This window comes from Danaus plexippus, chromosome 2, assembly GCF_018135715.1.
Source record: "Danaus plexippus chromosome 2, MEX_DaPlex, whole genome shotgun sequence".
In the NCBI taxonomy this organism is placed as follows: domain Eukaryota; kingdom Metazoa; phylum Arthropoda; class Insecta; order Lepidoptera; family Nymphalidae; genus Danaus; species Danaus plexippus.
Genome location: NC_083537.1, coordinates 5,160,316 through 5,232,404, shown reverse-complemented (window position 1 = coordinate 5,232,404; position 72,089 = coordinate 5,160,316). Strand labels below are relative to the sequence as shown.

The window sequence follows — 72,089 nt, the reverse complement described above, 5'->3', positions numbered from 1 at the left end:
GTTTTGTTCATTTATGTGCATAATTACTGTGCAGAGCACGCCGCATACGTTTACATGCTATTCATTCAACCTTTACATTTTAGACGCTCTTTGTTTTGGCATCCTGACCATCATTCCATTACCGAATTAATGAAAAAGTGTACGTTGCCGCAGAAGAAATTACGTGTGGGCAAGAGATTTTGCGGTTAAGAGCCAATTTGTAAGCAAGTGAGAATAATATTCTGTAAACCAGAAATATTATATAGAAAGGAAAGTCCTCCGCGCCTCCAGAATCTTAATTTTATTTTATAAACGATCATTTTTACAACCGGTGTTTATCATAATATAAGAATGATTAATATTCAGTAGAAACGGTTGTTGGTTTTATGAAAAAAAATTGTTAATTTTATATTACTACTGTCTAAAAATCAAGAAAAACTAAAAGAATATTTAATTTAATTTTTTTTTGTCAATAACGAATCATGACATACATGATTTTACATTCATCTTCATGTCAGTTTTCTTTCATTTCAATGAAAGTGATGAGTTTGCGAAACATAGTTTTGAACACAACTGGTAATTGGAAAGTTATTATGCTGGGTTCATACAGATGCATATATCAACACCTCAACTTATTTATAGTATTGACATTCTAAATAGATTTCAATAATACTTGGCTTTTGATAGTCTCAAAGACTCTCTCGTTGTCAACATATACTGGTATAACTACCTCTCGTATAACTTTCCACGTGAAATGTGAGAAGTTATATAATTGATTGTTGAATACAACCGGTCTAAATAATTACGAATTATTCTTTGTCTTGGGTCTCTGTCAAGTGATTTTCATTGGAAGTTATGGTCAGTACCAAGTTATAAAAGTAAATTCCAAATTTAGTCCCTTCTTAATTTTTCAAGTGAGCATTATATCTCTTTAAGACGTGAAATCTACTCTTAAGTCAATGATATACCGTAGTAAATTTAATTTTAATATCAACAAAGACTAAACCTTCGTTGCTTTGGCCTGTAAAAAGATTCTTAGTTAAGTGTAAATTAAAACATTCATGAAAATAAAACGATAGAACATTCTCATATAAATAGTTTTTCAATTAACAAATGAAATCGATTTTTTCCTTTTGTGAAATAAAGTAATATTATGACAACATAAAAAGAACATGTCGTGAATTTATAATCGACTGATTTCCAGTGAAAATGAAATAAACACATTACGAACCGCGATGAATTGTATCGGAGGGAATGTAAAAATATTTTTTCCTCTAAAGTATTGTTCCGTTAAAGTGGACTGTTAAGGAATTTACGATTTTGATTGCGAGTAAAATGTTGAGTGGATAATAAACGGGGCTGTGCAAAATATGTAAGCTAACATTTATATATATATATATTGACGTTTTTTTATTCAAATTTGTTTTCATATATATAATTTTTTAAGTATGAACTGTGACGTAACGTGAAAAATTATCCGGTTTTGTGTATAAAATTGTTTTAATGTTAGTTATGTAATTTAATTCGGCGTTTTAAACATTCCTGTCGGACCGCTCCGGGTAAATTCTCTAGTCTTAATTAATATTGAGCTTTAATTAAAATAAGGCTCTCATTACATACATTTTAGATTCATTAAATATTTACCATTTACACGTTAATCATACATCATTTAGGTATTTAACTTCAGCGAATGAAGTAACATACTATAGAGTTACGAGAAACTATATATTTTTATAGTAAAGAAGTTTAAAATTAAATTTTAATAATAATCTTGAAAATAAATAAATAAATCAAGTGGAAAGATGAAGTATTATTAATGTATGTTTTTAGATGACTAAATAATTAATCCCACTGACAATTGACGTCAGAATTTTCTTTTTCATTGCAAACCGACGCGTATAATGTTTCGTTTTTATTGAACTGAATAAGTTTCATACACAACTAGAAAAATATTTAACTCTTGTTAGTTTAAAAGACTGACTGTTCTTGAGTCACTCACATCAAAATCTTTTCTTTCATTTTGTAATTACTTTTTAAAATTTAACATTATTAATCTTTCGACATAAATCTTACAAAATTGAGCGATAAATAATAATTTACGGTTATATTTAATTCTTATATACTTATAAGTTAAACATAGTTTATTTCTATAAAATATATATATATAATTTATAAAAACAAAGTAAAAAAAAACCATAAAGTAAAAAGTTATTGAATGTCATAACGACATCAGCAATAGTTTATTTATTTTTCAATGTATTTATGTTTTATCATAAAATAGAAACTATTAAAATATATAAGTTATGATAAATTAATACTAGACAAAACAAAAATACTTACGCAAAACTATAACGAAATACAGCGAATACACCGGCGAGATGAATGGAAAGAGTGTTTATTTCACATTTATTCAACATAAACTGAGACATTTGTGTCCTTAGTGTGGCACAAAGGTAACAATAGCATGCTTTAAACGTTACTAGGGTTCGATGTTGTATGGAAGGTACCGTGGTCCGAGACGAGCGAACGCGGGGAGCGCGTGGGTCGCACTGGTTCGCTCGCTGGCTGCGATTAATCCATACAAGAGAGGAGGAGGCTGTATTTACCGGACCAGAGAGCGGTCGGGCGCTGGGAAACGACTGGCGCCGCTGGCAACCGTAGCTTTACCCGCCGTGTTGACACAATTTTTAAATAATGTCACATGTGTGATTTTCTTTTTTGGTCCCGTGCAGATGCGTTTCACAGCATTCAATCCCTCAGTCATTCGATGGACCCGAGTCCAAAATAAAAAATATATTTTTCATTAATAAGTCTGGAATATATTGGAGTGTATTGAAAGCTGTTGCTATTTTTTTGTATATTTATTTCAAAATATTTACTTTATATGGAACTTTTATCATTTAAAAAAAATAATTCAATAACTTTTAATGTCCAAAGTTAACAATAGACATGTTGTTTGATGTTAGCTTTATAAAGCCACCTACGCCGGCGGGCTTTTACAACTGCTACATGTGCTACGAGCTACGGGCTACGAGCTACGAACTGCTACAAATATATCAAATGTCGATATTGCCGTTGTATCGATTATATGGTACCAATATTTGAGTACATTCAATACTATTATACATTATAAAGTCATCATAAGTTTCATAAAAATTTATTAAATTTTTGTCATCGAACTAGATTACATAGTAAAGATATTCTCTCTGTGGTCTTGCCGTAACAATAAATAATGTCGACGTGACCAGCTTGTTACTAGCTGCATTAGCTAGGTGTGCTCAAAGCAAATAATATATAAGATTTGGGACCAGATTTTTTTTTATAAATAAAGCTTCTTGAACGAACCCTCAAAAAGGCAGTCGGCAACAATAAAGCGAAATATAAATTTCACTCTCGTAACACACCTCATTCCAACCGAGTTATCTCTGTTGTGTTTTGTGTTTATTAAAGATATTCTTTACTTTTCAACGCCTTTTAAGTGCGATTCAATCTGTCTTCAATAACTTTCGTGTATTCTTATTATTGTTGTTTATAAAAATGTTAGCTTAAATTTAAATGGAAAATGTATGAATATATTTAAAAAAAACATTAGCCATTAAAAATATATTACAGCTACACGTTGTGGGAACACAAAGCGAGTGACGAGAAAAGCGGTTCCGGCTCTTGAAGGAAAAGGAAAGATGTTTTGGGCACAAGTCGTGTACACTTGTACAGTAATGAAAGAACTTCTCGACTTAACATTCCATTCCCAATTTACATTTGATTACTTTGTACCTCATAACAATGCTGATTTATTGCACGCTTTATCATTTCATTCATGATAATATTATTGCACGAAATGGAATATTCTTGTTAACTAACTCATTTATTAAACACATTACATGTGTTTAATAAACATCATTTGGTTATGATTTTGTATTTATTTACAAACATGAACGACGGTTGTGTATAATATAAGATTAAAATTATCAATTAGTAATGACAATTGTTTTATTTATACATGGAGATGATCTGGTTCCGTAATAGTAACATTTTTTATTAGAGAGTTGTATTGGCGTTGGAATAATATTAGATACGTTAGTATTATCAATTTATTTGACGTTTGACAGTATTGATAATCATTTATATAAATATATTTGAAATATTTTATGTATTTTTACTTATAAAAATGTATATGAAATTTTAATTACGCTGCTTGATCATAATACATTGCATATAATTCGGATTTATATCCCAAGGACATTATTTACAATACAAAGAGAAATTTATTTATTTTAAAAGGTCTGTCTGACTATTCATGTTTTACAGTAACAAGCGATACTCAAAACTAATTTTAAATTAACATATGTATGTATTATTTGAATTATTACATAGAACCTTAATGAAAAGTAGTTTATAGGTTTCTAAAGAAGCAATTAGCAATATTTTCTCGGAAAAATAACTGATAGCACCTCGGAAATAAGATCCATAACAGCCTCTTAGAATTCAGACTATTTTGAAGAAACTATATATTTTCTTTATAACAAGATGTACATATATAATAAAGTGTAATTCGGAGAAGATCAGCATTAAAATTGATTCTTGCTTAGATAATTACTATTGGTATTAGTTCGTTTTATTATTTAAAATTTGTTAAGCAGCAACAAAAAAGGTTATATTAATGTCCATTAAACTAAAGAAAAAGCTTAAATCACATCAACAACTTAATAAACTAACTACAGTTTATTCAATCAGCATTCATAAGAAGCTTGGGACGGAGTTTCTAAAAATTGTAACTTGTAAAAACTTTAGGCGACTTGCCAAAAGTGGAGGAAATACTTGTTATTTTATTTCATCGTTGTAGCATTTATTGTTATGGCGTTTGATTTTCATTTAACACATGATTACAAAATCATCATTCTTACCTGTACAAAATTTAATCTCGCGTACCTAAAGCTAGACATTAAATTTATGAAGAGAATATTGCTCGCATACGAGACTAAGTAGTTGTTTTACGTTATAAGCTCTCTATTGCAGGTTCAATATACGTTCATAAAACTCTATTCTTGTCAAAGAATGAAAACGTTGTTAAGAAATATATTGACATATAAATTTTTTTCAATATAAACTGTAGGTATCTTAGAACTAAAAAAATTAAACACACTCAAACTAAATGAAAATTAATATACGTAAATAAAACTATAGCAGATATATTAATGCTGTGTCAGCGTTTTGTCTGGAAGTTCCAACATTCGTTTAGTAAAGAACTTTTTACGAAAACGTCGAACGGGAAAGTACGTTAACTAATAGGAATTCCTCCGGAATACTGTAAATGAAAAGACGTGCTGGGGACAATATTATCTGATTCGTATCATTTTTCGGTGGGACTTAGGACTCAATGGATTTAGAGGAAACTCGTTTTGACGAAGGTAGCCCATTTGGAGCAGAAAATAGTAACTCGGTCGGCTTAAGTTTACTTTGTACAGAATATAGAATTTTCTTATGATAAAACTATTACTTGTATTTTTCTTATATTTTTCAATATCAAAATTATTCTGCATTACAAAATGGAATTTCAACTTAAACGATATTTTTATAGAAATTGTGGGTCGGAATTGTCTATTTTCGATATTATTTATTTTAATTTATCAACAAAAGACAAATTAATTTGTAACATATAAATTACAGTTAATGAGGTTATTATTTCCTATAAACATATAGGCCGTGATTTAGGGTAAAGTCCTCAGTTAATATTAAATTTAATACAAGAGGATTGTTTGAGTCACAGTAAATCTTCTCATTTAATAAAACAAGCCCTCTGAAAGGCCTCCTGTCGAGGTTCAACGATGGCACTTTTGAATATATTAGGTACGTCGCACCTACAGCCTGTATCAAGTGAATATCGTCTATAATAAAAAGTCAGATCTAAAAAATAATAATATTTTTTACATGCGATATAAAATGTAAGATTGCGTTTTTTCATCTTGTTTATTATTATTAGCTATTTTCAGAGATAGACATTTGTATGAGGTGATTACAAAATCGAGATTTTTTTATTTTATTTAGAAGGTTTTTTAAACATTTTGGTTTTTCATAATGTATAAAGATATTAGTTGAGTTTTCGCCCACATTGAAATTTTTAAAACTACTTAGACTTTTGTTATATTGTATTGGAATAATCTCATTTATCTGAGGCACGAGTATATACTCGTAGTATTAAGTAATAATGCACAATGTGACTATTAATACATCTTTTATAATATATAAAATTCGGAAGTAAGCTCCATAGAAGTTTTGGCATATTTTTAACTAAATGACGAATAAAATAAATGTAATTATTTATAGCGCTGATAAAATATCTGGTTCCGTATTTAACGACAGAATAAGCGACAATTGTTCCTTCGTGACTGTCATTGTTCATATTCTAAAGCAGGATCATTAATTCATTTATTCATTCCTTCTTTATAATAAATAATAATTATTATATAAAATTTAATTTACACGTACTATTTGTATAATCTTACCATTCATGTTCCACCACAAGGTATTTGAATGTAATATGTACTATACCTTATGAACGATAACGCTTAGCGTATAGTGTAGTGTTGTAATTATTTTCAGCTTATAGACTCATTTTCTCTTATCTTATATCAATTACAACTTAATAACAACGTATTTCTATGAGAACACCTGACGGATACAAAGTAGTGTTGATTTGTTCTGTGCTAAATGTTTTTATTACAAGTTACAATATAATGAAAGATCGTTACATAATAATGTAGATGTTGTAGAAATCAACAAGTTTGAAACAAAATTGAAAAATAATGTTGACTTGGTCTTCATGCCATCTTGAAAATAAATAAACCTCCTTTGAAAAATAACCTTATTTGTTGACGTCTAGTGCGCTTCGAAGGAAAATAAATTTGTTGTCTTGAATATAAGGGGTCTCAAGATATCACGTATTGTATGCAGATTTCGACCACGGAGCCATAAACACAGTAGCATAATATTGTATTTTATGTAAAAATGGACTGCTACGTTATAAGGGTCCTTTAAAAACCTCTATCTATACCATTCAAGAAATAAAACTTTTCAGATTTATCTTAGAAGTTGGCCTTTTATTTAAAAACTATTTCACTTATTGTACTCGGATGTTTATGTATATAATAACTGTAATCCCAAAGCGAAAGGCTGAGAAGGATTTAGCACGGATCGAAGATTTATTGGGACACAGGGACTCTGTTTTTCGCATTATTCACTAACAACTCAAGAATCCACTAAGGGAAGGAAGTTGGATATATACATGTCACTTACTCGGTCATATCTTACATAGAAAATCATTGGCTGTCTATGAATAGATTTATCTAATTTAGTTTATTAAAAATTATTATAAAATTAATTGTTAACGCGTAAATGTAGCCGTGAATTTAGTCAGGGTCAAATTGCCATATCGATTGCCTATACATACATACATACGTATGCAGATATTAGACGCATCGTAAGCGGTGAACCACGACTCCGCTATCCTACCGCAAGAATTGTCATTAGAGCAAATCAAAAGCATGGAACACTATTAGTTTGTAAAATAAAATACATTAAATTATTTATTTGTATTATTTTGACTATTTATTAGAAATATTCATGTTCAGAGTTCAGTACGTGTCAGACTTTTTAAGTAAAAGTGTGATCGACCACTAACGCCTTTGAGGCCAAATTTACTTGCAATTTGTAGACATTCCTCTTCTGAGGAAGGTACTTCTTTAGTTCGAGATAATACAAAAGCAGTCATGTCTTCACAGCACATCATAGCCATGTGTCTGTCTACTAATTTAAATCTTAAATCAGCGAGTTTTATGAGCGGCGGTGGAATCGGTCGATCTGTGAAATAATTATAAAAATAAACAATTACTTTAAAAAATAGTTAAGTATTACACAAATAAACGCGTTGTGTTTTATAAAGCTTCAATGTTATTTTCTGTCCAAATATTAAAGTTTCATGGCAGTCTAAGAAAAGTTTCATATTAAAATTTTCTTTGTCTTTATCCCACTGGTACTGACAGTTGAAAACTCTCCGTCCCTCACAAGATATGAACTTCAGAAATACTTAAATATTCTTTTTTTCTTCAAATTTCACGTATTTTTGTTTTATTTAATGTGTAAGAAATAATATTGCACTGAAAAAACATTAAATACCAACTCAAGCATTTTGTTTTCACGACGGCCATTGGTATTTTATATACACTTTACTGACGACTAATGAGCTTTTCAGTTACAGCAAGCATTAGGAAACATCGTGAAAAAATATGTTAAAAAAGCGGTCTGTTTATTATGATTATGAGTCAAGTCATGAAAGTTAGGAGCGGAAATGGCGCGGCTGGGTACAAGCTGGAGTATTACTGTCACACCTTTATTACGCAGTACGCTCTTGACGAGGGCGAAAACCAGCTGACAGGCGCACATAAGGCATAAGGACTCATGATACTAACCTACTAGCCTACAATTCAAAGTCACTTACAACTAGAAAATTCAATTAGTTGAATATAATATATTTGTTTTTCATTATTTACATCTTAAGCTAGATATATCGCTTAAAACTATATTTAACTCAACTATATTAAGTAACTCAACGCAAAGGCGTTTGTGTAATGTTGTTGCATTCATACATACACACATAAATAACGTGACAAGAAGTAGTTATTTCTTAAACAAAAGTGTTGGAACAAATAAATCTTTCCATTCTTATCTGCGAGGACAAAAGAAACATGAAAAAGGGAAGAAATTACCATTGATATTAATACTATTAATAAATAAGCTGTGCTTAAGATAGTCTAAATGTTTTTATAATATGTGCATTTTTTATATAAAATTAATGAATGTTTATTTCTGTTTATTTTTCTAACCTTTGTAACGTTGTTCAAATTTGACGATTCCGCGGAAGGCCCCAGCTGTTCCCAAATAGAGCATAACTACTTGAACTCCAGGCTTCGGCTCCATCATGAAAGCAGCCTTATCCCATTCAGGACGTAGTTCTGGTTCCAAAGCATTGACCACTTCTTTAAATCTGTCTAATCTCTAATTTAGTTTTTAAATATAATTAGTGATTTAAAAATAGAAACAATAGCAAAAATAAATAACAATGTAAATATAAGTACCTTTCGAGCAAGTAATGAAAATATAACTGGACGAGGTTCTACAGTAGGGGACCAAAAATAGATAATTTTCCATTTAGAATCCACTATTTCAAAAGGATCAAATCTCGCATTTTTTTCGAATTCCTCGCAGGTGGTATTGACATACTGGGCCCTTGCTTGAGTCAGCGTCAACAAAAATACAGAAGCAATTATCCATGTACTCGTACCCATTCTTCTGTTGTCATGCACTTAGTAATTTAATTTCCATACTTATTTGAGATTGGAGTTTTGGTCACAGATTAAAAACATGACAATGCAGAACTTCTATATTGGGAATAAGCTAGTGGTAGCATCAGATAGTTCAGTATTTACTGGTTTATACGTTATATATAAATTGCAAAAAATATATATTATATGAAGTGTAATTTAGTATTTTCTGTGTTTTCTCTCACCCAATTCTACTAATGTACATATTGTTGTCTTCTCCTGATTACAGTAATTGTAAATGTAACTGCCGTCCCAGAATAGTAACATTGCTAGAAATCTAAAGCTTGATGGGCGATATTATTGACAATAGGTTTTACTAGTTCAATTAATACCATATATTATGAATCGAAGACAGCCTAAGTTAATAGTTGTGTAAAAAATGTTTCGCATTTATGACTACGCTATGATTATATATATAAGTCTTCACATGAACTAAGTGTAAAAGAATGAAAATGATTTTTAACATTAACAGAAAACACTTCTGTTTTTTGTATGTCTTCATAATCTTTTCCCACTGTTGTGTGTACAAATTCGAAATGTTTACCGATTGTAAGAAGTTTACAGTCGTTATGATATTTGTTTAATTACACTAAGAATACCATAACACGACAGGAATCTCTGTTTAATATTTACTTCTGGAGAAAGCAATATCATATTAATTAATAAAGCAAATAAAATATTAATATTTATATAAGAATGTTTGTTTTGTTATATATAAAAGCTATCATTTTTTTCCAAATTTCATAATTTCAAATTTAAAAATTCCAAATGTCATAATTCACACATCCGAAGTTAAACATAATCAATAATAAAAGTCGATATTTAATTGGAACCTAAGAGTTCACACAATGAAATAGGACTTGTGAAAATTTGCGTTTTAACTAATAACTATTTAGTAAATATATTGATGTCATTTATTTAGTATCATGGTCGTTAATAGGTGTAATGTGTCACAACTGGTAACGTTTGGTTTAGAGCCTAAAGTAAGTAGTTCCAAATAGCCGCTATAACTTGCTGTAACTTTGTGTTATACTGTGTAACATTATAAAAGGATTTTAAACATGTTATTAAAAGATAGAAAACAAATTAAGAAAATAATCTAATAATAGATTTAATCAAAATATTTGACGTAAATTATTTTTGTGATTATTTAAATGGAATATTAAAATACAGTTAATATTACTTAAACATTTAGTTTCAGCGGTGATTTTTTAATCAATTTAAAACCCTGGCACGTTTTCGAGGCTTACGCAGTGTAACCAAATTTCATTGCAATATACTCGAAATTTCGTGATACCAGAGAACACAACATCAATTACAAAAAAAATTACACAGATTTTTTATTACAATGACCTATTTTACCGTGTCTCTATAGTAAAATATTGTATTGTATTTATGTAAAATAACGATATTGAAAAATTGTAGAATATAATTATATACATATATAACTATCTGTTAAAATTGTTTTTTTTTTGTTTAGCAAAAACAACCGCAGTCAATAAGTAGTGTAACAGTACGTGTTCTTAGTCACTAATACCTGGGTATGTATCTGCAGTGCACGGCGCACTGGGATTACATAACCCCAAATCATAATAGTAAATTATATATATTATTCAATACTAGAGAAACTTCTAGTTTCCCAGTTCAACGAATTGATTTTTGCAGTGCTTTCTCTATATTCAATTTCGTTATTTAAACAAAGAAATTGGATTGTGGATGCTAATATCTTCGGTATCTCTCAGTTTATAAAGATATCTTTATATTGTGTTTAAAATATTTCGATGTCAAATTTTATGCTCACATTTTGCTGTAGGTTGGATTATACGTACGAGAGAATGATTGATTATGTTGGCGTAACCACAATTTGTCGTTGGTTTATCAATAAATTGCAGAATGAAAAGTAATCGAACCGATTATTGCTTTATTAATTTTATAGGCGTTTTGCTTGATTTAGGCGTCTTTATAGTAGTGCTATTGTTTTATATTTCATGCATGTTTATATTTATATACTTATTGAAATTTAATATTGTCGAAATTAAAATTAATTATCATCCGGAATAAGTTTTTAATTGAATTTATTAAAAAATATCAAATTTCCTGTCTAAATAAGTTTTTACCCTGTAAGAGTTTTGTTTCTGAAACCTTACGAAATATACGTTGAATTGAATAACGTATTACATATTGTATTTTAAAGGCAATAATTTTATAACATTAATATATAATTATATATTGAGTAAAAAATCTTTATGACCTTACAAATCAGATATTTCAACAATATAATCAATATTGCTTTATTCTTTACCAAATCTTTTCTGTCTCGCAAAATCAGTCAATCAAAAGTTTTAAACAAAGCTCTAGTTTCTGTGAAAATGTATATTAATATAATATTCGACAACATAGATGAATCAGTTTTTTTTTACTAGTTGACTCATGTGTGACACTTAAAATTGCAAATTAACATTAATAGTATTTAATAATGTCATGATTTTAAATAATTTTTTAAGTTAATTTTAAAAAAAAGGAAATTAAAATTTACAAATTTACAAACAGTTAATTGTCAAAATTGGATGGACTTCTTTTTTTTACTAACACTTACGAAAGACATATTTAAATGCATAAAATGATATTATAGTTCCTAAGTAAAACGTTAGCTCACTGTCATTTACTAGCGAAGCATCCCAAATGTACGAAATTTACCACTAGTTTTTTTATCCCGTTGACATAAAGCCTTTCTACTTTATAGCTTTCATAACCATAGACCCACGATCTGATATTACCCTTACCTCATTCTCAGACGGACTTTATCTCTATTCCTACACACGGAAGTCGAAAAAAATTTTGATGTATCTATTCCAATTGTCCATTGGAACAATAACGCTTATAATTTTTATTTTGTTGTATTGAAAATCTATATTAATAGAATCTGCCAGCGTGATTGGAAAGCAACGACGTAAATCAAAAAGATCAATACGCTTTCGGTTTATTATAATTCTGTAACAAGAAAAAATTCACAAAGAATATGTATAACACCGAATATTAACCTAAATTAATTGTTGAAGGGAATTTCTGTCTAAACGCTTTTCTCTTGTAGATCTTAAACTAAAACCAACTTGTTTCTTCTTTTTGTCTTGTCCTAATGGCTAGGGGACGTGATCATCGTGGGTTGCACGTCAGCACAGCCCTCTAGGCCTTGATTCTGATTCAGATGAATATTGCCGTGTATTTTTTCCCTGTGACTTCCCTAACTGCTTCAGCCATTGTATGTCGTCCTCTTCTCCTCTTCCCTTCCGTGCGGCCAGTGATTATTTGTTTCTCTAGACTGTCAGAATCACCTCGGCCTACATGCCCAAACACAAAGTCTTGTCCACCATTATTTTCTTAGGAAAATAGTGTGGTAGTATCCTCTTCCTTTCCGCATCAATCTTTTACAGGCCATTTAATACTCACGGTCTCGGAAACCGTCGGGCAAGTCTTTGGTCGGGTTATCTGCCCTCGATGCTCGCGTTGATACTCGTTTAACACCACCTGGTGGACACGTGCGACACGTAGGAGACTGAAAGACAGTTCTAATGGTCGTGAGCATCATCGTCTCCCAAAACCAACTGTTGATTCCAGTAAAAAAAAATCTTCATATTCATGATTAAAAAGTCATTGAAAAATAATCTCCTTATAATTTTATTTAAGACGATTAATTCAAGGTACTATTCTCGCATAGTAAGTATACTGTCCGTCCGTTTAAATATGAATTTACTTTTTACAATATGAAATCAATATTTGCATGTCTTTATAATTTCTTATCTTAAACCAATAATGGAACATAGCGTACATTATAATATGTAGAAATACTATTTGTACATGATTATAGTAATTATATGACAAGTATTTATTTTCATTGGTTACTCTGTCTTTATATCGTAATTACTTTACTTATCAATGTTTTATTATTATAAACTGATAGATAATGTAAGTTATTTAACGAGATGGTATGTTTAAAGTAATTTAGATAGTATTTATGTATTATAAATATTATCAAATAAACAGTTTAAACGTAACTGAAGTCAATTGAGTATCCTTATACCTCGATGTAAGGCAGATAAAGGAAGCGTCATGAATCTAAGAGTTAGCTAAACACTATTTATAAAGTTTATCTTCAAAAATATTATTGCCCTTATTTTTTTGTCAATTTCTTAAACAAAAACATGGTTGAATTTATTAACCGCATTGAAATATTAATTATATTATATATTTATATTTTTCTCGTAAATAAATATCCCTTCAATGAGAAATGTAATCTTTAATTTCACAAAGTTACTAAGGCTACCGGCTGTATGTATCTGCAGTTTTATCAACTATCTACGTGTAAATTAAGCTAATGCTTTTCATATAAAATACAAAAGAAATTCGCTTCTAAAATGAGCTGTTAAACACTCTAAAAATTATCAGATTTACCGTGTAGTATTTTAGACATTACACATCCAACAATATTTCTCACAAATATTGAAGCTACTCATATACTTGTAAGGAAAATGAGTACAACGTTTAAATATTATATGCTTTCAACATTTAATTGACCGTATTACAGTTAAAAAGTAAATTTAAATTGAATTTCAATAAAAACTGAAATGAGAAATATCTGCTCGGTTTCAATATTTTTAATTCACGATCGTTTGTAGCTCACGTAAAGCAATTAAAACAAATAGTATTGATCATTACTTGCTTGTGGTATGGTCGTTTTCTTTTATTACACACATACACGTTTTAATGTTTTTTAGAAATTAAACTACTATGTTGTTATTCTACAACATATTATGTTTAGTGTTTTCTAGAAGGTTAGCTGCTCTCAAAAGATATACCTCTCTCCTATAGCGGACAAAAGTTTCTAACACAATTAATTTTCGAAATGAGTAATCATATTAAATAGTTTCGGTAAACTAACTCGACTGCATCAAATTCATATTGTATCAGTGAGCTCGTCTAACCGAGCTCCAGATAGACATAATTGACTTGCACGAGGCAGGCTTTGTGATTTCTATTCAAGCAATAATTCAATCTATTCCCTTGTGATGTTGATTTCTTTTGTGTAAATGAATTGAAAAGTAATAAATATATTAATTAATTTTTTTTTATTCGGTATATGGTACACCTAATTATTAACATTCCGTAACGAAAGTGTAATGAAAAAATGTAAATAAAATTATTTAACTAAATATTACTAAATAGGCTAAAAAATAGAACTAAATTTAATTTAATAACGTTTCATCAAGATTGTCCCTATGATATTTAATATACTTCTCAACACAGAATCGTTGAGATTTCAACGTTTTTAACTACTAAGGTGATACTTTTTTTAAACTCAAATACAGCAAGCATCCACCATTTAATTTATAAGTTAAACATTGATTGGATGTTTGATTTTATTAATTTTTTTTTATTGATATACGTTGTTTATTGCGAATATTTGTTATTTTGAGATTCACATTAAAAATATTTTCAGTCCCCTAATAATAATTCGCTTACGTTACGGCTTGACAATACATAATATATTACAATTGACATAAGCGCCGTTGACTTTATTATGGGTTTAATTAACCGTGTTTTACGTTGGCATAGATATTCGATATTGAAAATAAAACAAATCTATAAAACATAAAAGATTTCAATAAAAAGTATTTAGTTCTAAAACTAAGGTTAAAAGTAAAAATACCAATAGTTACAAAATTTATGTAACAAGCGAAAATACTGACTGTGTCTGAGTGGACGGGTCGGTCCGAAGTTGTTTTCTTTTTGAGAGAATGCCAAGAAATGTTTGTATTAGAAACACGATGTGCGTTATTATGTTCTAAATTTTTAATACATGTGGATAGCGTGTGTAACAGTGAATGACCGATAGTGGTTTGAATATAGATACTGTATTTATACAGTCTAGTAAAAATTTCACTGTTACCAACCATGTATTTCGAAATATCTGATTATAGTTGTATAGATACGGATTGTATCTGAATCTAATATTACAATAGTTATCATATAGCGATAAAACTCAAATATTGGTTGAGGGTTGATTTCATGTATGTATATATAATGCAAACGGCATGCTAAGGCTTTTTTCTTAAGTAGAATTATAATAATTTGTTTTAATAAGAAACCTCATTGTGTCGAATGATTTTCGAGACTTAAAAAGTTATTTGTCTAACTTCATAAAGATATTTCCTTTCTTTTTCACATATTTCTTGAAGACAAAAGGGATAAGCTTCCACCCTTCACAAAATTTAGAAATATAGTATTGCATTTACCTTGTTTGAGGCCTCTATATTGTTATTGTGTATAAAATTTTCATTCCATGTTGAGTTCTGATATTGTTTAATTTTCATATTAATTACATTATTAATACATTTGACGATAACTATGACATTGAACGTAATTTGATTATATTTTACGGTTTGAATGCAACATTTTCGGTATTCTGATTAAGATTATATACGAATACAATGACAAACGAAGGACAAGATTTAAAATCATCATCAATGCATTAATATCTTGTGCAATAGAAGTTTTCATAGGAACCTTTAGGAATAAAAATCAGTGATACCATTTTCTCAACGGTCAAAAAATATATTTAAAGACTTGCAAAACGTAAATGTACATCAATTTTTTGTTCACTTTATGCTCACTCAAAATATGAATCGCGAGCGTAACAACTTATATGACTTTAAAGTGACCAGCATAGACAGACATTTCTTCAAAGAGCTGAAATAGCTCGGATATTTTAATTGGAATCGCTTCATGTTTCCTATTATCTGTCGGAAAAGACACGGCTATATTTTTGTATTTTTTCAAGAACCACAAATTTTGTATGAATTTTCTTGGCCCCTGCATTTAATACAGATAAAAGATATCGAAAATCTTAAAATTATACGTATACGTATGATATTTTTATTTGTTGGCTTTTTTATTGTGATTTGGATGGTAATGACTCAGATGCTAGGAAAAACAGACTCCACAAACTATTCAATTTTTTTGCAATAGCATAATTACGAAGAAAAGTATCGAAAAGGTGAAATCCTTGAGGAACTTCTATGTTGACCATCATTAGTACTGATGAAGAGCTATTAACAATAAATCGAAAAACAAGGTCCTTTAGAAAAGGCAGAAATCCTCCTGGACTTTGGATTATACTTATATCTTAACTTAAAACTTCCCAAAAAAAAACTTCCGCATATCCTCTCGAAAACTTTCAAGATGTCAAGAGAAGCGATGAGAACTTTACCGTTGTTTTGGCGATTTTACCGGATTTGCCAACCACGTTAAAAAAGGTTCTTGTGGCTCTAAAATTTGGAGTTATACGGTTTGAAGAATGTATCCGGAAAATAGACCCAAAGCTTCCACTTTTCAGTCTCACAACATACGTCTGTGAAACATAGGCGACCCGTGCCACCAATGAGTAAGTCAGTGAAAAGAATATAGTTTTCTAAAGCCTGATTTATCCCAACAATATAGTATCTGCGCATCTGAACGGATCTCTATAGTAGAAAACCAACCCGCGCCGACGGGTAGTATTCAAGAAGGGATGATCTCATCCCAATGTTCTGAATAGTATCGTCTAGTTTGCATTTTACCCCAAAGCTGGGAATCAGTCGAAGTAAGTTGTCAGACATCTACAGTGCAGATAAGACTTTGATAACTTATCTGCCTGGATCTTTGCCTGGATCTTTCAGCAGGTGATCCAGGCAATTGGCTATATCCAGCATACTTTTGACCCCTTTACCATGTGGAAAAGAATTTAGCGACGGGCGAAATTCAGCTCTTTCCTCCCAGCGTTTTTTGGCAGCAGTATATTGTTTTTGAAATCTAAGGATTATTGGAATTATCTTATATGATCCACCAAATACATTTCCTAATTATTTATATCTGATGGAAAAAACTATATGGAATTATTTTACTAACGGTACAATAATTCAAATTTATTCAGATTGCAAAGTTAATTCCATTTACAACAACGTTGTGCTACTACTTATGAGAACAATAATAATGCTCTTTATCAAAACAAAATCTAATCTAATCTAATGGCAGAACATAGCGCCTGTTTTTTATAATAATAATTATTGTAAATTTTGGTGATATTTCTTTAGTACGTTACTCCAAGTTGATAACTCTATTAATATCTATCTAGTCTGTTGAACCGCGGGCTATTAACCAATCAAATTCCACGGATTGACGCATAATGTTGCTATACGTTACATTTAGAGACAAAATATTTTCTTCAATATGATTAAATTGCTCTATATATATTTTTTTTTATTAAAAAAATAGGAAACTATTATGTTTAATATCAAGTTTTTACGCGGTTAACGAAACATCAACGTAACGGATAAATATTAAATATACGTATTTTAAATGTATATTTTAATTTTGAACATACACTATTACTCTAAAGATTCTATATACTTGTGGTATGATATTCAGGTAATTTCTTACTTGACATTCTTATTGTTAGCGAATATATGATTTGGTAACCTCGACCTGTTATATTGATAGAAGTTTATTTTGTCCGTGGAAGATGCGATATGTCTCAATGTGCGCGTTCTGTTGTTGTAGGCCCGACGTGGTACGCATTTTAGTCGCTTATTTAGTTGTTTTCTTCGTTCGCTATGAACATCTAGAATTATTCATAGCATTTAATTTGTTTTTGCGTTTATTTTATAAATAATGTAAGTATATTTTGCTAATAATTTTATTGTAGTGTATTTTACTGTTATTTATTATAATACTGTATATAACTTTATCTAAATTCAAGGTTTCGGTGAAGGTTATTTGACATTAAAATACTCTCTTGGCGTTGCTTCATATACATCAAAACATTTGAATGTAGTCATATTATATCACGAATATCTCAAGGTATATTTAAATAAAATTATAATAACATGATTTCCGGACGTTGTTTATATTAAAAACATATGAGGATATTATAAGAAATAAATATTAGTGATATTTAATTTTTATATAACAATCTTTATACAAGGATATGAGTATAATTTTTTGCTTATTTTTATTAACGTATACAAACAAGTTGTTGTGAAATTAAACTATATATATGCAATAAATTAAAAAATAATCTAAGGTAACACCAAAATTTAAAAATAATTAACTTTGTTGACTAAAAGATAATTATTGCATACTCGTATATGTAATGACTAATGGGATATTAAGATAAATTTTATAAGAAAATTATTTTAAAAACAATATGCGCTTTCTAATAGAGCTGCAACTCATAACTATTTTGTTGAATAAATACTAAACGCTGAGCATTGAACAGATGAAATTTAATGCTTGTACAGTTTATGGTACCTACAGATTATCGTTAGTAATCTTTACGAACTCCGTTACTCATCTTGACACCAGAGCTCAGGTGTATGTCGACTCTCCTAAAATATCGTTGTCGCCAGAAATATATTTGAAGAATAAAATACCACTTTTTCCACTTGCTTTCTCTTGCACTGATTTATGGCTCGTTAAAATGAGCTAATAAAAAGTTATTACTGACAATATTTTTTAACACGGAATGCTAAGTTAAAAAGTCTGGGAATGCTAACTTAAAAAGTCTCGTATTCATTAAGAAAACTACGTGCCTCAAAGTAACGACATTAACGACATGAATGTTAAGAAAAAATCCGAAGGGATTACTTGAATGGGTCTAATAATATATGAGACAAAAGCGTTGTTTTTTATTTAAAAAAAAAATATCATGAAATATATGTATAAATATTTAAAAACAAATAACGTATGTTATCTCACATAGTTATTGTTTATATAAATAACGGTTGATTCAGTAACAATTTGTTTTAACTGTGAGCAGAGTTTTGATCTCTTGTATCCAATACGTTAGAACAAATAACAAACCTTTGTCGATAAAGGCACACCCTCCTTTCATTTCATTGTGAACCCTTAATGATATTGATCGCATTACACCGAGAGGAAAAGCGAGAACATCTCAATATTTCACCTCCCTAATTAACAGAGCTGATACGAAATGATAAAATTATTGCCAATAAAATTGTACTACAACTAATTTTAAGTTTAGATTAAAAAGATTTTAAGCTAAAGTATGACATTGCAATATTAAAGTTGTAATCATTGTCGACATGCACCAGATACTTGAATTTAAATAGATACTACAAACGACGCAATTCCTCACAAAACAATTACTTCAATTGTCTCCTCGTTTATAGAATAGACAACAAGCAACAATTTCTAAAATAGTTTTCTATAGAATGAAATAGGTTTTGACTAACATATTTTTATAGTTTATTGGTGACGGTCACAGTTATTTTCTGACATAATATATCGAAATATATTCACAAGTGATAAAAAATAAAAACATCGTTTATGTTGGTGTTATCTGCTCTTATCCGTGAGCTCTTTTTTAATATTCATTTATATTTGGATAAAATTAAAAATTATATTGACTAAATATGTACAGACTTAATAGACCTTCATATCGAGCAAAATTAAGAGAAGAGTGGTTTATCATAGTCTTGCGTAATAGATAAGTGTTAACAAGTATGAAGCGAGAGTTGGCCACGTGTTCACGGCACGTGTGAGTGCTACCGAATGTAAGGACAAATTGTATGTCAATTTGCATAATTATAAATTACATATTCACAAAACATCTAGTGTGGTTCATTATCTCATACGTTGTATTGCCAACACAATTTACGATTAGCTATCATAATTTTTATCCCGTAATGGCAACAAAAATATAGTACTGGTACACTTCCAAGAGTTGTTGAATGTATTATTTATGAAAAGTAACTTAAATATAACTAATCTATATTTATATATTTAAAAACTTTTGAAGATTAGTTTACAATATGACTCTTCATGAGAATAAATTAAGTAAAAGCAATTTTTTTACGGAATTCACTAGAATTTAAAGAATTATATTTCAGCGCGATCCATATTACTTGACAGTAATTGTGTTTAATAGGAGACGAGTAACATAGTTTCATTATATACTCTTACGTGTCATTACAACAATATTCCGTTCGAAAATATTTAACTACTTGTATTATTTGTTTTAGATTTTAAAAAAATGACACCAACAAATGAGGACGGTGTGGAACCGCCGCACATAGTTGTTTTAGACGGAGGATTCTCTACGCAACTTTCCTGTCACGTAGGTCATGTCATTGACGGTGACCCTCTCTGGAGCGCCCGCTTCTTGCACACACACCCCAACGAGGTTGTGAATACTCATCTTGACTTCCTTAGAGGTAAGTTTAAATTACTTTCAAGACAAATTGCTACCGGTAGCTACTTAATTATTAATTTGAAAGGAGGCACTTAAACAAGAGATAGGTATCCTAATTGAATGACAAATATTTTAGGGTTATTAATTTTATTAAAATTTTAAAGTAATATTAAATCAAGGAAATAGTATTGATTGGAATTTAATTATACTGATAAGTTTAATTGATGTTAAAAGTATTTAAAAATGAAATCGCCAACCCGTCTTTAGCAAGCGTGGTGATTAATGCTCTAATCTTCTCCATGTGAGAAGAGGCCTTTGCTCAGCAGTGGGCTCCGATAGGTTGATGATGATGATGTATTAAAAAAGATTTTTGTATGTTGTAGATCTGCTTTTATATAATATACCGAATAATATAAATCATAATAATTAATAGATGAATATTACGCGTATCATTAATAAGAATATTTGTTTGTTACTCACTCATGCTTGAACGACTGTATGAAATAAAATTATAAGATAGATTATGTAATTATTAGTGAAAGATGCTCCAAGGCAACTATACATTTTGTAAAATTTAAAGTTACGTTTGGGTAGTTTTTGGTTAACTATGCAAGACTTGTGTAATAAGTAAATCAATATATCCCAAACTGTTTATTTTAAGCGTCAAATAGGAACAATTACTATGTAAGGTTATGTTAAACACGAAGTAATTACGTTGTTCTCTCATACAAAGGCAGCGTGCGAATGAATATCTAGACACATTATGAGGAGCTCGCAGATACCTACGAGCATGGCTGTTTTGACGAATTACACGTTAGGTCGCTTTTAGCTTGACATTTCCTTCCATCCGAGGACTGAGGGCGAGAGTGTGACCCCGTCTCGTGTCATCGTCCTATGAAAGCGCCTTTATTTGCCACAAAACCGTTTCTTTTCATAAGGAAAAGCTGAAAAGTGTCTGCAAGCAAATAACTCCCTGGAGGCGAAACCTACTGCCTTGCTTTATCGCTCGCCTATATACTAGAATGATATGAGTAAACAAAAATATGATGTCGTTTACTAAGGATGTTATTTAGCGATATAATATTTTTTTAAATCCTCAATTTTATTTATAAGTGGCAGTAATTATTTCGAATTGTTAAATGATTAAATCAAGTAAATATGTCAAACCCATATGTCAATATGTCACAGCTTGTCACTTGTTTGTGTAGTTGAATCTGCATGCCAGAATACGCAAACATCGTCGCACTTTACAGAATCTGGGGTTTGTCGGGTGGTGCTTAAGTTGTGAATGCAATGACAGTGCCATTAATCACCTTGCCTCTTTAATACGTTTCCGTTTTCATCCCGTTCTCTTTACTACATAATTAATTTCTTCGTCCCAACAAATATTCGTTACTCTTAACTGGTTTTGGTCTTGGGATCATATTGCATTACTAAGTTTTAATAACATTAATTGTGTACGTCGCTACAGCTCACCCTTTTCACAGTTAATAATAATAACGACGTACAAGTTTCACTGTATTTATGGATTTAGTTTCCTAATACGTATTTGAGTTACTCTAGTTTTGACAAGCGACAGCAGTTTCTGTTAAATATTTATACTCTTAATACTGGTTCACATAATGAGATCTAAGACGTTCGCGAGTATTCATTTAAATAAAACTAATATTTTATTTATTTAGGATTATAATGCGCGTATTTTATTATTTTAAAAAACTACATACTCCCGACGTTTCGGTTACTTTTTTAATAATTTCAAATTTAAGGACAAAAATTATATATATTTTTTTTAACTCTTATTTTGGTTCAGTAAAACTCAAACGTATAAAAAAAGGATCAAGTTTTTGTAAAATAAAACATTATACTAAAGCTTCATATAGTTCGCAACATCATTATTTTTTGTTGTAAGCACTTATGAAATATGAACCGACTATTGCAAACAATCTCATTGTAGGTTCCGTTCAGTTCAACATTGTTTAAAATTTTACAGCTGGGGCCAATTTTATAATTACGAATACATATCAAGCATCTGTCGAGGGTTTTGTGGAACACCTGGATCTGACACCGGAGCAAGGATATGAGCTCATCACCAGAGCTGTCGAGCTCGCGAAGCAGGCTCGTACATTGTATCTTGAGGAGTATGAGAATTACATACAACACGGTAAGTATTTTTATTGACAAGAAAAAACGGCAAATGATCATGAATTAGAAATTACTTGTATTTAATGTATTAACTCATGTATTCGGTTTACGGTACAAAGCTTTCAAAGAGTTGACTAACTTCTACTTAAATAATCATTCAGTTTGATTGGCAAAAACAATTTTATTATATAAATAATAAAGTTAATACTATTATAAACTCAAAACTATTTTCGTAATATGTAATAATACAGAAACATTATTGCCAACACGATCTTAAAGTTAACATGTTCATTAGTTTGTCTTAACACAACTTAGTACATTCTTGTTTCTAAGGGACGGATGCAGGCGCGCATTAATTACATCTCCTTACTCGTTTGTATGGTTACATGAATAAAAGACTAAACACAAATCCAGCTCATACGTTGATATAAAGTAAGTTTTTTGTTTTAGATCACGTCCCACTAGTTGTAGGATCTGTAGGACCATATGGGGCTCATTTGCACGATGGCTCGGAATACGACGGCAGTTACGCGGACACAACATCTGCTCAGGTATAGCACTAAGCTACCTAATCCCATCCCAATCCGTGCATATGTTCAATAATATATCATATAATCCGATAAATTAAGATTCTTATACATAGGTATATCCTCTGTTTCCATTTTTAAATCCCAGAACAATTTTGGACGTTCAGGTCACCCGATCGATTTTGAATTAAAGCTTTGCTATTATCAGAAACGATAAAACTGTTAAGTTCTTTGCATTTTTCTTTTAACGAACAGATTTTATTAGTTTCAAATACATAGTTAATTTGATTAAAACTTCGCTGTCTCTCTACGTGATGATAATATTTATTTTATAAATGTTATTGTTGTAAACTATTGGGTAGGTAGACATTAACGACAACATTATCACCAGAACTGACAGGACATATGACATTACACTTATCTGTTATCAAAACGCAGCGAACCATTGCTGTTATTGAATCGTTTAAAGTAAACATAAAAAAATTATCATATCGAAAGGAGAACAAATATATGTATGTACCTATCAACGTTAATTGTATAGATCATTATTTATAATATTTTTCTGTGAGCCCCGGCCACTTTGAATACCAATAGCCGTAAGTAAAGGTTAAAAGCGCCGGCTAAATCGTAAAGAGGGTCGTAAAGTTCCTAGCAAATTAAAATTTACATCGTTTAGACGAAAACTCCATTTCTTTCTTACTTTCTTCCGTCTTTATTTGAGTCGGATAGACACTTAATTTAATTAATTTAGACAAAACAAAATACTGATGACTTATTATATTGTTTGATTCGAAAATTATCATTTGTTCATGAACAATAAAAAGGTTTATATTATAGGCATCTGTGACGGTCGTTATTGCTTTCAGGCAATGATTTAGATTTAACATTTCCCCATAAATTACTTGCTCGTTTACTGTTTATAGCAAAATTCAAAATCTAAGTTATACGTTCATTAATTCACATATAGGTATAATGTGTACCTAGGCATGTCTGTATTATTCCTCAAGTATGCTTAAGTAGTCAACGCAGATAGTGGATACTCTTACACATTTGCTATGTGATTGAATAAGATTTTCTGAAGGACCCTTCATATCTTATTTAATTAAAATAAAATGAAAAAATATTTAAAAAAGTATACGTTCCACACTCAGCTCTGGATCTGTTCTACTTTCCTTACAAGTAGATACTGAATACCTCCCGCAGGTAATCATAAATAGTTAGAGCTCTCGAAGTCAAAGTGCGGGCAGCTTTGCAGGGTTATGCCAATATAAGCTTTTGAAAATGCATTGACGATGGGAAAATCAACTAGGATATTCAAACTAATATCGATATTGACTTTTTAGTAGAGTTAAATAAAAATAAACCCTGCCTTAATAAAATCATTGTTTTATAATGAAATACACTTAAAGTATCCCCAGTTAAATTAGCTTGCAATTTAGAATAAAATAACCTTCGAAACTTTGCGTTTCTTCGGACGCAGCCTGGAAGTTTTAGATGAATTAAATATTTGTATAAAATTTTCATAAGTTGTAAGTTATTCTGAAACGCAATCTAGATAATAAGTACAAAATTCAGTAAGTTTTTAGTAATAAATCTATCAATTGATCATTATTTATAAGTAGTATGAGGTGAACGAAAAAATATACAATATTTTTAATTACTTTTGTAGTAATAAAGAATTTTATATATTATCGGGATGCAAGATTGCACGGCTTTGAATAAATTTAAAATTACGAATATATGTAGGTCCACAGAGTATAACCGTATAATCCGAATACAACGTCTGTTACATGAGAACTTTTTATATATGAAAATGTTGGAAAACTCAAATACTGTGGTTTTTATGTGTAATGACGTTTTTTAATCTTCCGGGCTAGAACGGAATTATGCATTTGAATATAAATTTATTATGAAGAGGACTGAAATGACTTACTACAAATAGCCAACACCAGACTTCGCTTTAAGAATTTTAAACAGCAATTATTATTAAATAATATATATATTTCAGACAATGCGTGAATGGCATAGACCTCGAATTCAAGCATTAATAGAAGCTGGAGTAGATCTGCTAGCTTTAGAGACGATACCTTGTCAAGAAGAGGCTGAGATGTTGTGTGACTTGTTGCGCGAATTTCCCAATATGAAAGCATGGCTGTCCTTTAGCTGCAAGGTAAGCATACGCACGAAACAATTAAGGCGGATAAACTTTCAACATATTTGCAAAGTGATTGGAATAAGAGATTTCCATACAATCTTAATATCTCTCAGGTTTTGACTTCAACATTGTTTTAGTTTATCTTTAATATATGTTCTCGGTTTCTCCGCTTTTCTTATTTTAATATTTAAAACAAACTTTAACGGGAGACTTATTAGCTGCCGTACATCAGAGTTTAAATTACAAAAAAATAATATGAATTTTAATATTGAATTATTTCTAGAAGAGTATTCAAAATAATTTGTTTAAAATAATTCTTTGTTTTACAGTTTTTTTTTTATCTTAACAATATCTTAATTGAAAATAAAGTACATTTATTTTTCTTTACCAGGATAATCAAAGCATAGCTCACGGTGAAAGTTTTCAAAAAGTGGCTAAGAAATGTTGGGAGTCGAATTCAGATCAGCTGGTGGCTGTGGGGGTGAACTGCTGCGCCCCTTCGTTTGTGACCAGTCTATTAAAGGGGATCAACGACGATAGGCCGCACGACCCCATACCCCTCATCGTTTACCCCAACTCCGGCGAAAAGTACAACCCGCAAATTGGGTACGTTTTGATTAGTTTCTGTTATCATAAGTCGGATCTTTTGATAGCGATCGCTATCAAAATGATATTCAATTTAAATCGAAAATTTATTTGTTAAGAGTTATCCATTACAAGTTGTATTTTCGAAACGATGGAATTGTTATGATTTTGATTTAGGAAATATTTTCCTATTATTGTTTCAAAACACCACTTCATAAACCAGAAGTCAGAAACCTGAAATTTTAATACTGATATCACAAATATAACACCACAACAAACATAGAACTATGAGGCATCGTCATAATTATAATATAACTATCTTCGTAGATGGATAGATCGCGATAAGTGCGAACCCGTGGAAGTATTCATCCAGGAATGGTTGGACTTAGGAGTGCGATACGTGGGCGGGTGCTGTCGTACATACGCAGCAGATGTATCAAGAATACGTAACCAGGTCCACTGCTGGAGAGATCGTTGGCGCTTCCAGCACAAGTTTACATCGAACACTCAGAATAATAATTGATTCACATAAATTATACGCCATCTCTATCATAACTGCATATATTAAATATACTGCCAAATTCCACGTGCCATTGGTGCTGAATTGTATATATAATTATTAAGTCAATTAAATCGAATAAACACATTTGTGAAATAATAAAAGTGTTTTCTTGTTATTCTGAAAGTACAGGCGTTACAGTTTTAAAATGTTTAGGGTATGTTCTAGCAAACTACTTTCACAAAATAATTTTTAACAAAATGTGATATATACGAAAATAGGTGAATGAGAAAGCGGCTGAAGGCGATAAGACATGGACATAATGTCCTCACAAGACGACGGTCGACATTCGGAAGTAGGGATGAAACAAGTTTTCTACCTTTACATATAATACATAACATGATATGTATTTAATATAAAATAATTTGTATATTTTACAAAATATACCAAATTAAAGGACATTTATTCACGAAGTGTGTACTTAAACATTCCGAAATGACTCAACGACGTGAAACAAATTAAAATGTATATTACTAAATCTTATCATATTTTAGGTAAAACATTATGAAAGCAATACGACACAGCAGAATTTTTCCATTTCACTGGACATATTTTAAATGATAGCCATAATTTAGTTTTGCTGGAAATACAGCGACAGCGGTGGATGCTGGATGCCAGTAAATTGAAATTTTAAATATCAACATTTGCTGTTGCTCAATACTCGACGTCCTATCGGCCGGCGTGATCGTTCCGAATTTTCATCGTTGTGAAAGCAATAAAACCATTTATCTATTTCGATATATTCGAATGATTGACGAAATTTTAGCGAGAGTAATTGAAGCAACGACCTTTTGTCTTAAAGAAAGGCGACGTCATGAAAATTAAATTTACGTAGGTAGTAACTTTGACAACTGTATACGAGTATTTAATTTAAGTTCCATAAAATTCTTTATTAAACATTTTAGTTATTAATACACATCCCAACATTTATTGCACTATAATTCCCTTATCCCCGATTAACAATGTCGCTACCAGTGAACCAAAAGGAATTGTAGGCATTTTTATCTCGCCCACAATACTCTGCTACCCTTTGCCTTACACCTACATGTAGTGCACCGAGTTCGCTTGAATGAGCAGCCAGTGAATAGAGCCAGCCGACAGCCGGCAGAACCCGACGTATTTTAGAATACTGTAAGTTATATATTGTCCAGAACAGTTTCGCTTTATGAATCGCCACAAGACGGGTGCACTTTCATTACTTACATTCGGAATTATATCGCTTGGATGGTTCGGGTGAGCTTTATAGTTTGCTCGTATAGAATAATATGTCTACATTAAGGCAAATCCCCGCAGATTAAACACACTATGTTCTAATTTAGACAAAGAGTGCATATAAATTACACAGTCATTAATTATGCGCCCTATTAAACAGATTTATTTGGTACCTTTCATTTCATATTATTTCCTGTTTTGTTATTCTATAGGAATATACATAAATAAAACTATAATTTTGTTAAAATAATTTCATTTTAATAATACTATTGTAGGCATTTATTATTTAACATTTACTTTCTTTTGCATCTTTAAAAATATTACGCGATTGCAAAGCAGCAATGGCGAGAGTTCTCTCCTGTCTCTCTTCGTTCAGTTGAAGTTGCAAGTTTTTAAAGTCTAATTTCAATGTTTTTATATCGTTTTGTAATCGCATTACAATAGTCCACAGGCTCGGCGACCCGTGATTCGAAGTGGAGTGAATTGGCAGCGACGGAGATCTAACTAAGGCCTCTATTGACACTGGGGATTCGTCGTCACATTCTGAAAATGTAATCATGTAGAAAGAATGAAATGTATATATATACAAATTTATTTATAAATGTTTATGATGTACCAACCTTGATATATAATACGACGTAAGACGGTTAAGGCGCGATCCACACAAGTGCAAATACAATTGGATCACGGTGTTTGTTTATTAAATATCTATAATATAATAATTTTATTCCATATCTTAAAATTTGAAATAGATAGCAATTCATTTTTCACCAAGATCAAACTGATATCAGCATTGTGTGAACCTAGCCTAATTGTTAAAGGGTCGCAGTTGTGTTGGTTAGGTACACTTGAATGAATTGTTTGTGTCTGTACGATGTTCAATAGGAATACATTAAAAATAAAAAAAATATACACAATACAGATTATTTATTGAAAAATATTTATAGATACAACATATGTGGTTAAAAAAATAAACATATAAAACTATACCACCCATACCATGAACTAATGCATTTCGAATACATTAAAATAACATTCTACGCCATCCCTTACATTAAAGATTGTTTTACAGACCTTTTAATGTGTTGCGTTTTAACAGCACTTAGCAAACTGCCTTATTTTCGTTATTAATAACATTTGTAAAGATATTTAAATAGTTATATTTATATATATACATATATAAATGTGTAGCTTATTTTTTCGAGACCAATTTGAACACAGCGGCTTATCATAAACTCGACTCGCGAGTCATTTGCTATCCAATATAGTTTTTTTCATTTATTTTTCTCATTTTGGAGCGCAAATGGTAAGCATGCTGTAATTTAAATATGACTAGATTACAATGTTAGTTCATATAACGGTAGGCTTTGCTAGGAAGCGATATTGTTACATATAGGATATTTTTTTAATATCATCATTAATTGTTAAAAAATAGTTTTCATTAAAATAGTATATAGGAAAAAACTGAAAAAAAAAAACAGGATCGTAATAATTCTAGAGCATATAAATGTGGTTTTCTAATTGAAATGTTATAAGCACAAGACTAAATTTACATAATATATATTTTGAGGAGAAAGTAAATTTATTGTCAAAATTAAAAACATTCCAATGCTTTCTTTTTAACTTTGACATGTGTATTTTAATTTTAATATACTTTTAAAATCATTGTTTATTGCTTTGAAATAATTTTTTTGTAGTTGAAATAGTTCTAATCGTCGTGTAGGCGATCCTATATTAAATCAAGCCTGCAAATTGGCTAAGTTTGTGTTCGAATAGAGACCGCACTTTAACTCGAATAGACTTAATGTCTGGATACTAAGTGGTTTTATTAACAATTAACACATTAGAAGATAATTTTTGTGATAATAGATTACATATGAATATTATAATAACAGCTTGAATAAGATTATAAGTATAAGACTTTGGTTTCGTCAGTAACGGAGAGTGCATTATAACTAAATTGTGATATTGGCTATATGATTTGGCATCTCTTTATATATATGAGTTATTCTTATCAATTACACATATTAAAGCTATACATCAAGTAAACAAACAAATGCTAGACAAATTGAATATATACTTTAAATGTACTTTATCGTTTTAATGAAGAGCAGAACAAATAGCGAGTGTGATGGAAATTAAGCACATATATTTAAATGGATGATAATGAAAGTGTCGATCATTATGGGAGATCATGATGGGAGAGCAACTTAATTTTGCATTTTTCGTTTAGGATTTCTTCTAAACCGTTTAATTTTAAACTTTGAGCTCCATGACGTCTCTAGAAGATAGAGTAAAATCTTTTTTTTTTAATTGCTTAACCTAACCATCTTTCTACATATAAAAACAGCCTTATTATTTTATTTTTTTACTTTTGATCCGAGAATGTTTTTAATATTGCTTAATGCTGTGCTATGTCCTAGAGAACTTTCATATTATTAACCACAAATGTCAAGAGGCTTTGAATATTCAATGTTTTAAGAAATTGGCTCATAATTTATTTCACCCACTTTTTACGTTCCTCTCAGAGAATATGCAGCAACGTAAATCTATTTACGTTAATGTCTCTGCAAGATGCATAAAATAACAAAGCAGGTGTAAAACGGTTGACATTCATGGCTTCCTCCGTTGAGGCTACTTTTTTATAGCTGTAGAAGAAATAAAATATTTAACTACCGAGTCTATAGAATAATAATGTTAAAAATATATAACCTTTTTAAAAAAAAATCGTTTATCATAGACTAGCAATAGTTACAAATCAATCATTCCGATTGGATGTTATAGGCGAGAAAAAAAAATAACATTTTCGTATTAATGTTTACATTTAAAATGTAAAGATTCATATAGAGTATTGTTAGTACGGACGCTTAATATTTTTAATACTTGCATATTTTATTTGAATGCAAGTGGAAGCATATTATGGAAGCACAGGTATTACGATCATTTGTTATAACTTCCATCCAAAACTTTTACCGGCAGAGACGTAATTTGTTCGCATAAATAAATAGCACTATTTAAATATACATTCCCCGAGCGCTGACAGTACTAAATACGGTTTGTTATATCCGACCTAATTCCAATTTTAATTTTAAACAACGTCTAGTATCAAACTGTGATCAACATTTCCGATTTCATTACGATTGTTACAATACAGTCTAGATGTGTTAGGGTATGTGGCAGCTGAGCTATTAAATATTTAACTAATGCCTGCCTTCCGCCGCGATTACATACGTCTGTTTAACGGAAAGTTAATTTGTATAACGGAACTGTTTATAGTGTAACAAATCTATGTGCTTAACACAGGTTCGAATCGCAAACTACATACGTAGATAGATAGATAGATTTATTACATTTTCATTAATAAATCTTCAATCTATTAACGATTTCTATGATGACATAAGACTTTCGCGAGTTTTCATTTAAACAAAACTAATATTTCCGGATTACTACGCGCTGTTTTATTATTCGTATAATTATATGTGTAATATACATAATAATAAAGTAACGTGTAGTAATCCGTAACTATTAGTTTTATTGAAACGTAGGATTTTACTTGAAAAACAGGAAACGCTTAGTATGTAGAGTGATGATGTAAACCTGTGTTAGGCACACTGTTCTCATTAAACTACATTGGGAACAGTTTTATATAAAAATAAATTTAAATAACATTCTTAAAATATATCAGTGAACGTATACACGAATGAGAGATTGTTACGATTCATTCTTATGCTTAATCTAGGGAAGAGTTGAATAGTAATAATTATTCATAACAATCGTGACATTAAAAAACGCAAGTTTTTGTGTCACCGAGCTGCTCCGAACGAACAGATATTGTTGTGCAAGACGGCTCAATCAGCCAACAAGAGTTTCAATGGAAAACTGGACCTATTCTTCGATTGTAAGAAATAATTTTGAATGAGCACAAAACGAATTGTGAAACGAACTCAACTAACTATATTAAAAGATTCCATTCAATTGGATTTTAACATATATTTTAATAGCACCCTATATATGTATATATATTTTTAAAAACTTTTTGTCCTTAAGATACATTACGATTTTGCTTCCATATAACTTACATACATAATAAGAAGCAAACTCTTACAACTATTATGTTTAAAAAATTTCAACAGAACCAAAAGGAGACAATTTTATACAGAGACGACTTTCAATGCCATCACTATGAAGGAATTATGGAATAAATAATATATTATAAAATTGTACTCTACCCCTAACACGGGTTCTGTGGTTGACGAAAACTGTTGCTGACCAACTAGTATGTATTTTCAGAAAAATCTTATATACGAATTTTCGTTTTGGGGCTGTAAACTGAGTGATTATTAAAAATATTAAAAATTTTATTCTAAAAACTGAAGGATACACATAAAACGCCTTTCTCAGAACCTCATTAAAAATCAAGAATTAACATAAACGCAAACTACAGCAAGTTTTAAGCATAATGAACTTACACCAATGAGTACGTTAAGCGGTCAGGTGCATATCAATATTTAGTCCAACATATATTGGAAATGAGAATACATTTATAACCAATACGTAAATTTGATAGAGTTATAAAAACCAGTAGTAGGGGCTACGATAGTATTACAAAACAAGGAAATATATTTTCTTGTAATATTTGATATAAAAAGAATCCATACGAATGCTAAAACAAACATTCTCATTTAATGAAAACTATAGTGTTGCCAGTTATTATAAATAGTTGCAAATAAATACATTTTTAAACGTCATTAGATAACATGTAATAATAATGACGAAAAAAAGCATTTAAATTATTTTGTTATATTTAATACGAATAACATGACATTAATATTATTAATAGGAACATTTCACATCCCAGTAAGCCTGAAATCGATTTATAAAGATATATTAAATCGATTTCATAAGTTAGCTATGAAAGCGTGCTATGCTGAATACATGCATCTAAAACCACAACGCACCATAACCTTTAAGCACGTTATATATAATAATACTGAACAAATTCACTATGAATATGATAAAAAAAACTACGTTCACATATCTAACACTTCAATGACATATTTATGTAAGAAAAAAAAATGGCACACGAAACAGTGTTATAACATATGTACATGCTATCACCACGATCCGTTTAGTCGGTTGATGAATGATTTAGGAAGCTGACACTCGATCAAAACGCACACCTAGCTGGATTATAGCGAGGGGAGGTAGCGTCCAGAGTGGGGGGGAGGAACTAGTCTAGTGGGAGTTCACTGTCAGTCGAAATGATGGGATTTAGTTAGCTGCTTGACGAATGTCCCACAGCACCATGTAGACGAACGCGCTGAGCGTGGCGGTTGTGACGGCTGGATTGGATGGGGGGAAGTGGTAGCGCGAAGGGGCACGAGACTCGGCTGGGAGCCGCTCCTCCGTTCGTTCCCACCAATCAGATTCGTCCGCCTCCGCTCAGCGCAATCCCATAGATTTGGATTAGATCTATTCAGGTTGTACTTCCTATCCGGCACTAATCTCCTATCAGGTGCCCGGTACATGTAAGCGTCGGCCGAGCTCTTGTTCCGCTTCACTTTGGTACTCCTGTCTGACGTCACCGACAGTTTAGTGTGCGTAAGAGGCATGTTAGTAGCGGGTGCATGATATTGTACTTTACCGAAATTATAATGGGAGTAGTCCACTGCAGGTGGTATAAAGGCGGCCGCATGTAACAAAATAGAAACATTCAGAACTGACCGACTCTGGTTGACCTCTTCACGGATATTAGTCCGATACTAGCTTGGTTTTCATTGTGCGGTTGTATTTTTATACGTTAGTATATACATATCATATTTAGTAAGTAGATAACAATTATTCATATGAAAAGACGTATAGAGATTCCTTATCCTCTATATTTGGCATACGAGCAAGCTATAAATAAGTCCAGATCAGTTAAATACCATATATAAATTACTATATACTAACACTGTTTACGTAACAACAATGACTAGCTACTTTGTACTATAATTAAAAAATAAAACCATCATATAAACATGTACCTTTAAATATGAGATTATTGTTAGAGCTACGGATATAGTTAATATTATTAGTATAGACAAAGCATGCATCTACTACATAGGCGTATATTATGGTGTGTTAGGAGTATTCAACGCAAGGCATACACGAACGACATATATGTATGTTCAAGCTCTATTGTTAACTGTCTTTTATTCTAATAACCAACTGATTATACGATTTCTTGTCTTTGCGTGTCTCCTCCTTGTAGACTCGAATATCTCCAGTGGTATATTGGGTACTGCATAATAATTAAAGCTATGTTAGTAGTATAACCTTAGCCTCTACAGTCGATGCAATAAAACATTCCAGTTTATACAGATTATATAATTATATAATATTTATTTTTTTATAGATTATAAAAAATGTCTTTTCATAAAACCTGTTTGATTTTTTTGTGTTATGTAGTTTCAAAAATAGAACGACCGTTATATCAGCTGATTTCCGTGACGTCACAAAAACTTCGACAACGTGGTTAATCGGTTAGTACTCCTATATTTTAATGTCAATGTACACAAATAACATTTATGGACAAAAACACTATGAATGGGAACTACATTTCGGTACACGTCACAAGAATCATATTATTATGAATATAAATTATTGAAAATGTGCGTACAGAGAATATATAACAAAGATGTTATTTCACCAGAAAACTATTGAGAGTTATAGTATTTATTTGTTATAATCATGTTCAGATTAAAGGACGCTAAGTACAACTGGGACATATTGGCTGTTCTGGTGAAGACAACTTCCAAAGAATATTTTCTCAATGTTCCCACATTTTGACGGAAAATTGTTAGTGTGAAAGAGACAGTTGTACTCACCCGAACTAACAGCGTTGCGACACCGGGCGGAAGTGCAATAAGCCTCTATGACCTTCAGTATGAGGGCATCTTCCTCGTAGGAGTTTGATTTCCTCTGGTGGGGCGCGTACGGGTGTGTGGGGCCGATGTTCTCATCTGAACCCACAGTAAATGACTGCGGACGTAAAGGCGGCGCCGGACGAAGACATGTTATGCTCCACCCTGGAAATACATCGTTTGTTATAGTGGTCCCGTCAATATGAGATCTAAATTAGTTATTTAGCCGTCTCCAAACATTTGAATTGGACATTTATGTAGCGACAGGAACGCGATGTTGAAGTTGCAGGTTCGAGTCCTGTGATTGTAGATGAATTTCATATTCCACATATTATATTGAATTTTAATTCGTCTTTACCCTAACTTATAGTTCTAGGGGTAAACGTGTTTTGACTTTTCCAAAATTGATTACTCATAAAGAAAAACTATCACCCAGGAAACAAAACGTGAAAACTTTGTCAGTTTCGCAATTAATCAAAAGAAAATAAGATCTGCTTGTCGTCTATAATCGTGAGTTATCTATACAAATAAAAAAATGTTTTTTCCATCCTTTTTATAAGTGGTTGAAAAATAAATAACAAGTATGGAAATAAATGGCACGATCCAAGAAGGTTTTTGTTCGATAACACTTCGCATTCATATATTTTTTATTTCACAGAGTTTGAATTTCGAAAAAAAATTGAATTTGATTTTAATGAAGTAAGCTTAAGAAATATATTTATATCATTGAAATAAGAACTCTCGAGGGAAAAGTACCGGACGTCATAAAGTGTCTAGACGTAAAAAATTTAAGTTGATTCATAAAAACGTATTACATTCCTTTGAAATTAAATTTATTGGCACCAACTTCACGTTTTGTTTATTAAACAGCTTAAAATAGACGAATTGTATCAAAAATAAACTAAATTAAACATTGAGTTAACATTACAAAAATGTTAATGCTGGGTTATTGTCATTGATATTTCAGATTAGACAAAAATAAGAGAATATCATTAGTCGGGGCCATTATTATTTCAAGACCATTACTCGCAGTCTAACAAACATCTGGCGGAATACCTTCAACTGTCGTCTGCGCTATAAATAGCCAGCGGACTGGCGTTAAAGAATCCCACAGGAAATACAAAATCACCTTTACTAATGTAGCTTATGTCTGCTGCGTCGGTGAAATCCACGGATGGGAATTTCTTTCCAATAGGTATTTTTGATTTAGCTGGCGATTGATCGAGTGAGTCACAGGAGTTTAGGAGCCAACGCGCCGATTGATTTTTTGACTTATTCTTTTGTGTTTGCTGCGTGTGCTGTGTGAAGCTTTGATGATTGTTGAATGAATGGGATCTCTTGTGACTAGTGAGACCAGAGGACAATTCGTTATTGCTGTCGCTCAAGGCCATCTGAAAATTAAACACAACCTTAGCACATCATTCATAGTTAACTAGTTTCTAAGTATCCTATCTAAAGGTTTCTCGCACATAAAGTGTTACGGGTGCGTCACAAGAAACACTTTTTATATATTATGGTCACTATTTTAAAATACAAATATTACAAATAGAGTGAATTTTTTTTTCTATGTTTTTCTACATCACGTAAGACCTTATTATTTATTATGTGGAAAGTAATTCTCGTGTCGCAACGTAAATATAAAACGTAACAAACATATTTTACTATATCTATAAACTGAACCTAAATATGCAAAAAAAAAACACTGATATCTATTCTCAAGAAACTGGTCCAAATAATACAACCAGAAAACTCCACTCTGTCTTATAATTTCGTCCATCGAATTGGGGTTTCAATTTAAAATGGTTCCCAAAAATTTACAAAAGAAAACGTCGATAAAGCCTCTCCATGCACAGGTTTCTTAATTTGTTAGTGTGTGATCTATTTGCAGTGATTTTTATTCAGTTAGTTAAATGAATAAACACAGGCAAGGATGATCAAGTAAAGCACTGGGATCTAATGATTATATTAATCTAGTGGTTACAAAAGTTTAAGGCATTATCTTCAAACCAGTGATACACAAACAGTTTCACTTTACAAAAAAATTATCCTTGCCTGAGTCGGTGACCACGGTTATCGGTAATTTGGCTTTCATCCACCAGTGTGCGTACAGATCTGAACGATAGACCACGAAACCAGTCTGAGCTTCCGTTAAACCGTTCTGCAGTTTGGCCAAATCCTCGCTACGTGACCGCGTCTTTTGGGATGTCGAAGTCTTTTCATCCTTCCGTTTGTGTTCTTTATTGAAAACATCGCAATTTCTTGTCATATCTTTTCTTGATAGTCTGTGCATATTATCTTCCGGTTTCTCCCGGTATATCCGCATGTGATAATGCAAGCTCGGTTTTGTTCGTTCAGTAATATTCAATGTGCTCCATTGACATGGCATGTGATGTCGCACATTTTTTGGTATCTCCAAATGGGTGCTTGGCTTCCTATAAATACGTGGTGGAACCGCTGGCTTAATTTTAATTTCCGGCACGTATAGCTCGATGTTCCTTCTGATCGATGTTCGTTTGATTTCGGGAGAGGGCACTGGTGGATGGGCGGTGAAGGTAGATGTTACGTTTGCTTTAGATAAATCCTTCACGTCTAGACTAATTTCGGAGGTTACACTTGTCACACACGAGGTTCTAGCAGTCGACCCGAAAGGAGACGTACATCTACATTGATCTTCAAATGTCGCTGCTTCGATTTCAGATAAAGTTGACTTTCTGTTATTGAAGTTACTATCAGATAGATTGTTGAGAGAATCTTTCATGTCATTTGATGTTTTCTCATGGCTATCCGAATCATTGCCGTGCATGTTTAAATCAGGTGACGCTAAATTGCAGCTACCAGCGACCCCAGAGTCTGAAGATCTGGGACTTGGACATAAAGAACGATTGCAGCATTCACATTTTCGCCTAACTTTAGACGTTTCAGACTGTGAACTCATTCTCTCCAAATGTCCATTATTATTTTTCTTATCCGTCTCCACCATTGACCTTGACGTCGAACGTCTAATCTTTTTGTCCGAGTTTAGTGAATGCTTTCGGAAAGGAACGTTGGCGTTTAGATTCACATTTAGAATTTTAAGGTCGTCATTTTCGTTACGAAACATCGGAGGTGGATCTATTATAAGTGATTCTAGAAAAGAATCTCGTGAATTTTTAGGCGATGGAGGATCAAGAACTTGTAATAAATCAGATATCATAAGATTGTTATTAATTTCTTCTTCTCTTGTATACCTTTCTTCGGTGGACTTCCACAACTTTGGGATATCGTTTCTTACGCTGTAGTTAGGAAAGCTTCGCCTCGTCGGCACATAATCTGTCTCGTCGACAAAATTATTTATTTGCATATCCTGATCCATATTCACTAAATCTTCACAAGCCATATAATTTTTTATTTCTAAACTAGAATTTTCTGCGCTACCGGAATGTTGGTAAGGGATGCAAACATTCAAATTATTGGATTTCGAAGATTTTTGTAAATTATATTCATTTACATTGGCATCTGCTCTTTTAGGTACAGAAGCAAATATATTTTTCGTGCAGTCACCTTTTGGGTTTGGTGCATCGAGCATCATGTCTGTTGACGTATCAAAGTATCTGACGTAACCAAAATTGCTACACCAACTGCTACAGGAAGAAGAAATTGTTCTAGGTCCGATACTTTCGACTGCATCCTGTCTCATCATTTTAGATGAATTATTCGTGCCAGCTGATGCTGAGTTAGTGCAGCTTGAAGTGGAACAACTTTCAGTCGTTTCCACTTCCCTATCACTGTCTTCAGAATTCCTATCGCTATCAGAATAATCAGTTTCAGCGATAGTTCCATCATTATCTATTTTGAGCTTTATGTGATTTTTATGTCGTCTCATCACTGGCAGGCCTGTGAGTTCGAACGCTTTAGCCCAAGGCTTTTCGTGTAGAAGTTTACGCAACATTTGCCTAGTGATGACCTTTTTTTTGACCAACCTTGCAAAATATTTTGTTAATGAATAATATGGGGATGCGGACGGATAGTGCGACGGTGGCAGGGTCACGTGATATAAACTGCGTCTACTAGAGTTGATGCTAGAGAGAGCCCCTTCAGAAGGAGATCGGGTCAACTAATAAAGAATAATTCTTATGAAAATTTCTATACATATAATTAATCTCTTATATTTAATACTAAAAACTTACATGAGGTAGTGATTGCGGCTGGGAAGGCTCATGTGAAGGGCTGCTGTTGTTCGAGTGCTTCTGAAGCAAGCTGACCCAATTATCAGCTTCAGCTCTGGTTTGGCAAACAGCAACAATAGTATCTATCATTGGACCACTTATTTCAAATGCATTTTTCCTTGTATCTGAATCCTCTAGCTTGCATACATTTATACCAGTTAATGGAAGACATCCCTGATACACAAGAAAATATTGTAAATAGCATCTAAGTATCTAATTTTAAGAAATCTAATAAAAACTCTATTTACCTCGTAAACAAACGCAGATACGCGTTTACTAACTGATAGTAGTAGCAAAGCCGAAGGAAAGAGTACGAGATATCTATCCTGATGTGACGGTCCAACTGCAACACTACCCATGTGTAAAACATCGCCGAGTGACGTGAGCTCACCACCAGGCCAGCCACGGACTTCACCCGTCACAACTTGAAGTTCCAACTCCTTCTGACGCCTCAAAGCTGCACAGGCACTCTAAAATTAAGGTTATTATTATTGAAAATTTACAAAACATTTCCCTTGTGTATTATGCTTCAAAATTAATTTATTTCAAAACGCTGTATTTGTGTTTGAGACAATTGAGGAATTTTCATACATATCTAAGTATTTCTTACAACTATATCTTTGTAAACAACAGATGCTCTATGAGTGTCACCCCTGTCTGGATGAGCTTCATGGACATGGCGAGCCAGTTCTTGCAACATGGCAGGGTATTTTCCGAGACGTCGGAATGGTTTTGATAAACCGGCAGTAAGAACAAGAACCCCCGGACACACTGCTCCGGCATTTTCCATCCAGGTATTTAGTTCTTCCCTAAAACATTTAAGTGATGTTGTCAATTAAAAATTAATTGGTTAAAATAGAAAGAAAAATTCATTGACACATGCAGAATTGAAAGATGTAAAATCCAGAATATTAACATTATAACACAAAACACCACAGGTTGTTGTTCAATCCTGTTTGGGTTTATAATAATTTTACCATTCAATATTTACACATAAATCATTTTTATTTTAAATTACCCCTCATACATTAATACAACCACATATATTAATTACATATTCATTGTTTTTATGAAGTATTTATTAGTTAATATTAATTTAAGCAAACAAAGGTATAACAATGTAATAATTGTTACAAACGTACTTGTATTTATCAAGAACGCAGACTGCTTTGGGGTGTCCACCACAGTATGTCAGATGTACTGTCTTGATCTTTGGCGCCCACTGTAAGAATAACCCTCCCACTCTTTGGTCTGGCCCTGTCTTCATTGCACATTCCTCTAAAAGAGAGAGGAACTGCTCATGTACTTGCAGCACCTCATTTATATTTCCGGTTAGCTGCTTAAATTCATCTTTAACCAATCTGAAATAGTATAGTATTTTATAACATGTTCAATATATTATGGCAGAGTATATTTTACAATAACTCACTTTTACTCAGTTAATATATTCGTAACTATTTATGTATGAGGTAACTTACATATCACTCTTTTCTAATGGCTGCAAGAAATTGCTGACAAGACCCTGCATTTCCGCTACATGAGCCTTTTCTGAATCAATTATGTCTTTTAGAACTACATTTCTAAAAGCCTGTATTTCTGAAGCTGCTCTTATTGGTGATGTGGTCAGTGACCCAGAAGTATCTATGAAAATAGAAGTAGGATGAAAATAAGACCATGATATCTTTTAAATAAAACTATGTTTTTCAGATTTACTAGGTACACAATTTTATAATGCTGACTATTTTTCTGTGAATTTCTATATCTTTTTAATTCATTAATGAGAAATGTAGATCTTAAAAAATTACATTGTTATTCTTAAAATTCCAGACTCACTTCTAAGTGCAAACTTTCCTCTAAATACAATAATCATATTGAACAGCTTGTAGATAATTATAATATATGTGACGGGTCACTTATAAATTTTAATTGTTTAATTAAAACCCACATCTTATAAAGAATGTTCTAGAATCTATTAATATTTACCTTTATATTCAGTAACATAGTTACTAGGGAACCATCCTGTTGTTTCACCTAATGTTCCCTCCCACCAGCCACCTTCCTCCTTCTGAGTGACTGTAATAATGTCACCTTTCTTGAAACATAATTCATCATTGTTTTTACCCTTGAATGAATAAATTGCCTTCACTAAGCAATTCTCAACAGACATTCTGATAAGAGAACAATATCATGTTTTCTGAAAAGAAAAAGTAGTAACTTTAATTTGTTCACTATTTAAAATATGTAGGTTGATTTAACCACCTACACCATTGCTATTCTATTGGGTGCTCACATGCTAATGCAAATAAAATGAGTATGACCGAAAATAAGAGAAGTTGTCTGAGACACATATTTACATAAAAAGAAATAAAAATGACAGTAAAGGAAATAGGTAAATATTAATGCTTATCGAATATCCTAAATCATTCAGATACAACTTCTCAAAAGCACTATAAAAGTATTAACTAACATTGCTATAATGCAATCAATTTTAAGAAATTTAGGTAAATTTTTGCGTACAAATATATATAATTATATCCGCTTCACTCCACTCACGGTCTTCCAAAAATAAATATTAAATATCACAGATTGTGTGACCAAAATTTGACATTTGTCATAGCCTAAAAATAAATTAAAAGCCATTAATATTAAACAGGGAAAGTTCTAGGGACTATTAAATACCTATTATTTGATGGTATCAAAAATGTTGTGTGACGTAAAATTTGTATAAAAAAATATATTAACATTTAATGTATGTAAACATCTTAATTGGGTCTATTGTGACCAAATTATTACAATTAAAGAAAATTTATCTTAACAAACATTTCATTCTAAAAATAAATTTACAACCGAAATAAACAGTTCCTTATAAGTATCCATCAATAGTAATACTATAGTATCAAATCCACTGAAACAATGACAAGACTTTTTTAAATAAAATGCATCATGATAAATAAATTAAGTTTATTATGTGATTTACTCTTTTTATTGCATATTATCAAGCGTATATAAAACTTGACAAATAATTGGCTTTTTAATTTAAAATACAACTGATCATATTTTCATGCAATATATAAAAGAAAACACGAAGGCTAATGTTTTAGAATTTTGTCGAAGAACTAAATTTATTTAACCAAATCAAAATTAATTTTATACACTTATACAATATTTTAATATATTATACACTAAATTATGATATTTTAGATTATATAACTAACGTGCAGCTTGTAAATGGGTAATCTTTTAATATAAAACACGACATAGTTAGAGACATCTAGACCTTAATTAAGTGTTCAAGCCATATTTTGTTATAGACGGAATGGTACCAATCAAATGAACTTTAATGTTTTTCAAAATTTATTATATATTGGTAATAGTAAGAATTTTTAAAAATATATTGGTTTTGGGATGTTTTATTTACCAGTTTTTGTCTATGCTATGACTTACAATTACAATTTTACTAGTTACTACTTACTAGTGTCATTTTATATTTGACATTATAGTAAGACTTTTAGGTACTATAAGTCAGATTCTAAATAATATTTAATAATCATGAATGAAATGTAATTTTCAATAAAGTATTATTTAAGTGTTTGGTTATTGGTGTCTTCAAAGAAATAAAACAGCTAAGATTCAAGTCTGAAATGTTTTTAAATCGACAAATAAGCCATGCAATATTCTAGATTAAAGTTATTCTATTTACCTAGAAGAAATAGTTTAAAAAGAAGAAATAATTTTAAATGTATATTTTCTATATGTAATTATTGGTCTCAGTAAATATTCATTATTATTGATTATCTAGAAGTCTTATTATCGCTCAAATTTGGGATTTGATGTTATAATATTTTGAATATGGCAGAGAAGTCACTGGAAGATAGATTATATGACTCAATACTTAAAAATGACCAAGATTCTGTGCTTCAGCTTGTCCTACAAGGTACACTTTAATAGTAGTCAAGTTTGATTAATATGAATTAATGAATATTAAGTCAACCACAGATATAAATTTTCAGGTGCCAACCTAAACAAGATAACTAGTCATGGAAAAACATCTCTAGGAGAAGCAGCTAACATTGGAAATTTAGAAATTTTCGAAGTACTAATTGACTATTTTAAATCTACATGCACTCCAAAAAAGTTGTCTCCTAATAGTGCTTCTAAGAAAAGGCATTCAAAGACACAAAAAAGAAAAATGCGTGGAAATTGCCCCAATGAAGATACAGTTATAAAATGTAAAAACACTTGTGATAGAAAAATAAGGTCTAGTCCACTTAATGAATCTGATTCCTTTCAAGATTCTCTTAAGTCTGATAAAAATCAAGGGTACTTTGTATTTATTCATAGCGATGGATCAAGTAGTGATGAAAGTAAACTAAGCTTGAAAACTCCTGTAAGCCCTACATCTGCTGTATCCACACCACAGTTGGACCTGGAATGGGATGAAGAGACAATAAATGTTGCTCCTACGACAAAAGAAGATGAAACATGGTCATCAATGTATCAGTAAGTATTAAGAACTAACATTTTTAAATTACGAAAAGAAATAAACTCTAAGGTACCACATACAATGTTGATTTATTCTTCTAATTTTGATTTACATGTGGTAAAAAATATTTTTTATTTCTTGAGAGAATCATTTATTTGGGAAGCTACCAGATACATTGAAAGCTTTTATCAATTACATATACTTATGTAATTCTTTCAGATGGTATGCTGCAATACTTGAATGTACCGGTGCTGCTATAGCATCAGCTTCTGTGGTGTCTAATGGAATTGACCAACAGGATGCTTTTATGAGAACTGCCTTGCACTATGCAGTTGAACAGGGCCACTCTGAAATTGTAAGGCATCTATTAGATGCTGGTATGTTGAAGTTAATTACATATCAAAAATATGCTAGAAATTGTGACTTTATAAATTGTTGATGAGATATTATTTAAGGTTGTAAAGTAGACCTCCCAGCTGGGGATGGCTTAACATCTTTGCACATAGCCAGTATGAGAAACCATATAGAAATAGTACTGCAATTGTTAGCGGCTGGCGGCAATGTCAACTACAAAACCTATGAGAAGATGACACCATTGCATTTCGCCGTATCAAGGGGTTATTTGAAATTGGTTAGTGTTTTATATTAAAGTTATTTTAAGATATGTGCAGGCTATAGCCTAAACCTTTATATCAACTGTAAAGGCTTAGGAGAGCAAATAAAAGTATTTATTAATTAAATATTATTTTATATATATATATATATATACATCTTTATTTTTAGTCTGTGAAGAGTTGAACCACCAAAATACTCAAATCGAAAATAATCTAAATCTTTTTCTACATTATAATTGCAATAGTATGTACATAACTACATAAATGTGTCATTTTTAGTCAAATTTCTGGATTTCTGATTGTGATCAACCTTTGTATTGGTGTTTTGTGTTAGTATAACCTTTTAGTAGCTCATTGTCTTGTGAATCTTTTAAATATAAACGCGATATAGTAAATTGTAATTCAAAATATAGTATGTATTCTATATTGTTTGGCAGCTATATTGAGTTTGTTATAGCTTTAATAAAATTTATCATTGCTCTAATATGTGCTGTACCCAATATGTTTTATTTATTAAGGTGAAAGTTCTGGTTAGTAATGGAGCTTATTTGGAGGCTCGAGACACAAATGAACGCACAGCCTTATACTTGGCAGCAGGGAGGGGTCATTTGGATGTTGTTAAGTACCTGATATCAGTTGGTGCCAATGTGAACGGTGAAGAAATCAATGGTTAGTTATGAAATGTATTTAATTGCGGTTTTTTAGTTTACATATGTTGTATATGTTATGCGAAAATGTTGTATTTGATGATAAAAAACTGCCTCAGCAATTTAGATGTTCTATTATATTAAGTTAAATACAAATATTTCTCTTTCTCATATAATTTTTCTATGCTCCGGTTTTACCATTAAACTTTAACAGTTACTCGAACATTTCAGTTAACTGGCTTGAGTGATTATCATATTTAGCAATGCTAAGCAAATTTTAAATTAATTAATCTTGTAATAAATTATGTTTATCATAACTATATAATTAAATTTCTTTTATCGTGCATGACAGAAACAAAAAAAAAATGCAAGTCCTGTAATATAAAACGATTAGTACCTTTTTGTAAAATCAATACTGTTAGGTAAATATATATATATATTAAAATGGCGCTTGAAAATGATATGAATAACATAAAATAACCTTACATGAATATATGTATGTAAACATATTAAAATAAATTACGCCAAATATTAGTCTGGACATTCGTGATTTAAACATCAATACTAAGTGTAAAAAAATTTCAGGTTATACTCCTCTATGCGAAGCCGTTTGGCAGAGGTATTCGAAAGTTGTTGAGCTTTTGTTAAGTTCCGGTGCTCGCATAACATATTCGCACAAACTTTTGCATAACGCTATTATACAGCGAGAGGTATTATAGATTGAAATATTTTAATAAATCATTTTTTTAAAATCTGTAATCCTGTTAACATTTTGTACTAATTAAGAAAATAGTTTTGATTATAATTATTAATTATGTACTAAGTATCTTCATATAAAAATCTTAGAAAAAAATATTTTATTTATTTAGTATATACGTACTCATAAGACATAATATAAACAATACAAATTAATTATTGCATCTTCTTTTAGGAAAAAATTGTAAGAATGTTAGCTAATGTGAGAGGAGGTATTAATTTGCATAATGATAATGGAGACACACCTCTTCTTTTATCAACTCGACTATCCCAACCAGCCGTCGCTAGGATACTACTGCAAAAAGGTTATACAAGAATATGTTTTTATTAAAATACTACTTGTTTAAATGACTTAGGACCGCGGTTAATTCGATATTAGAACAAAATTTATATTCGTAAGTCTATGTTAAGATTTTTGTTATTAATTTATTTTAAATCACCCACGTACTAAATCAGTTTTGTCTTATAAGAAATCCGTATAATCGTTATTCTTATACTTATAGCAAAAGCAAAAATTAGCTTTTATATGCTTGTTATCATTTGCAGGTGCAAATGTGAACGTCTGTAACAGCATAACAGGGGCGAGTGCGTTACATATCGCCGTAGAAAGCGTCGAGTCTCCCAAGAATTTCGAGGAATTGCTGTTATGTTTCCTCGACTATAAAATTGATGTAAACGCCACGGCGTTGACTGGCGACACTGCGCTTAATAGAGCGTTACTTTTGCAAAAGTTGGTATACATTAATGATATTCGCTAAATGAATTACTGTGGCTGAATAATGCTTTATGTTCCAGAGATCATGCTGCGATTCTATTAATTCGTCATGGCGTGGACGTTAACGCTTGCGATCTTCATTCTTGTGGTTTAGACAATCTAACAATAGCAAGCAATCGTCGATCCAATAAACTCGCTAATATGCTCCTAAAAGCCGGTCATCAAACACATATTTACAGCAAAAATGCTCCAACACCAAAAACAGGAACAACCTCAGATTGGTTGCACCAAGTGTGTAAGCAACCTAATCTGCTGTTAGATTTATGCAGAATTAAAATACGCCAATTGTGTAAAAATAGACCCTTGTATTCTTATGTTAGTTCTTTACCATTACCAAAGAGATTAAAAATATTTCTTATGATGGAAAGTGAAAGTTTAGAAGATACATAGAAGCTAGTCCAAGAGTAGTTTAGTTAACACAAATAGAAAAAAGAACTTAAACTCTTATAAACAGCTGAGGGATACATTCATTAGTTAATAAATCCCAAACATGATTTTGGTTAAATAGCTATTTCACAGGGTTCTTACGTTAACAAGAGAGAGAGTTGTGATTATTTATTATCCACTTTTATTTACTGGCACAATATGATAAAAAAAAAACAGTTTTGATTTAGATTTTCCAATGCCACATTTCTATTAGAGTCTAAAGTGAGAACTGATGAAATTATCTTTTAGTATTTTTATGGTAGGTCCTAATATGTTGTTATTTAAAATTTTATTAAGAAACTTTATTATACCAAATATTAAATGTTTGTACTCAAAATAGTCTTTTGTAGTTGTGATATGTATATTTCCACACGTTATTTATATAAACAAAAAATATGTATGAAACATATTTAGTCAATAATATCTAAACAAAAATATAAATTAGTGAAACAGTAGGGAAATAAAAGAATACTATGACATTAAATATTTTTTAATAAATGTTTAAATACTGTACCTAAATTAGTACAAAGTTGTACATTAGTGAAAAATATAAAACATTTTTATGGAAACTACAATTAGTGATACAAAAACCTATTTACTAGTCAAAATTTATTAATAAAATAAATGTTTAGTTGATCTTCCACTACATAAAATTTAATCTCACACTTAAGTAATAGGTAGAAGTAAGGTATTATAAAACAGGATCATGTAAAATATTTTTGTTAATTTAATGTATATATTAATTTAAATACATCTAAAACTAATTATGTTCTTCATAACAATGTATAAGACTTCTAAGAAGCCTGTTTCTTATATGAGAAGCAACTATAAAAGCAGAACAGTGTGCAGAACATTTAGATGTTAAATATAGTGAATACATAACAAATACTTTCTTCATATGGAAGTCTTCAGAATACAGAATAAAAATAATGTCTATAGATCGTTAAACCTCACTAAGTATCTATTGTAGTACAGGGTTTACTTAACACGCTAATAACCATTATATATTATATTTCATTATTTATAAATGTATTTAGTTGTTCAAAATAACTACTTGTATAGTGATTTAATTATAAGTTGTTTAGAATAAATTATAAAATTGTATACATTGAAGATATAGAAAGTGAGTTATATGAAATATTAAATTTAATAAACAAAATATACATTTAATTATGTTAAATTGCCAAATTACCTCTATTATCCTTAATATCTTTTAGTTTAGGACAAGCTTCAAGCAAGGTGCTAATGAGATCAACTTGTTTATTTTCAGTGACTCTGTGGAGCACTGTTTTACCGTCTGAATCCTGTAGATCAATCTGTGCTCCATTATTTATAAGAAACATGATTATATTTTTCTTGCCTGTAAGAGAATTTTAATTTTTAATTCTGTAAACAGTCCCAGCTTTAAATGTCTATAGATATCCTTGTATATCCAAAACAAGTTCACACAATAGTCACAATATATATTCTATGCAAAGTTGAAAAAAAAATGATCTAAATATAAATAAAATTGGAGTGTCTGTTTGCAATATTGAAATAACAGTTTTTATTACATGCATATGAATACATACACTAAAATAACATTTTTTTTACAATTGTTGTCTGTTTATTTATTCCAGTTAATCTGTGAAATGGCTGGACCGATTTTGACGAAACTTTTATTGGCAGGTAGCTGGTGTGATTAGGTGCAATTTAGGCTACTTTTTTATCCCGATCCCGAAATTAAGCGTTATCAGGCTAGAGTGAGAGGCGGAACGCATCCGAGGCTTAAAAGTTTTTTCATTGTGATAAGTTTTTTTAGGGAGAGAGAGTTGTGGGTTGTAGCTAGTATATAATATATTAAAAACTAATATCTGAGCTTATTTTAATCTCTTTGATGATTGAAACATATTAATAAGTATAGATTTAAGTCATGTGACAAAAAAAATTAATATACTATGGTTGAATATTGATAAGATTACTACTGAAATGTTGTTAAGCCACATAAGATAAAATCATGTTTGTGTGCATATATTTATCAAATACCTGAGCAAGCTGCTTTATGAAGAGGTGTGGCTTTGCCACTTCTTGTCTGGGCATTTATATAGGCGCCATGGTCTAAGAGGAGTTTGCAAATATTTAAATGTCCACTGCGGGCGGCATAGTGTAATGCAGTATAACCAGAATTGTCAAGGCTATTGACAAGTTCTTTAGGATTATTAGACTTGTCAAGCAGTGATTGCACTCTCTTCTGGTCACCTGTAAAAGCTATAATCCTTTTGTTAAAAGTGGCTTTGCTTAAGATAAAAAAAAAATTGATGGTAAAAAAAATACCTGCATTCCAAATGCTTCTTTCCCAATCCATTTCGGACAATGTTTGTTGCACAGATTTATTAGCACTAGACACACAACAGGTGCTGTGATTAATAAGATTACATTTATGATCCATTTCAATATAATTATTACATGAACTATGAATAAAATATCAATTAATATACTGGTGACATATGTGTTATACAACAAAAAATTTAAAGATCTCTTTGAAGGGTCCAAGTAATTTCGGTCTCCCCAGTACTACAGACAACTTTGTATCCAAGCTGTGCCATAGAGTTTATAGCTTGAAGAACATTTGACTTAATGGTAATGCCATTAACAACATCTGATCCAGAGCCTGGAAATTTCTTGATAAGTGCTTTAATTTCTTCCTGTCCTAATCCAAATGCAGAACAATCATTAGAATGCAATGACCCTTTTATAGCGACATATACAACACCATCTTCTACTTCAGGAATAGGATTTGCAATCAAATTAGAGGCTGAAACATGACGGCTCCCTTTTGTGTCCATATTAATATCAAATTAAAGTCAAACAATGAAACTATATATGTATAGCTAAACCTCGTCGTCCTTATTAGAATGTTGGTAATGCAAAGCTTCTTTACTAAAGTTTGTTATATTGTCTTGTTCAACAATTATTGATGGTTCTGGCTCAGAAAATTCTTTTCTCATAGTCCACATGTACTCATTATAATCTTGTTTTACAGCAGTTGAACTTGATGCTACAACTTTGTAACCTAATACCTGTAATAATTTAATGTAATTACAGCCTCTAAATTTATGGAAAATTGAAATGCTAAAGGAAGAAATAGTCAAGTAGATAGTAGTACCTCAAGAGCACTCAAGATTACACAGGGATGCTGCAGGTAGACTATGGTAGAATCATCACAATATCCACCACATGCAAATCTTTTCAGTTGCTCAATGTCACCAGCTATTTAAAAACAGAGTTATTAATACAATATGTTCAAAATAAAATTATTATAAAGACATCAAAGTTTATTTAAAAATGAGAATAGACATATGCCCCATAAACTAGATAACAGAGACATGACTGATCTGTTTGTTGATAATATTTCTCATTTTTAGATAAACGTATTAGTAATCGAAATCTACCTTTCAAGCCGGATACCAAGACTCGCCAAGGGTTTTTATGCCCATACGAAGCAAGATTGCCTCGAATCAAAATGTATGGCATTGATTACGGATAACTTAATACTTAGACGTGTAGTTAAAATACAAGAGTCAATATCTTATTACTTACAGTCAACACAAACAACACATATATAGTAGGAAATCAAAGGTAGAGATTATCTTTGTTGCATAGGAAATTGGCAATATTACAGTTGCAGCCAAATTATAAGCACATTATGTAAATTATTACACAGTAACGTTAATTTAAATGAAAGGTGTTTGATACCTATTTAAGACCTTTATTTCTGAGTTCTGACGTACCTTGATCGCAATCGGAAGGTAATGAAACGTGACAACTGACATTATGAAACTGACAATACTGTACAGTTTGTTCTTACGGTAAATACTTTCTTTATTAAAGGATATAGGACATACAACTTTTATAAAACTACACTGGCGGTTGAGAGCGGTCTAAGTTAATTTGATTTTTATTATCGAAAACAACTTATTTATATGATGCCATCATAATTACTTTTGCACAAATGTAAAATTTTTGCAAACAATAAAATTTGAAAAAGGAATAACTAAAAACATTTAGACAGAGTTATCATATCTTCGAATAAATAATGTAAATTTTATTTAAAATAATGAAACAGGATACCAAACAGAGGATTTGAAGAATTAAAACCGCGCAAAATTCGAATATGTTCCAAATAAGTATTTGATCCTATGCAATCTTATAAGGATTAACAAGTCACTAGTGACCGAGTTTCACTTTATATAAAAACGCAAGGGCTTACGCTTGCATTGCTTTTGCTTCTCACGATAAGTAATAACCAGGAGCATATTTATTTATAAATATATACACAAATTTAATTGTTGGTATCGTTAACTAGGATAAATAGTAAAAAATATGCTAGTCTGTTTGGTAATTACTATATGAGCATTGCGAAGAGTAAGGTTCGTTGGTACATAATGAAATAAAAAGGAGTAATTAAAAAAATCTTGTTAAGGAAGAACATGCATGAATGCGTATACATACATACCAATTATTTGTAAATGAGCAAAACTTTTCTTGTTAGTAACGGATGAATGGTGATTTAGAATATAGGTTTTCATAATACAATTTTGTTGTTAAATCTACTCAAAGAAAAATTATTCTGTGTATAAAAATTAAGCTTATTTGAATAGGGTTTTCGATTATAGCCTATATATTTTTAAAAGATATTTAATTATTTTGGTCTGAAATACTTTTTTTATATTTCTTTTAAAATTACACTTCATGTATAAAGGAAGTGTTTGTTAAATGTAACTCTGTTATATAAGCTTAAAGAAGTGTTTATGATTTGTTTTAACTTGAAGAGTTTTGCAAATGGAATTTTTCAACAGCGATAGTTTTATTGGAAAAATTAGTTTTAATATTTTTTTGTGTAAGTTAATATTTTCATTATATAAATTGTCTTTGATTGACCACCTTAAAAAAAATTATAACACAAATTTTGCACCCGTATGGTATATAGCGTATAACAAAAACTTAATTTTATTTTGATATATATTTTAAAGATTTCGTGTCGTTTGTACAATTGTATTGTGTCTGTAAAATACGATATGAATTTACATGCTAACATCTTTCAGTTCTTCACCTGCACATATTTGGTTTCCAGCTATGACGAAATTGTGGCTTGATATAAATAAATATTTTTTTATTAAGACGACAGAGCAATCCTCACAAAAGACCTGAATCGTTTCTAGTCGGTGAGGCAAGAAATCCAAACATTATTACTCCTAGTATTCCTTTTATTTAGCTTAATTTATATTTTGTTTGTAACAATCGATAATAAAATTGTAAATTAGGTTGTATATAATAATACATTATCCGCTTAAATCTCCATTGGAAAATTCCGAATGGTATTTAATTTAATCCAAGGGCTCTAATTACGGCTCTGCTAACACCTTTTCATTAAAGACGAAGATTTCGGCCTGAATAAATTTATCTATTAGATACGTCAACCGTCTCTAATAGTTTCTTAAATGACCTAACATTTGCATTTCTAACACATTGATATTATTTAAAACATTATTACATAGTGGTACGTCAAATTTTGTAATGGCATAAATATAGGGACATAACGTTTCGCCCAAATTAAATTGTATGTAAACAACGTGACGTGATCGGTTGTGTCACGTCGTTTATCATTTTCCTATTCGCTAATGATAGTTGAATATTAATACATTCATTATTAATATTCATGATAAATTATTTGAAGCGTTTTATTGTATTGTTTATAAATTTTGACTAGAACTTCACTCGGCACATATTTTAAAGCCGTTTCATGGAATATGTTAAGACATTTAGAGACCCAGGTAAGTTTAACCACTTAAATAGTAAAAAAATATTAATTAGAGTTTTAAAAAGTTTTTAATTAATAATGGAATTGAAAATTTGTTAATTTATATATTACTACTTATAATACTTACTGCTTTTTTATTTAGGCGGTACATTTGTATAAGATCTATTCTAAACAATGAACGAATTTTTTTCTTATAGAGATATCTGATACTTTAAGTTTAATGGGTCTTTTGAAATCAAAAACAATGTATATTTTATTAAAAATTAAATATCAATCTTATCACATATATGAATGTTTTGACAATGAAATCGGTGAAAAGCGAGCATCTAGTCCATTAGTCATTAAACCCACAATGAAATAAAATAAAACCATGTCAACAGTTTTATCTCTCAGGCGTACCCGGAATACGTATAATAAAATTTATATTTACTATTTAGGTATATAATTATATAGAAATATACAAAAATTAAAATACCAACCATTCTATTAAGTGAACTAAAATTATATTCCGTATTTTACTAATTTTAAAATCAAATCAATTTGTTTTTAAATAATTTATTTATTGAAATTGACACATAATTATTTTATTTACTAAATACATATATATTTTTAATCATGTTAAAAAAAAAGTTAGAAAAAATTACTATAACTTTAATATTTCAAAGTAAAAAATATTTGAATCTATATACGGTGATATTATATAATGTAATGTAATACAAAATATATAGAAATAATCAAAGTTTATTGTCAAGTGGACTATTTTATTGTCTACCTTTACCAGAAACACTGAGTTTCGGGATCAAATATAGCCCATAATCTATATAGAAGCTTGATTACAAAAATATTGCTGACATATTTTGAAACAAACATATACACATTTCCATCCACAGTAAATAGAAAGTTTCACGTTAAAAATTTCAGTAGTACAGTAGGTATAGGAATTATTTTACATATATCTTTCAAATAAACAAGTGCGAAAACTTATGTAATTAGCACGTATTAGGTGGATATAATAGTAGGAAATTACTAGAAGCAATATTTGAAATTTGCTTCGGATACAGAAGTGTAAATTGGTTAAGATTGTTACATAAACCTTATACATAACATTTTTTTTACTAAAAAGGTTTGTACATTTTCAAAAATACAACATTTAAACTCAAATTCCTAAACGTGTCTCGGGCAAAATTAAAAGATTGATGTGTTTATATAAGTAAAAGCGTTAGTCCTTTAGTAGAAATAATTAATTTAAACAATGCTCTGACAGCGAGAAAAACTATTATCTTTCTGTTAAATAAACAGAAGTTAATGGACTTTGGATATTAATAATCGTAATTATTACAGAAAAAAATTCTTTGTTGTAAAATTTTATACAAAATGACAAATAAATAGTCAACTTTCAATAAGTAAAAATGCTTTTCACAATAGACTGATTTTAAAAAAAATCTGTAATTGCTTTATAAAATATTTAAACTTTTTATGTTATCTCCTTTATATCATAAACATATTTTGCTTCCGTCACACTTTAGTAGTTGAAAAACTTTTTGTATTGAGTTTCTCTGAAGTTTATAGTATTTTTTATTTGTATAAAAATATGCAGAGCAGTATCTACTTTCATTTGAAATTTATTTGTTTTAGATATTAATGTATATATTATTATTCACGTTTATGATGTTATTGAATACCAAAATATGCCTTATCGATAAACTTCTATAGATAGGAACGCATTCAACCTAAATGTATTGCAGTAATTTTTTTTTATTTTAAATATTGGTAAGGGCTCTTGCGCTCTTAAAATGATATTCTACAAGGAATTTCAATTGACGATATACCTACTTTAACTTGTTTTGTAGTTCACAGATATTATTTAAACACTTAACATGTATATAGTGGTTGAAAACACAATTTTATTTATGTCGCAAATATTTTATCGTTTAGAATACAATTATTTTTAGTTTGCACTAGAATTACCTACTAAAATAATCCTAAACATCACCTCCCGAATTTACCACGTTTAATATGAGTCTCACATAAATTTTACATAATTAATAGAAAACAAATGTTTGCATGGGTTTCATTTGGTTATTAATCTATTTATGCAATATTAAATTATACGTAATCATTGTTTGAACATGGGAAATTAAACGAACAATAATAATATATCCAATATATATCATATAAAAAGTGATGCTGATAGCTGGTGACTTTGTAAAACGAAAACTTGACCGTCTGAAGCAAAAGATTCCTGCTACCACAAAAGCAATATCTAAGCCATTACATTGTTTTCCTGGAATCTTGAAGTGTACTTGCTTTACATCTTATAAAACTGTATTTTTCAATTACTCACCTGCCCACTTTGTAGTTATTCTGTCTATTATTATAGCCATATACTACAATTATTGATAAATATCTTAAATTGATCATTTTATTATTGCCAACAATTATAACACATTAATTAATTATTAATTTACACAAAACTATACAGACTTCAGCTTCACTATTCTTCACGTAACTAAGCCACACTATACATTATATGGAATAGTTTTTTTTCCATTCTATGGATTCCGAAATCAATCACAGATATACCTTCCTTAGAAGCTCAGTGCACCTTTTTGTACAGTCTCATAAAGTGTGTAGGTAGGTACATTTTATCAATCGTTGTACCGGAAATTGACTTCAGTGCCAATATTGAATATTCGTCCTATTTTTCGCTCTGGTATTACCAAAATTGTCAAAATTACATATATTTTAAATGTATGTATGTCTATGTCGACGTGATAATTATTAACAATAAATCTGTCTTTGATTAATAATAATTAACTTATAATTTAAGTTAATTGGATCATTGTTACGATTTACTTAATGTGATTGTGATTAAAACATTGTTGGAATCTATTTATCCTTCATATTAAATATGAATAAAATCATCTTCAAGCTATTGGAAGTATTTTTTTTTATAGAATATTTTTAAAGAAAACGGGTTTTGATATAGCTTTATAATTACTTAATTGATTCGAATTACTTTACAAGTGTTTTTACAAATGTTTTTAGGTTTAAAATATTTTTAGGTTTAATTTTATAAAAAGTTTCCTTTAAAATACAAGACGGTTACGTATTTAATTAACTATTTTGGTATTTTATGACAAGGCGGGTAGCTTCTTAGGTTAGGACTGAGGTAGCTTAGCTGACAATCGAAAAGAACGACCTTTAAATGTTTTGTTGACTAGTAAATTAAGTCTGCAGTTTGTTCAATAATTCTTGAACTTACTTCTACATCTATAATAACCGAACCTGAAGTTTCGGAAGCGGTTCTGCCAGTTTTTAAAATTAATAATGTTATACCATTCCATGTGTATATAAATTTTTATATAGACACGATTAACAAAGAATATTAATTTCTTGTTATTAAACGCATTTAACAAATGATAATCCCATGTGCAAAATTAAATTCATATGAGTGAATTAAAAAAGATCATGCAACGTGACTACTCATAATTGAGATTTGAAGTAGATTATTATATTATTTGAAAACCGTGTACACAGTTCTGTGGTGAATAAAATTTTAACAGACATCGTAATAATCAATGTTGTTTTCCACGATAAAATTTACTCTGTGACAAAAAAAATCGTCTTATAAAATTTTTCACGTCAGATAAATAATTGATATCTGATAATAAATAAAGACAGATTTTCCATTGGGATTAATAAGGAAAAATAAATCCTTGGGGATCTATACGGAAGTCGTCAGAAAGAGAATGCTTCAATGTTAAGTGTTATCTCATTTATCCGTTTTAGAGAAATACAAGAAAAATATAAATCTCAATCTTAATATCATGATAACATATTCTTCAAATAAAATGTGCCAATCAACTGGTTTTACAAACATAATATATAAATTTCGCTTTTATTTCATGCGATCATTCGGTATAATTTTTGCTTTTCTGCATTATTTAACAATTCTTTTATTTAAAAATATTATTTTTTATTTATTATATTATCAATATTACTTAAAACATTTTGTACCTATAAATAATGAAACTTCTGCACGTAAAAGCTTTGGGATCTCTAAACCGTGGTGCAGTAAGTCTATATGATCGTGTCAATTTTTATATAGTCGAAGCTAATATGGAAATTAAGTTTCTTTTATATAATGATATTTAATAAATATATTGATATTTAATATTATATACATAGTCACAGTCATTGTCGTAAATCTACTAAATAAGAATTTTAACTTTATTAGAAAAGTACTCTATCTATGTTCTTGCCAGTTTTGTAAAGGTCAAATGCTACACCTAACTCAAATTAATATTGAAGTAATAATTATTGTTAGACCCAAATATTCATGAGAGTTGTTAATAAATATCGAAGAGAATTTGTAACGTTTAATGATACTGTAATATCAGGAAGTATTTTAAAAATTTTTGATATAGTTGTAAAGACTGAAAATTGTGATATATTTTTTTTATTTTGTTAAATGTTTAATACAAAGATGCTTCCGAAATCTACAATGCATTAAAAAATATTAATAGAAAAATAGAATATTTTTTTACTTAATTATTGATTTTTATATGAAGCGACGCTTGTGGATGTGATATGTTTTACTTTCCTTGAATATAAAGTAAGGGTACATTCCATACGTCAACAAAGGTGACAAAGCCTAAACCAAAATATATGATTAACTAAAGCTCCATTATACTTACCTTTACAAATAACTGTTAAACTATTATTTCCGACACATTTGTTATTCTTAATTGAATTTATACAGGGGCGTGCACAGAGATTTGGGTTAGGGTTAGCAGAACATGTTTGAAAAAAAATAACAATTTTCATCATAATGACCTCCTCTTTTGATGATGAAAAACATTGATAATATTTGCGAATGAAGTTAAGGCGGTTCGATTAGAACTAACATCTATATATGTTAAATCTATCAATTACCTCTAAGCCACAAAAGTACCTTAAAACGATTACGATCTGTGCATCACCACCTAATGAAAATTATTTAATTCATAATCCCCAGTTGAGATCCAAACATTATTATTATTATTTGAAAACAACGAACAAGAAAAACGAAATAACTTATTTGTGTGTATACTACCTGTTAGCGTATAATAACTATCATAATACTTTTCATTAAACGAGTAACATTAATAATTTTTTGTTAAATCTAAAGTGGTTACTCATCTTCCCTTTGTAATTATTTTAATTTTATCATTAAACGACAGTATTGATAATTTACTTGTTATTAATTTCGTTAAACATACATACATCACCAGAACAGAGCTCCCAGCTATTATTTTCCATAATTTGTTAATAAATACACTAATAAGGTAATTAAACTTAGGTTTAGATGTTATATGGGCAGGGTAAGCAGTGATTATTTGCATCTATGGTGTGCACGCCGCTCAATTTATATTATTATAAATACCGTGACGCGAAATACGAGATATACTTCATACGGACCGGGATTATCCTTAGGCAGTCAATGTGTTTCTATGGGTACGGAAAATACACCGTTAAAATTTCTTGATCGTAAGATTGATAATGTAGGTAATACTCCATCTTTAGAAGGCATAGTAGATAGCTTTTTAAACGATCTTTACAAGGTAGATAGGTAGCCAATAGATCAGTAACGTCAAAAAAGCTTGGATCTAGAACAATTACTTAATATCACGTTTGAATTAGCCTTTCCTTGTCTATGATTTTAATAAAATCCTTTTGTCAAAGTTACATGCATTACTTTTATTTAGTATTACCCAAATTCTCTTTCGGTATAACAATCGGAGATTAAATGTTAACTAAATTTACAGTCACGATGAAGCTTGAATTTTGGTCCAATTAAAAATCGAATTTTCTGAACAATAAAGCATTGGTTTCGATTTTATTTTGGAAAGCAAACAAGTTGATATTTTGAACAATGTAAAAAATCTGTAATAATTTAAATTTTATATACACTAGATAAGAAATTATAGAGGGTAAAATTCAAGGTTATTGAAGTGTAAGTAGCAAGCTGCACGTGTGCGATATCTTGCAAAGCCAACACTTCATCATGTTAGAAAATAAAATATGCGAGCTGCTTGTAAATTGAGTAATATACTCAATTTACTCCCACAATATGCTTCCAAAATATTGTCATACCATCAGGTTTTGCAAAATTGCTTCCGCTTTGATCTATGAAACTATTTGTGGTCGATGTAATAAAGCTTCCGCTTCCATACACCTCGGTGCCATGTCATCTTTGCCCTATTTTACTTCCTTTTTGTTTCTTATCGAATAATATATTGATAGTATTAAATAGAATTGGAGTTACGAAAGAAAGTTGTTTTTTTGTTTTCGCCTAAGTCTTTCTACTTCTCGAAATTTAATAAAGGTCAATTTTATTCTGCATTCAAGCATTTTGTTAAGGAATAAGCTGAATACAAGGCAGCAGATTAATTATAAAAATTGAATTTATAAATAAATATCACCAGATACAAAAATATATAAGAAATTTCTTTTCTTACTGTAGTATAACAATTAGAATAACAGAAATTACTAAGCATGTCATAAAGTTTCAAATAATTTTAGTTTTCATTTCTGTTAGTTGGGAAAGTTTTTTCAATTCGACGTTACATTTTTCTATTCCTATTTTCGTCTTCATTGCATAACATTGTGTCTACCGCACCTCGTCCAGTCAAAGGGAAATTGTTGCAATCAGTTTGTAATATTTAGGAACAGTTCTTTCAAACTGTGGTATTTTTTAGTTAAATTGTTATATATACGTATATAACATTATAATTATGAGCTGAGAACAGGGTAGTCAATCTTTATCATGTTTCTCTAATTTCCGGTTTCTAAATTTGAATAAACTCGAAAAATTTGTGGAGTTATCTTGGTTGTGGAACTTCTATATTTAATACGTATTTCAGGCATTTTTTCTCGATTTTGTAAAATTAAAAACTGAACATCATACTATTGTATAGCAAAAATATAGATTTTCTTTTTATCATGCAGATCGTTGCTATATATAATATAATGATGACGAAACTTAATACACTTTCATTAATTGAAACAGTAACAGAAACTTGAATTCGCAGTTACAACAAACATTAAATTCAAAAATTACATTAAAAATTGTATTACAATTACGTTAATATTGAATGTAAGAAAAAGGCATTCTATTTTTAATGAACTTAACACCGATTAGCAATGGAGTCACGTAAATTTTTTTACACAGATACTTAAGCATCAAAAATCATGACTAGTCAATGTGTTCATGATTATTTTGTTCTCCAAAAGTCAGGACAATACATTTTTTTGTATGTTTTTATAACTTTTGGGTCGTTCTAACAATTTCGAAAACTTTCGATGGTAGTTTTGAACTTGTTTTTTGCCAGACTTATATAAACCTTTTCACTAATTTTACAAACTTAAGTGAAAAGTTCTTGAGAATATTTTCTCAATGCATATTTATTTTTTGTGTTAAGAATGAGATTATGTATAAATGCTACACAGTGGATACGGGTGGAAGTCAAAGGTGGCGATATATACTGGCCTTGGCTTTTTGCTACCAGGCACAGCCCATTTTTCTTGGACGCAGGGACCTTAATGCGACATGCGATAGATGGTCAAATCTATTTGAGGAGATGTTATAAAAGTTTTAGTTTTATTAACTTGGATTTAATTATAAATAGCATTGAACTAAAAGGGCAAAGATGAAGACAAACCTGTTCTTTGTAAAACAATTCATGGTTCCATATTCAATACCGATATGTTTTATTTAGTACATCTTTTGGTTTTGCCTTTATTTATCCTGATACTCCAAATTACTCTGAAAATGAACCCTGTTCGTAATCCCCCGAGGGTTACTGATACTAGAGAATTTTCTTCGTCGCCGGATCTTTATTTTTCTGTTATATTTGTCTTTATCCCTCAGGAACTTTAATTCCTAATAAACTGAAAATATTTTTTGAAACAATGAATACAATAAGTCCTAATATTTGAACGAATAGAGGTTAGGCTAGAATTAAGATCTAGAATTTAGATAATCAGTTTTTACTATTTGAATGGTAACAACTGAGCTTTCATACTTATTTTATAAGTTAAATTAATTATGGCAGAAAAAAGCATATGACTTATTTCAATAGGATTTGTCTTTTCTTTGGTCCGTAGACCTAAAAGAGACTCTTTTGGACAACATTATAATAATATTAAAAATGTAATAAAGTTAAAACGAAATTTTTGTATATATTAAAAATGTATGTCTCTATTAAAGAGACTATAATTTATAAATATGCATTAACCTTACATACTGGGTTAAGTTACGCTTGACTTAAAAATATGAATTATATTCCTGTTCATAAAGACTTCATTATTAAGAAAAACTCTGATTCAGATCTATGTTCGTACTTATTTAAAAAATTATAGAGGTTGTTTCCCTCGGTATCTTGGTTGTATGGATATTCACCGTCAGAATTTAAAGGGTTTTAGATTCTCCTAAGAGACAGCATGCAAATAGCAATTTTATTCATTGCTATCCTAATATGTTTTCAACAAAGTGTGACATGTTTAAAATTTTATGAATCTCATTAAAAACATGGATATATGTACTGGATAGATTTATATAATAAGCAGTTCATTGCGGTTCCTCCAAATTAATTATTAGAAATATAGTAATCTATCTACTAACTAATATTTTTGTTGTAAAGTATTCAATTAATTTAATATAAAATATTTAGTCAGATCAATTATTTTACTATCTCGAAATATTTTTAATACCTCTAAGCTTTTCAAGTAATTTAATAAATTCAAGTAATAATTTAAAAACTACAATATTTGCGCAGATGTTTTTTATTAGCATTCATTATGAATAAGACAAATATTTTAGTCTGTTATCGTGATAAATAAAATAAACGTGTCTTGACCGAGACAAAAATAGTTGCTTAGACTCTGACTGTGCTTTTTTTTGTGTTAAAGGTGGCAAACAAGCAGATGGCCTACTTGGTGGGCAGTAGCTATCGTCGCCCATAGACATCCGCAATATCTCTCTTGCGGATGCGTTGCCAACCTTGGAATAGGGAATGGTGGGAATAAGCGAATATCAGGAAAAGGTGGAAAAAGGGAAAGGGCAATTGGCTCTTTCACTCATCAGACGAAACGCAGCCATTAAAGGCTACTTCACGTCGATCTTTTGTGAGAGGGTGGTACTTTCCCGGTTCAGCCAGCCTATGTTCAATCTGTTGTTACATGACTACAGTTAGGCTCTACCTATCTACAATATTATTAATTTTGAAGAAATAACAAAACGAATTTGAAATATATTTTTTTGACAATTGTTTAGTCAACTTGACCTATAGTCAGATAAGTATTTGACTGATCGTTTTGATTGTGAGACAGTAAGTTTTATAAGTGACATTTATTTGTAACATGGAAGTGGCCATTAAAATAAGACATCTTTATGATTATTTTTAATAGGATTATAAATCCTATGACACGAAATTTCTCAGCATACCATGGATTCACCGTGAGGATGTCAGATCCATGGCGCATTATACATATATCCCAAATTTCGTATGTAAACTTGATTGTCTTGCACTTTTAAATAATTTTCATTATTTTATTATTTCACATATCAATCTTATTCTGCAACGTATTTGATACTATAACATTATTTTATAATATCTATGAATGTATTAGTGTCAAATAACATGGTAACCTTGTCTTTTTTAAACCCTATCAAATTATCCCAAATCTAGTATTGGATAAAAATAAAGATAAAAATATATCATAACTGGTAACAAAAGATGAAAAGTTTGACGAGAAGTCTTTTAAAAAAATTCTTTGACGAGTCGGTCTTCAGTATCACAGAACACTACAGCTGATGCTTTAACGGGTATAATTTTAAGGTTTAAATAGTTAAATAATTGGAAACCTTCTTGAAACTCTACCGTACTTAAAGATCAGAACAGTTGAACAACAATTTGAACTCCTTCACGTTTTGCTCATTTTAGACCTTAGTCGTTTTATATTTAAATATAAAATAACGCTAACAAGAACTTAATTACAATCTTCTTGAATGAAGCAGAGTATTCAAACTAATTATAGAGAAAAGACTTCGTGGAATCAATAAACTTAAATATTTGCATCCCATTAAACATTTAAGATAATGTATCTTATGCATTATACAAGCATTCTCCATTTCTAAGACAGTTATAGGGGATTTTTAGTGGAGGTACTTATTTTTAATTGAAACTATGATGTTCATTATAAACTAACGCTTTAATTCGAAAATATGTTTAAGGTAAACCTAATATTTATATGACAATGTAAGAACAATAAAACTTGAAATTTATAGAGCTTAATATAAACGATAGTACATAAAGGGCTGTGAGTTCAAGTGTCTTAAACGATGATAATAATAAAATAATAACAATTAAGATTTAATTAAATTATAATAATATTATATTAAGCGTTCGTAACTTGAACTTTGTTAAATGTTTTCGTAATTTCATTAAATTAAATATCGATTATGAACTGTCGCTTTTCAGCATACCATCGTTTCCTGATATTGACAGTAATACAAATAAATCAAAATTTTTATCAAACAATTTTTATATGAATTATTATTTATTTATTTTTTAATTTTCCCCTTATCATTTATTCAAAGAAAGTTTATGTGACATCATTTTGCGTCAATTCTATGAAAAGTAAAATGATGACTAATTAAGATATTCCTCTAATATCCGACTCAAATTTTTTATGTCTATTTTAACGACGGAAAATAAAAATTGTATTGCAAGTAGCAGAAACTGCTTTTTTCGTAAAATAAAATCCCTACATTGGTTAGAGCTACAGCTTTACATGTAAGCTTTAAGAATTTGATTTCATTTGAAAGGACTTGAACAACCCAAAACGCTCATGGAAGCATTTTTGTAAGCTTGTCCAATAGTATCATCGACATAGACGTCTCTAATATTTTCAACGTAATTTATATGAGAATATTTTGACTGAAAAGTTTAGGAATACAAATTGTTATTTAATAAAGGTTAAGAAAAGAACCATTTAGTAAAATGTACAAAAAAAAAACTAATATTTAAAGTAGGAAATGAGTTTCATTGACTACAGAGTCCTTAGCTGTGTTCTGGAATACGTTACTTAAGGACTACAAATATTTGGTGTAAAGTTGCCTACAAAATTCATGAACTAAGATTATCAAAGACTTTTCCAATTCCGTAGTAATCCTTTATCTAAATATTCTAATAAGTGGATTTAATAATAATCTATTATTTCTTAAAATTCCTCGAAACGACTTCACAACGTTCACAATATCAATATATGTTATGTTTTGTTTGTGAATTTAACTTGTTTAGGTTACAATTATAATAAATGGTAACATTACCGGCCATAACCAACCTTTCAAAAGGGTCACGGAATAAATTAACTTGGTCAGATTATATATGTAAAAGTACTCTTCTAATAAATACAAAATGTACAAAAATTGTAGTCTCATACATTTTCCAATCCTTATATGTTCTGTTTTAGTAACAATTTTTTATTTTCCATTACTAAATAAAATCAAGATATAATAACGTGAAATAATAAGCTTAAAATTTCAGAGTTAGGTAATTCAATCATCACAAAAAAAAAAACTTAACGAAATATTTTACGAATTTTCAGACAGACCGTACCTAAAATTTACCTAAGGTTTATTGTGCTTAAAGTTTCGAGAATAATATAAGAGGCATATTTCAATAACGTATAAGTATTCGAAAAATAAAAATATAATCAACAAACTTTTTACTTTCCTTTCTAACTTCTTTTTCAAAATTATTTTGGTTGTAATTAGATTTTACCATACTACAGTATAAAGTACTAAAAAACGAAATGATGATTTGGAAGTCATTAAGTTACCTGAAACTTACAGGCGTGATTGCTAGCAATAACTTCTTCAGACCAAAACAGTCGTAACCAATACAACAATATTATAAAAGAAGTGTTCTTAAATTATTTTGAGTAAATGTTTCATAAAAAATATAATCATTATAAATGGTTTTGTTATATAATACTCCCCTTGTTCTTTAAAATTATTTCATATTATATTTACTTATTTCTGCTCATATCTAAGAACAAATAAAGCAATAACCGCTGACACTACAACTCAACATATTTATTCATTCGTGGAACAGAATATATGTTTATTAATTATTTCCTTTATAACCGACAAGAATATAAAATAAATAATCTTTAGATCAACTTCGTGTAGGTTGTCGTATGATACTCCCCTTGTCCTTTTACTTGATACGCCTGTCAAGATATCATTTTGCTTGAGCGCTGTGAAAAGAAACCGGATATTTACTCTACGTGTACCATCTTAATATCGGATTGAAACTGAATAAAATAACTGCTTGCTTGTTAAGAAAGCAGTGTTAAAGCTTCTAATTATTGTATTAAGTAATTGTAATTATTTATTAATTTATGGGAAATCATTGTTGTTTGGGATCACTATTTCTGTATATTATAAATCCTTGATGACTATACATCTTTCGAAACGAAGAGACTAATTGATACCTTTTTTTAAATATTATCTCTTCATACATATGAGTATATTATACTATGATACATATGAGTACTTATACATATAAGTAGATATAACCTATTTACATTACTACCAACAAATATTTTATTTGTCCTATCTTGTCCGTAAATATTACCTTCAAATAATAATTAGTTCAATTTAAAATAACAATAGTAAACTTTGATTTCTATATAAATAAAATAAGAAGAAAATAATAATAGAAAGACAAAAAACTTCAGATTAAATGGATTTCTATATAATAACGATTATTTGTTAAAATTATTATTATACTGAGTTTAAATAAAAGAGTCGTTGGGATAATTTTGTTCTTGGTTGTAATAAGCTTGTTACCACTATACTTTGTGGCAATGTATTATTTAAATGAATAAAACTCGCAAAAATCTTAGATCTCATTATGCATTGTATTATCTTGATTTTCCATATGGGACTATATTGACATACATAATTAGGTAACAATATTTTTTTACTCGATACATAATATGTCATAATTATATAAATTATAAATTTGTAATGTTTTTTATGAGATTAAAAATTACCATGGTTTCTCAACAGATCTGTTAATGATTTGAACGATATCAAAAAGTTTACATATTTATTTTTATTTGGTCAATCTGTCTGCTATTACACCTTCAGGGTACCTATACCTAACTATCTTAGAACATTTGAAGTTACATATGTTTGAAAGAAAAAAGGTAAAGTGATTGAAATATTAAGTTGATATATTTATAAATTAAAAATACCCTCAAACATACTCCTGTCTACTTGAAGTAATATTTATGTTTCTTTTTGTATAAATTATCCGCTTATTTTACTTGATACCCCGTTGTACAAGTACTTTATAAATACCTTGAAATCTGCCTGGAATATCATTAAAAATATCTTAATATCTCAGAACAATTTTCACATATTTTTTCATACAAGTAAGATTAGAATTATAATAAAAAACTTTATTTATGGCTTTCATATAAGCCTTACGTAAAAATTTTTATATTTTACGTCCTGTATTATTTCAACGTTATTTAACTTTTCAAAGTGATGAATAAAGGATATCTTGACAGAGGTAAGAAATAAAATTACAAAAAAAGTCAAAGTTTTGATTCGTAATGTCATAACTTTGGTGGTGTGCACAATGCTTAAACAATTTATATATATCGTAATTTTAAGTATTTATAATTTAAAATTACCGTTTGTATGTCTTAGTTTTTTTCATAGGTTGTTTTAACAGTAAAAAGTTTAAGTTTATAGATTGAACTCAGGTTCTGATTCTAGATAATATTCTTATTACTCCTTGTAGTTCATTAAATCTTTATAACCTTTACCAATCTGATGAAAAATCGTCGAGAAATTAAATTTCTGGATGTGGTGGACTGTACTCTTCTCGTAATAACTTCTAGGCTTAAGCGTGCAAGTGACTTAATGTTTAACTAGAAATTTGTTGCCTAAAATTGCATCGATATAATAATGCTGTACGTAACTTTACTATTTTTTAGGAACGTTCAAATCTAAGGCAAACTTAATATAAAGTCCTCATTGAATTGTTTACCAGATGAACATGTTTCATTTTCTTAGCTAATAACTTCATCTCGTTCAAACTTTTGGTACTCGTAGCATTGTATCACTGGCACTTATAGAATATGTTTAAATTTTAGACATATAACCGTAACCTATATTTTTTTAAAACGTTAAATTTATGCCATTCCCATTAATTTATAAAGCAATTCCATTAAAATAAATTAATAGTGTCCACAGTGAAGAAGGGACTGGACGTTGTTGATTTTCTATATCCTAGCACAATATTAATGACTTCTAGACCCTTATATCTACAGTTACCTAAAGAAAGATAAATCGTGTGATAAACTGGGTATCTGGAAATAGTAACACCTGCATGGACGTTGATCGACTGATGAGGGTTTGTTTTCCGTCATACGAATTAATATTCGTTGAGAATAGAGTTTTACCTTAAATTAAAACTTCCCTATTATTTTTTCATCAATATCCGGAATCCATTTTGAGTCAAGCGACCATCTTTCTGCCTTTTGCCAGCAGTTTTAGTACCTCTCTGTTTCTTTACTCTACACTTTCTTTATATTGAGACTTACATAAAACACCCAACTCATGGATATTCTTCATTATAAGACTCATGATGCACCAGGTAGATTTTACCTGGATTCCGGATATCGATGAAAAAATAATAGGTAAGTTTTAATGTAAGGTAAAACTATCTATTTGTTTCGTATCAATATCCGGAATCCATCTTGAGTGATATGTTTGTTATCTCCTGGTGTTTTATAGAAATTGTTGACGCTATAATGTGTAGTAGATTTAGGTGAAAATAAAAAATTAATATTAGATTGATTTATATAACATATTTCAATGAACTGGGTTGAAATAATGAGATAAAGACATACATGATGAGTTCAAATTACGTGAATTATAATCAATTAATTCCCTCTGGTAGTAATTTTGAAAGGTGTGAATCATTTTCCAATTACTAGTTGCTAGTATTTGATCTATAGGAAAGCTTTCAATAAAATTAAGGGAAGAGACGGCTGATCTTACCGAGCCTGAAGACGCTTCAATATCAGCATCTTTTAAAAGTGACTTTACCCATCCACCAATCATTGTTCTCGATTCTGGTTTTACCACACCTCGCGGTGTGATAAATAAGTGATTTAAAACTTTTCGTCGATCTGAACTCCGAGACAATACTCTTTTAATCCAAAAGTTCGTGTTCAAGTTTTTAATGGGATGCGGTTTTAATCTCCATCCGGATTGCCTATGATTTGCTTTGTCGGTTTTGGAACCAAAAGCTGGTCAAAAGATCAAATCATCTTCCTCATATAATAAACTCTGATTATCGATTCGCAAGAGCGTGAGATCATGAATTCTACGATCGGAAGCAAGTAACAAAAGTGTCGCGGCATGCCTTGAAACATCGAAAAGGCTATTTTCATTAGGATTGTGGGAAGTCATATAATCTAGTAGCTTTTTTGGGTTCCAGATAGGTGGCTTTGCCGATTTTTCACGTGAGATTGATATTGCTCTTAGAATATGTTTAATAAAGAAATCCGAAGATAAATCTATATTATTATTTAAGTGCGTAAAAGTTGAAATTACCGATTTATGAACAAGAATAGTTCTATATGCCAGACCTATATCACAATGAAGATGAGCTAGGTACCGCGCTACTTGACTTCCGTTCGGAAATTTATGATTTACTGAATTTAAATCACACCAGTTGTTCCACCTTATCCATGCTGGTTTATATGTATTCAATGTAGAATCTCTCCAGCTTGACCGAAGCAACCGTTGCTCAGACTCCGTCCATCCTGTTAAAATTTCCTGCCACCCGAAATCAGCCAAGCTTCCAGTTGTAATTTTTGAACTTCCGGTGGGTGTGTTCCTGTTCGTGTGTCTAGAAGTACACGATTCAGATCTGGAATTAGATATGGAGGACACATGGCTCGGTTCTGAAGATCTGATTGCCAAAACACCTTTTGCCATTTCGGAGCTATTATAATATAAAGTCCTTTGGCCTGGTTCAAGTGAGCAAGTACCCTGGGGATTAAATTGGGTGGTGGGAATAGCCATGCTAGTTTGTAATCCCAAGAGCGACAAAAGGCATTGTGATAGTAAGCATCTAGATCTTGAATGTCTGTCGTTACATATGTCCGAACTACGTGGGCCGTTTTCGATGAGAATAAATCTATTTCTGGACACCCCCACATTTGAAATATTTTCGTGGTTGCTTGTGTTATCAAGTGCCGCTCGGGGCAAGTCTTTTGACGGGACAATGCATCGACTTTTACATTGTATCTGCTCGGTATATATTGTGCTATTAGATGTATGTTCACTTTGTCTAGAACCGATAGAAGCCGCCGAGTTTGTTCCAGAAGCTTCAGAGACCGAGTACCTCCTTCTTTGTTTATGTATGATACAACGGTCCGGTTGTCGGTCTGAAGAAGTATTTGTGAGTTTTGCAAGCGATCCTGTTCGAATTGAATCGCTGCTAAGACAGCAAACTTTTATTTTTTGTTCACATGCCATGATTGTTGACGTTTCGTCCACGTTCCTGATATGTTGATTTCGTTGAGCTGTGCACCCCAGCCTGTGTTGGATGCATCTGTAGTCAAAAGGTTGGTAAATCGAGGTATTTGGATCGGCATTGACCCTCCTATTTCTTTCAGCCCCCATTCCAATTCCGACTGTACTGGTTGGGGAAAACTCACGCGGCGGTGCGGGTGAGTTTTCGGCAACTGTCGACTATAGTACTGCAGTGTTCGACAGTGAAGCCGACCCCTGCGAGTTACAAAACTCGCAAAGTTGAGTCTCCCCATAATGGATTGCCGGAGAGACCATTTGCTCTGTTTGAGCAGATACAGAAGTGCCTTGCGTAGCGATAACCACTTCTGCCCCGACAGGAACTTTGTGTTTCGTTTTGTGTCCCACATTATGCCGAGAAACTCGAGGCATTGTGTCGGGGTTAAGACCGATTTCTGAAAAGATCCAGCCTAGGGTCCTCATCATCTTTAGCACCCATGCTATATCGTCCTGTAAAGCCGATTTGGACTGGTTCGCAAGCAAAAAATCGTCGAGATATACTACGCATCTGATGCCGTGACTTCTCAACAATGCTGCTATCCAATTGGTTACCGAAGCGAACGTTCTTGGAGCCGATGCAAGGTCGAAAGGTAAACAGGTCATTTGTAGCAGCTGGTGTTGATGCGGATCTTGGTGGTAATTGAACCTTAAGAACCATCGATGTTGTTTTAATATCGGAAGGTGAAAATAGGCCTGTCTGATATCTAATTTTACCATCCAATCTTCGAGCTGCAGAAAGGTTGGCACTCGAAAATGATTGAAAAGGCGAAAGGATTTTATCTTCACCAACATGTTCAGTCGTTTGAGATTGAAGATAGGGCGAAACTCCCTGTTGGGCAAATTTTTTCCGGAGCTCCAAAATTGCTCATAACATTTTGAAATTGTTTCAGACAACCTCCTCGAAATCTCAGATAGTCATTCGCCACGTTTATGCGTAATTGAGGACTGAAGACGAGATTTCCGGGACTTAGTTTTGTCTCGTAATTTATTAGACATAAACCTGGGGTTGCTGGTCTGCTGCCGCGGCCGTTTCCCCCTTTTCGAAAGGTTTTGACGAAAAAAGGTGTCATAAGGTTGTTTATTAGTAGTGGCTTTCGGATTTTGATATAATATATCTTTAGACTTTTGTTTAGACTCATAGTTTGAGTTTTCGTGTAATTTATTCACCCCTCCTATTTTCTGAAGGTAATCATGAATAGCTTCACTGTTAAAAAGATATTCTGAACTTGGGGGTATTTTATAAATAACATCGCGATGAAATTCTTCCGGGATTTGTCTTAACAGTGCTTCCCTTCGTAAATTTATGAGATCTGCTCGTCTACCACACACTATTTGTAATAAGTCATCCGTTATCCTGATGTAGTTGGAATCTTTTGGAAAATAATGATTCGAATTTATCTAACAATGAATTTGGAGTAAGTGATTCTTTTGATTCACTCGCCCAATTGACAAGTATTTGCAATGTTTTATGTAATTCCGCTTTTTGATTAAGTAAGGCATTAGTTAATCCAGCGAACGAACGTTCTAATAAATAAAAGGGGATCATCTTTTAACATTGCCGATTCATAACGTTTTAATTCGTCGTTGACATATAATTCTATAAATCCGGGGGTAGCAAAATTTTTTTTTTGTGTATCGGAAAATCTAATAGCATACCAATCATCACAATTAAATCTCTGTAACTCAATTAATTTTTGAAGGTATTAATCATTTGCTTCTTACAAAAACCGGAATTTTCACTGTTGTACTAATTTCCGATAAAATTTTTAGTTGATTTGGTGATTCATCAACAGGGCGCTCTAAATTTAAATCGTTTGACTGTGCTGTGTTATCATGCTTTAAATTTGTATTCTCGTTGCCTTTCGTTATAAGATTTGTTAAGAAGGCAATTTGTTGAGATAAAAATTCAAAATGAGCGTAACTTACAATATTTGATTCTTTTCTTTTTTCTCGACTTGCTGGACTGCCACCACAACTATCAGACGAAACATTATCACTCTCACATGAACTTGTTGATGATGACCGTCTCCGTTTCCGAGAAGTGGATTTTTCTTCAACACTTTGGTTTTCCATTTTATTTACAGAGAGGTTACACATACACTTAAAAAACTTGTAAAGTAATTTCGCGTTAAACTTCACTTTTACTTGCTGACTTGTTAAAGGCGCGAAAAACGACGCTATAATGAAGAATATCCATGAGTTGGGTGTTTTATATAAGTCTCAATATAAAGAAAGTGGCGCCGCCTATACAGAGAAGTACTAAAACTGCTGGCAAAAGGCAGAAAGATGGTCGCTTGACTCAAAATGGATTCCGGATATTGATACGAAACAAATAATAAATTGTTATATCAAAAGAAATAATATTTTCAGTATAAACATTTATTTTTTATTTATATTCAATGTATAATTTTATGCGTTATTTGCTATAACAATTGTTCATTATTAACATTCCTCTGTTTTAGATTATACACGAAAAGAAAGCTCGTTAGATTTAGTAATTTTTGTTTGCAGTTATAGCATCATATTTAAAAGGTTTTGTAACATTTGATTCAATAACGGTTCAGTCGATAAGTATATTCTTATTTAAATCTAAAAATATCTATTATATATGTTATAATTAATTTGAAACTTTTTTACACGATTGTTTTACTCGATTTTTCCCAAAGCAGCTTAAAATAATATAATTTAATCTTTCAGGCTTAGCGTAAAGTAACGCAAATCCCTTGCTTCAAAAGTATTCGGAAAATTCTGCTTCATTTAGTTCCCATACTGCATTGTTACTGTTACAAGTAATGTAAAATTTTATATCAACAAACTATGAAGTTTTCTTTAAAGAAACTATAATGCTTTTGTATAAGAAACAGAATGTATATAGGAGGTATTAATATTAGAACTTTTATGAAACAAAATATATTTTTTAGTATCCTCAATATAGAAGGCCAAGATTTGAAAGACACAATATAAATTGAATATAAGATAAGCTATTCTATGATATTTCTACTGTCCAGTAAATTGGTAATAA

At 30.6% G+C, this 72,089-nt stretch overlaps 7 protein-coding genes across 15 annotated transcripts; 2 read left to right on the top strand and 5 right to left on the bottom strand.

Annotated features, from left to right (window-relative positions):
• Positions 1 to 7,087: 7,087 nt before the first annotated feature.
• On the bottom strand, positions 7,088 to 9,667 carry LOC116779841 (uncharacterized). The gene is made up of 3 exons (XM_032674337.2): positions 9,111 to 9,667; positions 8,859 to 9,030; positions 7,088 to 7,836 (listed from the first exon to the last, which is right to left on the bottom strand). Exons 1-3 carry the CDS (start codon positions 9,318 to 9,320, stop codon positions 7,604 to 7,606), a joined length of 615 nt encoding a protein of 204 aa, XP_032530228.2. The 5' UTR covers positions 9,321 to 9,667; the 3' UTR covers positions 7,088 to 7,603.
• An 8,241-nt stretch (positions 9,668 to 17,908) lies between these two features.
• LOC116779731 (homocysteine S-methyltransferase YbgG-like) lies at positions 17,909 to 26,673 on the top strand. The gene is made up of 7 exons (XM_032674137.2): positions 17,909 to 18,061; positions 20,432 to 20,623; positions 22,592 to 22,762; positions 23,194 to 23,294; positions 25,279 to 25,440; positions 25,817 to 26,031; positions 26,338 to 26,673. Exons 2-7 carry the CDS (start codon positions 20,443 to 20,445, stop codon positions 26,531 to 26,533), a joined length of 1,026 nt encoding a protein of 341 aa, XP_032530028.1. The 5' UTR covers positions 17,909 to 18,061; positions 20,432 to 20,442; the 3' UTR covers positions 26,534 to 26,673.
• Positions 26,674 to 28,017: 1,344 nt separating this feature from the next.
• On the bottom strand, positions 28,018 to 41,520 carry LOC116779346 (rho guanine nucleotide exchange factor 7). 7 transcript variants are annotated; one of them, XM_032673598.2, is made up of 10 exons: positions 41,409 to 41,519; positions 40,875 to 41,085; positions 40,370 to 40,532; positions 40,034 to 40,252; positions 39,502 to 39,700; positions 39,140 to 39,361; positions 38,853 to 39,065; positions 35,816 to 36,077; positions 34,651 to 34,851; positions 28,018 to 28,324 (listed from the first exon to the last, which is right to left on the bottom strand). In XM_032673598.2, the coding sequence occupies exons 2-10, from the start codon at positions 41,056 to 41,058 to the stop codon at positions 28,068 to 28,070; spliced, it is 1,920 nt and encodes a 639-aa protein (XP_032529489.1). In that variant the 5' UTR covers positions 41,059 to 41,085; positions 41,409 to 41,519; the 3' UTR covers positions 28,018 to 28,067. The 7 variants fall into 7 exon arrangements, with proteins under 7 accessions (XP_032529489.1, XP_032529488.1, XP_032529490.1 ...); XM_032673597.2 differs by lacking the exon at positions 28,018 to 28,324 and adding an exon at positions 28,692 to 33,449; XM_032673599.2 differs by lacking the exon at positions 28,018 to 28,324 and adding an exon at positions 33,643 to 34,064.
• Positions 41,521 to 42,408: 888 nt separating this feature from the next.
• On the top strand, positions 42,409 to 47,963 carry LOC116779529 (ankyrin-3). 3 transcript variants are annotated; one of them, XM_061529690.1, is made up of 10 exons: positions 42,410 to 42,825; positions 42,902 to 43,148; positions 43,233 to 43,391; positions 43,594 to 43,751; positions 43,830 to 44,005; positions 44,507 to 44,657; positions 45,221 to 45,345; positions 45,567 to 45,696; positions 45,938 to 46,121; positions 46,187 to 47,963. In XM_061529690.1, the coding sequence occupies exons 1-10, from the start codon at positions 42,741 to 42,743 to the stop codon at positions 46,554 to 46,556; spliced, it is 1,785 nt and encodes a 594-aa protein (XP_061385674.1). In that variant the 5' UTR covers positions 42,410 to 42,740; the 3' UTR covers positions 46,557 to 47,963. The 3 variants fall into 3 exon arrangements, with proteins under 3 accessions (XP_032529767.2, XP_061385674.1, XP_061385680.1); XM_032673876.2 differs by having other exon boundaries at positions 42,409 to 42,825; positions 42,902 to 43,391; XM_061529696.1 differs by having other exon boundaries at positions 42,411 to 42,825; positions 42,888 to 43,391.
• On the bottom strand, positions 47,067 to 49,042 carry LOC116779530 (ankyrin repeat domain-containing protein 39). The gene is made up of 3 exons (XM_032673877.2): positions 48,906 to 49,042; positions 48,618 to 48,839; positions 47,067 to 47,952 (listed from the first exon to the last, which is right to left on the bottom strand). Exons 1-3 carry the CDS (start codon positions 49,018 to 49,020, stop codon positions 47,768 to 47,770), a joined length of 522 nt encoding a protein of 173 aa, XP_032529768.2. The 5' UTR covers positions 49,021 to 49,042; the 3' UTR covers positions 47,067 to 47,767.
• Positions 49,043 to 49,099: 57 nt separating this feature from the next.
• LOC116779532 (uncharacterized) lies at positions 49,100 to 49,417 on the bottom strand. Its single transcript, XM_032673879.2, has one exon. The coding sequence runs from the start codon at positions 49,415 to 49,417 to the stop codon at positions 49,100 to 49,102; it is 318 nt and encodes a 105-aa protein (XP_032529770.1).
• LOC116779531 (uncharacterized) lies at positions 49,246 to 50,356 on the bottom strand. The gene is made up of 4 exons (XM_032673878.2): positions 50,024 to 50,356; positions 49,738 to 49,841; positions 49,469 to 49,651; positions 49,246 to 49,386 (listed from the first exon to the last, which is right to left on the bottom strand). The coding sequence occupies exons 1-4, from the start codon at positions 50,103 to 50,105 to the stop codon at positions 49,375 to 49,377; spliced, it is 381 nt and encodes a 126-aa protein (XP_032529769.2). The 5' UTR covers positions 50,106 to 50,356; the 3' UTR covers positions 49,246 to 49,374.
• Positions 50,357 to 72,089: the final 21,733 nt, after the last annotated feature.

Excerpts from the sequence above, each read along its gene's own strand:
- LOC116779530 (XM_032673877.2), bottom strand. The coding sequence starts at position 49,020 with ATGGATCATAAATGTAATCTTATTAATCACAGCACCTGTTGTGTGTCT. Across the intron at positions 48,840-48,905 it reads AAGAAGCATTTGGAATGCAG|CTTTTACAGGTGACCAGAAG; the intron begins GTATTTTTTTTA and ends AAAGGATTATAG. Across the intron at positions 47,953-48,617 it reads TCATAAAGCAGCTTGCTCAG|GCAAGAAAAATATAATCATG; the intron begins GTATTTGATAAA and ends ATTCTCTTACAG.
- LOC116779529 (XM_032673876.2), top strand. The coding sequence starts at position 42,741 with ATGGCAGAGAAGTCACTGGAAGATAGATTATATGACTCAATACTTAAA. Across the intron at positions 43,752-43,829 it reads AAGGCATCTATTAGATGCTG|GTTGTAAAGTAGACCTCCCA; the intron begins GTATGTTGAAGT and ends ATATTATTTAAG. Across the intron at positions 45,697-45,937 it reads TAGGATACTACTGCAAAAAG|GTGCAAATGTGAACGTCTGT; the intron begins GTTATACAAGAA and ends TATCATTTGCAG.
- LOC116779841 (XM_032674337.2), bottom strand. The coding sequence starts at position 9,320 with ATGGGTACGAGTACATGGATAATTGCTTCTGTATTTTTGTTGACGCTG. Across the intron at positions 9,031-9,110 it reads TTTCATTACTTGCTCGAAAG|AGATTAGACAGATTTAAAGA; the intron begins GTACTTATATTT and ends AAACTAAATTAG. Across the intron at positions 7,837-8,858 it reads ATTTGAACAACGTTACAAAG|ATCGACCGATTCCACCGCCG; the intron begins GTTAGAAAAATA and ends ATTATTTCACAG.
- LOC116779346 (XM_032673594.2), bottom strand. The coding sequence starts at position 41,058 with ATGTCTGTTGAGAATTGCTTAGTGAAGGCAATTTATTCATTCAAGGGT. Across the intron at positions 39,066-39,139 it reads TATCTGCGTTTGTTTACGAG|GGATGTCTTCCATTAACTGG; the intron begins GTAAATAGAGTT and ends CTTGTGTATCAG. Across the intron at positions 38,780-38,852 it reads AGCCGCAATCACTACCTCAT|TTGACCCGATCTCCTTCTGA; the intron begins GTAAGTTTTTAG and ends ATTCTTTATTAG.
- LOC116779531 (XM_032673878.2), bottom strand. The coding sequence starts at position 50,105 with ATGCCATACATTTTGATTCGAGGCAATCTTGCTTCGTATGGGCATAAA. Across the intron at positions 49,842-50,023 it reads CTTGGTATCCGGCTTGAAAG|CTGGTGACATTGAGCAACTG; the intron begins GTAGATTTCGAT and ends GTTTTTAAATAG. Across the intron at positions 49,652-49,737 it reads TAATCTTGAGTGCTCTTGAG|GTATTAGGTTACAAAGTTGT; the intron begins GTACTACTATCT and ends AAATTATTACAG.
- LOC116779731 (XM_032674137.2), top strand. The coding sequence starts at position 20,443 with ATGACACCAACAAATGAGGACGGTGTGGAACCGCCGCACATAGTTGTT. Across the intron at positions 22,763-23,193 it reads TGAGAATTACATACAACACG|ATCACGTCCCACTAGTTGTA; the intron begins GTAAGTATTTTT and ends TTTTTGTTTTAG. Across the intron at positions 25,441-25,816 it reads GGCTGTCCTTTAGCTGCAAG|GATAATCAAAGCATAGCTCA; the intron begins GTAAGCATACGC and ends TTTCTTTACCAG.
- LOC116779532 (XM_032673879.2), bottom strand. The coding sequence starts at position 49,417 with ATGGACACAAAAGGGAGCCGTCATGTTTCAGCCTCTAATTTGATTGCA.